The sequence below is a fragment of the Hydra vulgaris genome, chromosome 13 (assembly GCF_038396675.1).
Source record: "Hydra vulgaris chromosome 13, alternate assembly HydraT2T_AEP".
Taxonomy (NCBI): domain Eukaryota; kingdom Metazoa; phylum Cnidaria; class Hydrozoa; order Anthoathecata; family Hydridae; genus Hydra; species Hydra vulgaris.
The window spans coordinates 59921491-59993579 of record NC_088932.1 but is presented as its reverse complement, the minus strand read 5'-3'; the positions used below and the strand labels follow the sequence as shown (position 1 = coordinate 59993579).

General features: G+C 27.6%; 1 protein-coding gene and 1 long non-coding RNA gene across 2 annotated transcripts; one reads left to right on the top strand and one right to left on the bottom strand.

Annotated features, from left to right (window-relative positions):
- Positions 1-11798: 11798 nt before the first annotated feature.
- Positions 11799-39171, bottom strand: LOC136089271 (proteasome assembly chaperone 2-like). The gene is made up of 8 exons (XM_065815119.1): positions 38853-39171; positions 23059-23221; positions 22026-22084; positions 21818-21936; positions 21585-21679; positions 13649-13700; positions 12317-12438; positions 11799-12247 (listed from the first exon to the last, which is right to left on the bottom strand). The coding sequence occupies exons 1-8, from the start codon at positions 38940-38942 to the stop codon at positions 12198-12200; spliced, it is 750 nt and encodes a 249-aa protein (XP_065671191.1). The 5' UTR covers positions 38943-39171; the 3' UTR covers positions 11799-12197.
- Positions 39172-49602: 10431 nt separating this feature from the next.
- On the top strand, positions 49603-50674 carry LOC136090249 (uncharacterized). Its single transcript, XR_010643291.1, has 3 exons — positions 49603-49815; positions 49885-49953; positions 50503-50674. It is a non-coding gene; the product is annotated as an uncharacterized LOC136090249 (long non-coding RNA).
- The last annotated feature ends 21415 nt before the right edge of the window (positions 50675-72089 follow it).

Here is a 72089-nt window from a genome sequence, read left to right as displayed (position 1 = left end):
CGGATAAAACGGATTGATCCGAAATTCGGATTAAATAATTGTAATCCGTAATCCGGATTGGTCAAAATAATGCTCAGCACTAATATATATATATATATATATATATATATATATATATATATATATATATATATATATATATATATATATATATATATATATGTAAGTTATGTTAGTGTATTTTACAAATAGAGTGCTCAATGTTCTTAAAGAACAGAGCAGTATATATGTATACATATATATATATATATATATATATATATATATATATATATATATATATATATATATATATATATATATATATATATATATATATATATATATATATATATATATACATATATATAAATAAGTAAAAAACTTTTCGAATTTTTTTCTTCAACTTGAAGTTTCACCATTGCTGGATCATCAGGAAGAGAGAAACTCTTCCTAATGATCCAGCAATGGTGAAACTTCAAGTTGAAGAAAAAAGTTAGATAAGTGTTTTTTACTAATTTATATATATATATATATATATATATATATATATATATATATATATATATATATATATATATATATATATATATATATATATATATATATATATATATATATATATATATGTAACCTCAAATATTTAATTTTTTTTTTTATTATTATTATTTTATTTTATTTTGCCGTTTAACAAATTTGACAGTTTCCATAAATTTACAATTAAGTTAATGGCCGGAGCAAGAAGAAGGCATAATTTGCCTTATCGCCAAGCACCGTGTTACAATTTATAATTTTTACAAAGTTGCTTCAAGAATATATAACATAAAAGAAAAATTACGAAAATGTCGTTAAAGGGGAATAAACTGTTAAATGACTAGTTTTTGAAAATTGATTCTATTAAATAAAACCAGATTTAAATTAAGGAATATTTAGCCTAAAAATTAAAAGCTTAAGCTTTTAAACAACTATGTTAATATGTTGTGAGAATGTTAATAAATAAAGACTCTCCAACTTTAATTTTTTTTTGCGTGTTTAAATATACAAATAAAATTTGAAATTGTTTTTATTCTCATAAAAAAATATTATATAATCAGTTGGTCCATTGATAAGTTCTTTAAGTAGTATTTCTTTGTACACCCAGTTGATACTAGACTCATACTTCATTTTAAACCAGAAGAACGATTGCTTGACTCAATAACTTGTGACAATAACTTGTACTAATTCTTAAATTATATTTTTACACCAATTTATATGAGAATTACAATCCATTCGTTAACAAGGGTGGAGGTAGGTAGAGCAGCGGTACCACAGAGGTAGAATTAACTTCTAATGATAATAATCGTTAGTCATTTTATCAATGCTAACTAATCGCCTAAGTAATACAAAGTTACACTCTTCTTCCCAACAATCTTCCCATTCGATGTATAGTTTTAATAATTTCCTTTCAGCAGAATACATAATGCTAAATAATAATAAAAATATAATACAATGCAAATAAAATAATATTTATTGACAAATAGATGAACGAGATATAATAGGATTAAACTTATCTGATGTTAGTTGATTACCCTCAAAAGAAAAAAACCGCCTAACTTTGTTTATTTTATAGTTCAAAATTTGTCTCGCTAAAAAAGTTGTTTTCATAAAATTCATGATATTCTTGTTTGGGTCGTAAGGTATTAAGGTCACGTGATTGTTTAAAAATATAAACAAAAATTTACGCATAAAACAATAAAAATTTGTTGCTAAACCAGCCAGGTTTGATTACCATATTTTTTAACATAGCTGGAGGTACATAAAATAATTTTTTGATTTTCATGTCTGTAAAGAATTGAATTTTCAATAATTGGTGCATATTACAAAAAAAATTTGATTTACATTGTAAAGTGATAAAATTAAAAATAGAAATGCATTAAAAACTAACTTTTCTTACAAAAATGAGCAATATGCACCAAAAATCAGATAGAATAGACATTTATTGATAAGTGTTCCAAATTTCAACTATCAAACATGTAGCTATGCCAGAATATCTTAGTTGGTCCAAGACAGGTTTTCCGTAAAAATCGTAAAAAACAGAAAAGTGATCCCAAATCTTTAGCAATAGAAGTAATAATAAAAGAAGGATAGTTCTTTTATATTTTTTTAATTTGAAGATGAAAGAATTAATAGAAAAAAAATACTATTATTTTAAAGTTAGTGAATTTTTATACTTTTTACGCGGAAATACTTTTCTTTTTTTAAAACACAAAAATTCTTGTGACGTCAAGCTCGCTTTTATATTGAGTGAAACAGCCTTGTTTGTTTTCCATCCATTTACTTGGACATTTGCAAAGTTTCATAGCATAATGAAATGCTAATTCTCTAGCTTATTTATATGTTAAGCCATAATTCATTTTAGAGCTTTTTATTAGGTTGTCTCTTAACATTATTTCCTCATCTTTGTTAAATACTTGTGCAACAGTATATTTAGTTGTCAAACCAAGCTTGGTCTTAGATAAATTTTTATACTTCTTTATTCTGTAATGTAAAGTATTACGTTTTTTATTATAAGTTTTAGCAGCTTCGCTTGGCCTCATTAATCCATTTACAACTTGGAGAACAGCATTGTTAATATCTTCCTCTATGACTTCTGTCACTCTCTCTTTTTTTATATTTTCGAACCATTTTTAATATTAGACAATCAAAATTAAGGCCGTAATAATCAAGCAATACAGTTCGAGAAGTTTAAACGATTCAAAGGTGCCCCATTCGTTTTATTCAAAACTGCCCCAACAGCATTTTAAATGATATACAATAATTTTTTCAAACAAAATTATCTCAACTATTGATTTTTTCTGCTTAATTGTGAATGTTATGATCTATTCTATCTTATAAATAACATTAAACATCTCACAAGTAAGAAACGTGGTCAGGAAAATCTTTCAACTTTACATCGAAATGTTTACGATTTGTCCTCAAAAACAAATCAATCAATTTGTCCAGTTTAAGCAAAATGTCAGGAAAAACAGGTGACAGGAGCGAAGATAAATATTATCTTCACAAAATATCTAGTTTTATTAAGCATAAATACAAAAACGCTTCAAAAATGCATTTTTTCAAAGCTGCCCTCGTTCAAAGCTGCCTTCCTCTCCCCAAATTTAAATTTTTTTAACAGTATAAAATCCCGTATTTCTGTGGATGTAAAAAATGTCAACATTTGAGGCTCGGCATACTAAGTTGAAGGTTCATATCTTCATTTGGGAAATTTTCTTTTTAATTTCAATGTCTAAGTAATTTTATTTAGTTTTAATTTCTTTTAGTTTATTTAGTTTTATGTTTTTTAAATATAATGTTTATTATTTATTTTATTTTTCAAAGTTTCATTAAATAAGTGCATCAATCCGTGCATAAGTCGATTGATTTAGATGTAGTCGCATCATTTTTATGAGGATTTACATGTTGTTCAATCATTAAAAAAAATTGCTGCTAGATTTTTAACCATTAGACTCAAAACGTCAAAAATATTACGTTGAACTTCAATGAAAGCAGGTCTTATTTTAGCTTTCCTACTGTTAAAATATTGATTTTAATTTTATAAGTTTTCATGATTTGAAATTTACTTTATTATAGGTGCACCAATAATGATATCATTATAGGTGCCTCAAGAACCTTAAACATTTAACGGATACCCAACATCATCAACATCATCAATATTTCAAATATACGTTATACCTGGTCTCAAATAAAATAAAATTATAAAAAAATTTGAAATATATAAGTCATATATATATATATAATCAAAATTATTGTGATTATGAAGCTGATGGACTCAATGCCTTGTCACTCTCAAGCAGTAATCAATGCTAAGGACTTCCCGACGAAATACTAGAGCAATTTACTTTAAAATAAAGCATTTTCAATTTTAAAAATGTTTGAAAAAAAAATCTAATTCAAGTTTTTTGCACGCGCATATTTTAATTAAATGAACTTTTAAGAAAAGATTGCTTAAATTTAGTAAAAAATTCATTTGTTTTTAGATTTGTAATCAATTTTTTGACATTTCAGTGAAAGTTTGAAAGAAATTGGACTTTTCATTCAAAAGTTATCTCAAGTTATGCTCTTGTCCGGTTACTTTTGCACGATACTGTATATATATATACATACATATATATATATATATATATATATATATATATATATATATATATATATATATATATATATATATATATATATATATGTATATATATATATATATATATATATATATATATATATATATATATATATATATATATATATATATATATTTAAACAACTTTAAAAAGTATTCTACACAATAGAGTGCTCAATGTTCTTAAAAGAACAGAACGAATCCCGATTTCAATTAATAACAGACTAAACCAAAACTCCTCAAATGAAAATGTATTCAATTCCTCAAAACGAATATTTGAAGATGCCCTAAAAAAAAGTGGTTTTGAAAATTTTGAACTAAAATTTGACCCTGAAAAAAAGAATACAAAAAAACGAAATAGAACTAGAAATGTAATTTGGTTTAACCCCCCATATAGCAAAAATGTTTCTACTAACATAGGAAAAGTGTTTTTAAAATTGGTCGATAAGCAATTTCCCGCGATCTAATAAATTACATAAAATTTTTATTCGAAATACAATTAAAGTTAGCTACAGTTGCACAAAAAATATGGAAAGAATTATAAAAGGTCACAATAAGGCTTTGTTAAACAAAAAAGAAATCCTAAATGAAAAAACTACAGAAAATCGTAATTGTAAACAAAAAATCAATTGTCCAATGAGTGGAAGTTGTTTATCAAAAAATGTGGTATATAAATGTGTTGCTTCCTCTAAGAATCTACCTGATAAACAATATATTGGCATAACAGAGGGTGAATGGAAAAAACATTTTGCCAATCATAAGCAATCTTTCAAGAATAAAAAGTATTCAAAAGACACCATGCTATCAAAATATATATGGGAATTAAAAGAAAAAAATATTGATGATTTTATACTGAACTGGTCTATCCTTAAAACAGCGCCTGCATATAACAATATTTCCAAAAAATGCATACTATGCCTACCAGAAAAATTTGAAATAATTACACATGCAAATCAAGAATGCTTATTAAAAAAAAGATTGGAATTAATTTCTAAATGTAGGCACGAAAATAAGTTTCTCCTAAAAAACTATAAAAATAAATGAGTTCAATTAATATTTACATTAACTACCCTTTTTAAAAAAACATTTAAAAAAATAGCATAAGTAATCATTTCTAAAGAATTCTTTTTATAATAGTGTCAGCAAATTCCATAAATATGTGAAAATTTACAGTAGTTAAGACGTTTGCAACTTCCTGTAATTTAATTTTTGGTATAAATTGAAGTTTTATTAATTTGATTATTCATTTCTGATGATTCTTTGTTGATGAAACACAGTGTTAAATGGAAAAATTTTTTTGTTAAGTGATTTTCTACTAATATATATATATATATATATATACATATATATATATATATATATATATATATATATATATATATATATATATATATATATATATATATATATATATATATATATAGTTTTATTTAACATTATATTTTGCCGTTTAATAAACATAACAGTTTCCATAAAATTACAATTAAGTTAATGGCCGGAGCAAGAAGAAGGCATTGATTTGCCTTATCGCCACCACCGTGTTACAATTTATAATTTTTTCAAAGTTGTTTCAAGAATATATAGTAAAAGAAAATTTAGATGAATGTTTACAAAAAATATGTAAAAAATAAAGTAAGATATCGTTTAATACATAATATCAAAAATAGATTGGGTAAAAGTAAGAGTGAATTTATAAAACTTTACATATATTTAAGTAAAATATATAAAAGATAAAGTAAGATTTAATAGATAATATCATAACTAGAACTTTATATATACACACAAAAATAAAATGCGAGAAAATGTGATTTTTGATAATGGTTATTGTCAAAAAATTTTAACCTTTTTTTAAATGATTAAAAGGAATAATTACCTTGTTTTTCAGTTTTTAAATTATATATCTGATCTATTTTTAAAAGAAAGACATAAAATACTAATATAAATCAAAATCTGAGTTTAATAAAAACTGTTTTGAATCAGTTTCGCACTGATGCAGAGATTTTTTTTCGGAAACAATGTTTGGGAATCTTTTCCTCAAAAGTGGTCCGCGATTCTAAATTGAATATGAAAGTTGTTTGCGGAAAATCTTGTTGCATATTCACTCAGTGGGCACAGGACCTAAATAAGACGTCTTTTGAACGTTCAAAAGACGTCCAAAACGTTCAAAAGACGTTTAAAAGACGTCTTTTTTACGTCCTGTGCCCACTGGGTATGGTGTATTTCTTTAAAAATAAGCTTCAAATATTTTGGGAGATAGTCCATATTTCGTTTTATATATGAACTGTAGAACAAGATGGATATTAAGTTTGAAAATAATCAGGGCACCAATTATACGTAAAAGAGGTTTACAAGGAATCGCTCTACCAGCTCCAAATATGATTCTAACAGCATGTTTTTGTTTGCTATAAAGTTTTTTTAGTTTAGTGTGATTAGTACTTGCCCACATGATGTTGCCGTAAGTTAAGTAACTATGTATATAGGAAAAGTATAAACTTTTTATGGACTTAAAATTTAAAAGTGGCTTAACTCTAAAGATCATGCCAATATTTTTTGAGATTTATTTTTCTATAAAATTTATATGAACTTTCCAAAATAGATTTTCATCAAAGTTCATACCTAAATAATTTACAGATATTTGCCTTTTGATGTTAATTTTATTCATCAAAAGATTGGGAAGAATAAGTGGTATTTCTTTTGTTTTGCTTGGTTTGTGGAAAAAAGAAAATTTAGTTTTTTGAACATTCAAAGACAATTTGTTGCATATAAACCATTCATTTACTTTATTCAATTCTTCATTTACTACTGTAAAAAGTGTTTCAATATTTTTGTGAGAATAAAAAAGATTTGAGTCATCTGCGAATAAAATAAAATTTAATAGGTTTGATGTTGAAGACAAATCCTTTATGTATAGTAAAAAAAGTAAGGGTCCAAGTATAGAACCCAGTGGGACTCCGCAATTTACAGATTTTTTAGTCGTTTCTAAATTTTAAAATTGTACATATTGTTTTCTGTTTGAAAGGTAATTTTCAAACCGGAGTAAGTTTGTCTCCTTTATTCCGTAATATTCCAGTTTTTATTAGAATGGAATGATTCACGTATCAAAAGCTTTCGACAGATCAATCAAAACTCCTAACATAAAACAGTCTTCTGTAAAAGCATTAGATAAGTGATTAACTAACTCTACTATTGCGTGAACTGTTGAATGTCGTTTTTTGAAACCAAATTGCTTACTGTATAACATGTTGTTTTCAGTTAAATGATTATACAGCCTATTGTACACTATACGTTCAAGCAATTTCGAGAAACCAGATAAAACAGATATAGACCTGTAATTAGAAGGTTCTGATATATATATATATATATATATATATATATATATATATATATATATATATATATATATATATACATATATACATATATATATATATATATATATATATATATATATATATATATATATATATATATATATATATATATATATTTTTAAATTTTCCGTTTTTGTTACAATTAAATTCCGTAATATAATACAACAAGATACTCTTATTCTTTCAAAAATAATCCAGTTATAAATATAAAAAAAAATCAAAGACAAAATAATAAGAGATAGTTATACAAAAATATATAAAAACGCGGGAAACGTGCAGAAGACCATTAAGTCTTATCATCAAGAACCGTTGTACTAGTTATGTTTTTACAATATTAAATTCCTATAATATTGTTAAAAGCAAAACTTAATTAACTAAGGTAAATAGTGTTAACACCAAAAACATTCAATGTAAAAAGACAAGAACAAATAAAACAAACAGTCAAAGAAACAAAAACAAAACAAAGCAGTTTGAAAGAAATCATTAATAAGATTTTTATACTTTGAAATACTCTTTTTTATTAGTTTTTGAAAGCAATTTATATTGTTTACATCTTGTAAATTACTATATTTTGCTAAGATTTTATTCCAGATATGCGGAGCACGATACGTAATTTTAAATTGTTCTTGTTTAGTTTTGCACAATGGTTCAATTAAGCCTGTTGTGCGTAAAGTATACTTAATGTCAGGTTTTATTTCATAAAGATCATTAAAAATTGAGGGGCATTGTTGAAATTTACTTTTGTACATGAGACATAAAATTTTATAAACGTTTATCTCGTATAACGTAAAGATGTTCATAATTTCGAACAGTGGTTTTGCATGTTCGTTTTTATTTTTAAAATTTATTATTCTTAAGGCATGTTTTTGTTTTCGATAGAGTGCTTCAAGCTTGCTTTTAGATGTACTACACCACGCAATATTCGCGTAATTCAAGTAACTTTGTATAAAACTGAAATAGATTTGTTTTAGATGATGCTTATTAAGTAAATCCCGTGACTGATATAGAACGCCAATACTTTTTGATATTTTGCTTCCAATATAGGCAATATGTTTATTCCAGGTAATATTTTCGTCAATGAGAACACCAAGAAATTTTGTGAATCTTTCGCGACTAACTTCAGTGTTTTCAATAACTAGTTTTGGAAAAGAAATAGGAATTTTTTATTTTTTTTTAAAGGGTGGAATAATGAGAACTTTGATTTACTTGAATTAATGGAAAGTTTATTTGCATTGAACAATAGTGAAATTTTATCTAACTTGTTGTTCATTTGTACAAAGAGTTGAGGTGTATCTTTTCCTGAAATAAAAAAGTTACTGTCGTCAGCAAACATTATTGTTGATATATTTGTCGCTCTCCAGAGATCATTCAGGTATATTAGGAAAAGTAGAGGCCCAAGAATAGATCCTTGGGGCACTCCACAAGAAATTAAAGATGAATTTGTTAGTTTTTTTATTTCCGTTATATATGGACTGTGTACGTTTACTCAGGTACGCCTCTTATGCCGTACATCATAAGCTTTTTTATCATTATTTTATGATCCACTGTGTCAAAGGCCTTGGAGAGGTCAATAAACACGCCTAAAGTAAATTCTCCGTTTGCAAAAGAGTTTTTTATTTCATTAATTAAGTGAAGTATTACATGTTCAGTTGAAGTGCTTTTCTGGAATCCAAACTGTTTTGACCAGAATAAGTCATTATTTTTAAAAAATGCATATAACCTATTGAACATAATTCGCTCAAAAATCTTAGATAAAATGGAAAGTATAGATATTGGTCTATAGTTTCCAATATCCGTTTTATCGCCTGATTTATATATAGGTTTAACTTTTGCTAATTTAAGTATATCAGGAAAGATACCCTCATTCAGAGAACGTTTACAAATTTTAAATAAAGGCACTTTTAACTCATTAAAACAGTCAATGACAATGTTGCTGTTTATACCATCAATTCCAGATGACTTATATATATATATCAATTCCAGATGACTTATATTATATATATATAGATGATATATATATATATATATATATATATATATATATATATATATATATATATATATATATATATATATATATATATATATATATATATATATATATATATATATATATATATATATATATATATATATATATATAGTAAAAATTAATTCTCTATAGATGCTTAATTATTTAAATCAAATTTAATTTATCAAAATAATAAAAAATTAATCAAAATTTCATGACTAATTATTATTTAGAAAATTCTTTATGTTTTTATGGTCGCGTTTTATGTTTTTGCCGTACCGCAAAAATGCGGACGCTGGGTTCACTAAGTTAAACGCAAAAAACTGCGAGCCACGCATCTAGTTATATTATTACGTCATTGGAACGAACACAAAGAGTATTTTCGGCGCAATCAGCTCTAAATGGAAAAAAGTAATAAGTGGAGTACCACAAGGATCAGTTGTTGGACCCCGTTTATTTATTGTCTATATAAATGATTTAACATGTGAGGTAACTAATTATGGCTAATTATATGGAGACGACACAAAACTTATTTCAGTCATTAAAACAGTCGAAGACAGTCAAACGTTACAAGAAGACTTATGTAAGCTGGTTGAATGGAGCAAAAAACGGCTAATCAATTTCAATAAAAAAAAAAAGCAAGATTATGCTTATTAGCAAAGAAACTTGAACTACAAATATTTTATGTGCATTAAACAATTACTGCACATAAAATATTTGTAGCTCAAGTTTCTTTTTACCAAAAGGACATTGACAAACTTGAAAAAATACAACCTAGGGCTACACAAATAATTAGTTTAAAGAGTGTTTGCTATGAAGATCGACTGAAAAAATTTAACTTGACTCCTTTAAAAGCAAAAAGAGCAAGAGGTGATATGATTCAATATTATAAAATAAATAAAAATATGGATAAAATGAAATCATCCTCCTAGAATAATGAATTATGCAATAACAAGAGGACATACATAGAATATAGAAAAACAACTCATACATTCTACCATAAGATTTCTTCACAAGCAGAATAGTTAACAAATAAATTTAACAGAAGAGACAACCAATTCTGACGATGTAAATATCTTCAAGAAAAAGTTTGATCGTTTCGAAAGCAAAAAAAAAAAAAAAACTTTTGAAAAGGCTGTCAAAGTTTTAACATCTACAGGTGTTAGGCTCACCACATTACATTGTATGTGTAAGGCAAAAATTTATTATTATTATGTTGACGCATATCTTAAAAATGATGTATTTCTCTCTTATATTCATTAATATCCATTTTAGTGCTGTATATTCAAAAACAAAAGCATTTTGTAGTGTTTTTCATAGTTAATAAACATCTGATACATAGTATCAAATATACCTTGTATCAGGTTATTATAACCTGATACAAGCTAGTTCTAATGGTTTAAAGTGAAGTTATATTAATTTAGGATTAAGCTATTATATTGGTACAAGATTAAGTTAAGCTTTAGGTTAAATATTTAATCCACAACAAATCTAAAGCTAGGCTGTTCAACAAGCTATGTTAAACAGCCTAGTATGTAGATTTGTGATTTAGAATTTTTAAATTGAATGAAAATAGAACATGTATGATAAATTGATAGGACAGTAATTTTTTGTTTTTGTTTTTTAAGTATTGGCAGACTGTACTTGACGACTTATCTTCCTGCAATGAGGTTAAAACAACATCCAACTGCAAGCCAATTGAAAATATTTTTCATAGCAGAATATTCTAAGAAGAATTTCCTTGTACTATTTCTGGAGATTGTTTAATGCTGGTTCTTTTACCAAATTTAAAATTTAAAAATTATTTCACATTTAGAATTTTTAGTTTTTTAAATGTCTTTCTTCAGGAGTATAATTATAATTGGAGAGTCCATTTTTTGTAATAATTTTTCTGCAAATATAAATTCGATAATATGTTATCAATGTGAGAGTATAATCTCAAGATATAATTAAATGTTAGGATGAAGTTTATAGACCTAAGATCAATGCGTTTGTTTTTTTATAAATCGTGTATATACAACTTTTATAAAACTTGTATATACAAGTTTAGCGCAAAATATCTGTACCGATAGAAACCACTCACAGAAAACTTTCGATATCGATTCGTTTAATAAAATTTTATTGTTATTTTTACATGGTTTCCACTTACTATGACCATAAGTGTGAACACGCGCAAACCGGCAATCGGGAGATTTTTGAATAAACATTAACGCCGTGGTCTAACAATTCAAAGTTTTCAGTTAGGAACAAGGTACTACAGCCTCCACAGAAAAGCACACAGAAATCGAAGACATTTGATATAATATATTTGATGCATGTTTTGTATACAAACACAAAAATACTGTCTTTTTATTTTCTACATACATTATTGTATCTACTATCTACTCTTTTAATTTCCTATAAAGTTTTCATTAATATCATCCTTTAAATCTTTAGTTGCCAGAATTTTTTTAAAGACTAAACGGAAGCTTTTTTTCTTTTGAAATTTGTATAATTTATCTTGTCAACTGATCTGCAACTGCTGATAGAAAGCAAAGCACAAAAATCTTGGCGATACCCAACTACACGATAATCTTAAGTTAACACTAATTTCAAATACATAATATTCTTAAGATTACACCAACCTGGCAAATCATTGATATTTTTATAAACTGTTCAGCGTGAAGTCATCTGATAATGAACTTTAGAATATATTTTCATTTGCATAATTATTCCAACTCGGAGGTTTCGATTCTAAAAACATTTTTTTAAATGAAATTTCGTTAAGTCGAAAATAGATAGGAATTAAGTTAAAACACTTACTAATAGCAAACTTCATGTTGAGTAATATTTGCAAACGACTCAATAGCAAGATAACATCATCAAACTCATAACCAGGTACGCAATAGACTAACAGTGCAGTAAATTTCAACAACCTTTTATTACTAAAAAACAATTATATCTTACTATTTCCAATTTTCGGAAATTGGAAAGTATTTAAAAATTAATCATTTTCTTCAAGTTTTTACATTAAAGTTATAATATTACTATTAATTATATTTGACCTTACTTCCCACTTACTCCCTACACTTTCCAATCACTTCCCATTGGAAAGTCAAAAAAAAAGTGATGATTTTTTTTTTAATTTTCTTTGTTTAAAAAGATTTTTTTTACAAACAGTTTGTTATATATTTCAGTTCGTTTGGCGTCTGAAATATATTTATTAGGAATTCGATTTAGAAAGAGAAAATAGTAAAAAGAAAAAAATACTTTCAAAATATCAGCCTTTGTTTATATAAAAATAAGAACTCTTTAAAATTAAATAAATAATATTTAAGTATATTATTAAAAAAAAAAAGTTATTGAGTCATCAACGGTAATAAATATATTTCTTATTATTATGAATAATATACTCTTAATATTACGAATAATACTTAATATTTCTAAATATTACGAATAAACCAGTTAGCTTGACTGCCTTAGTCAAAAAGTCCTATAGGATCCTATAAGAATTTGAAACAAAAAAAATTTTAGATTTCAACCCCATAGTTAAAATATTTTCCTTTTTTTCCAAAATCGAATAGGTCCTTTATGATTTTTTGGCTAGGGTGAGTAACATTGTTCCGTTATAAGTGCGCAAATAGTTCCGTTATAAGTGCGCAAATTATTAATAATTTTTAAAATACTCTCCACTTACTGGAAAGTTAGGAACTCATTAAAATTAAACTTTTTTTTATGGCGAATAAAAATGTATTATGTATAAAAACTGTATAAATGAAGCAATTTATTTTTCATCATAAAAAAAATGGATTATTTAAAAAATTTCCACTACTCGGAAGGAAAGCGAAATCGAACACTCCTATACTTTACCACTAAATTTTTTTTGCGAAATGTACAAAAAGATCATTATCATACTAAGATTAAGCTGTCAAAGACTTTGATTTTTACGTAAATTTGGACTATTTAAAGCTGGAAAATTTAAAAAAAGACTACACCATTAAACAGAGTTTTAAAACAAATGATCGTCAGAAAATATAATAAATTACAGTAGTGCTAGAAACAATCGAGTATAGTAAGAGTTATCTGATACACTGATAGTAAGGAAATTGATCAATTTTTTGAAATAAATTTTCTTTTGTAGCCGAAAATACTTACCATTCCTCGTATACTAGTTTTATAATCCCAGAGCCAGGTAAAGTAATTGAACCTAAAAAATAAAAAAAGCATATATCTATATATTTTTATATATATATATATATATATATATATATATATATATATATATATATATATATATATATATACATATATGTAAATTTAATGTATTTTACAAATAAAGTGCTTAATGTTCCTAAAGAAGAGAGTAATAATAAATTGGTAAAAACCTCTTTTAAATTCATATTTTAGTTATACGATTTTTATATATGTTAAACTTGATAAAGAAGGCTGCATACAAACTTTTTTATTTTAAATATATTTCAATATAATTATATATTTGCAATATTTCGCTGACCTATAGCGGTCAGCATCATTAGGTGTAATAAAAAATGTTTTTTATTACATATAATGATTACATATAATGAATATATATATATATATATATATATATATATATATATATATATATATATATATATATATATATATATATATATATATATATATATATATATATATATGTACATATATATCAATATTATACGCGGTGCCAACCTAATGGCACCGCGTATAATTCCTAAAGACTCAAAAAAAAAAAAAGTAAAAAAAAGTAAAACAAGTAAAAAGTAAAAAAAAAACAACCTACACTATTGGCCATAGGAATGGACACCCCTTCAAATTATATGGAAACTTCACTTTGGTGTGTTTTTTAAAAGAAAATAACCATATTTATGTGGTTTTCTATATTGATTATTATTTTTTGATGTGTTTAGATTAAAAAAACTAAAATTTTGATTAAAATACAATTTTAATATAAAAATATAACAATTTAATGACAAAGTGGTAAATTATGGTAAATTTATGTTTTACAGCTTACAAAACATGTTATTAAAAAAATGGCTTATAAAAAAAAAAAAAACTTAATATTTTGTTGGATATCCATTATTTTTTATTACTGCAGCAATCCTACGAGGCATTGAGTCCACTAAATTGCCCAAATCTTCAGTGCTGATCACGTGAAACTAGGACTTGATTATGGCCTCTATTAATTGTCGCTTGTTCTCAGGTTTTTCTATCCTCACAAATTTTTTTAGTCGAGACCACAAGTTTTTTATCGGATTCAGGTCCGAACTGTTTCCAGGCCACTTCAAAATGTTTATCTTTTTGGCTTTAAACCAATTTTTGACAGTTTTTGCGGTGTGGCATGCAGGAACTGTCCTGCTGGAACACACAGGTTTCTGTTTAGCCCTCAAACAAATCATCAATCGATGGGAGTAATTTGGCTTCTAATATGTTTTCTTGGTATTTTTTGGCGTTTAAAATACCATCCACAATGTGGATACGACCCAAAGCATCTTTGGTCATGCATCCCCACTCCAATACACTTATGGGATCCTTCATTGTAACCAATGTGCACTCAGGTAAAAGATCTTCACCGGGCCTTCTCACATAATTGATTCCATCACTTCCAAAAATGGAAATCTTGCTTTTATCACTCCAAATAACTCTTACCCAGTCTTCCTTTGTCCACTCCTTGTGTTCTTTTGCCCAAATCAAACTATTCTGTCGTTGTTTTTTGTTTAAATATGGTTTTTTTCTGGATCTTCTTGCTTTTAAACCATTTTCAAACCTTCCTCACTCCAGATTTTGTTGCTCCATTTTGCAACTTTTTGGCAATTTCCATGTACGAATAACCTTCTCCACGTAATGTAACAGCTTTGCATCGCTTTGTAGGTGACCAATATCCTTTTGCCATTGTAAATAAAAGTATAATTTTCAAAAACACACTAAATCTCCAAGAACACTATCGACTTTTCACCAGCAATTGTTGAAACTCAACTAAATAACTACAAAACAATAATCTTGTATTTATAGCTCAAAAGATTTATGGATAAAAATGTTAATTAATAATGTAATTAGTCATCACAATAAATACACTAACTTTCACAAAAGCACAAAAATAATGAGACATTCACCTTTTACTAGAGAAACCCATTAGCAAAGCATTGACTCATTTTTGACACTAATTAATAATAATAATCCATAATTATGTTTAAAGTTGATATAAACGATTAAAATTTGCTATTTCCTGATGAAGTGGTTTAAATATAAAAATAAATAATTAAATCCACTAAATGCATGATATGTCAACTTTTCTAAGATAAATGGTAAAAACTACAGGGGTGTCCATTCCAATGGCCACTAGTGTATATAATACCCTTTTCGCACTGCTGCTAAAACACGTTTTAATTGTCATATTTTAAATGCATCTAAAATTTTATTTTAAACGCATCTATTATTTTATAAAGAAGGAAATAAATATCTATTTCAATTCGATCCAACATAATCAAAAAACCATGTCCATATTTTTTTTCATTATTAATTTAGTTTGAATCTAATGAACTTTGATCGTCTTTTTTTAAAGCTTCTTTTTTAGTCTTTCTAATCCCTCTTTATTTGAGGCAACTCAAAAACCTATTGTTTTTATACTAATCATAACTGAAAATTATGCATGCGATTTGTTTACAAAAGTATAATGTAAAAATATACTACGATTTATATTTTAAGTAAAACTACAAAATAATATAGTCAAAAAACAAATTGACAAAAAAATTGTTTTTGTTGCTTAATTATTTTAATTTGAGATGGTTATTTAACAATTTCAAAATAAACAATAACAAAAAATTTAAACAGTAAATGAAATGAAACGACAAACTATGTCAAATAGATTAGCTATTGTCCAGTATTCTACAAACCCACTTAGGAAGTAAAGTGTGATAGCTAACTTTATTTCTATATCATCCGGTAATCTGCAGATCCACTTAAAAAGTAAAGTGTGACAGCTAACTTTATTTCTATAGACGAACATTTGATGAAAGTTAGTTTCTTGTATGAAATTCTCCTTGCATAGACAATCTAATGTTTTGAATTCAATCGCCATCGTTCCAACAGTACATTGTTTTGTACTTAAAGTTTAGACTGCAAGGTTTAGTCAAATATTTTCTGCAAACAGAATAACTATTAGCACCCACAACGCTTATCAGTATCTGCTGTAATTGCAGTCTTTTTTTTTCTTGATATGTACAAGAACACTCTTAATTTCGAGATTTATTATAATGTTCTTTTGAACTTATTTTTAATTATTCAAAAACTCTTTATTTACATTTTTACTGCTGTTATCTTAAGAAATCTTTGCATAATAATAAAAAGTATACTTAAAAATAAGAAATTAACGTTTTTTATTAAAGGAATTAAAAATACTGTTGCTAAACTAAATTTGCTGGTAAAGTACACTGAAAATAATAACAATAGAAAAAAAATATAAAATGAAACTTGCAATAAAATCATTTATATTATATTTGCATAAAACATAAAAGACGATAACTATATTTACAATAACTTTTATAATTTTTTAACATTTAATTTACAAATGCAAAAGTTTAATTTACAAACAGAAATTTAAAAATACAAAAATTGAGTATTTTTTATTTTAACTTAATACAAAATTTGCTAAATATTTAAATTTGTCACTTAAATTTACAATGAACAAATCCCTTAAATACCAGGGTTGCTTCTTAAAATCAGTTCTAAAATATTGAACATAGTTAAAAGAATGAAAATTATATATCTATTATAATCTATCTATTTTATATCTATTATTATTCTATTTAATGGAAATTGGTGAGCATCTAAAAGCCATCGAGCTATTGATTTAAATTTTTTACTTAAACATCATATTTAATGCAATTTAAAAGCACTATAAATTTTTTTAAAATTTACACACAAAAACTTATTTAATGATAAAAAAGACTTTTTTAAAACTTTTTTCAGAAAAAATAAAAAAACTTATTTTTTTATTTGTTTATTCGCCAGCCGACAACACTTAAATTCCCAATATTGCAAAAACGCTGCCTAAGACTTTTTTCTGGCTAATGCCCTGAATACATATATAAATCTTTATCTTGTAGTCGAAAGAGACTTTTATGGTAAAAAAAGTATCTTTCAACAACATTTAAGCGGTATTTTAATGTTGTCTAAAGTTATAACAAATAAAACAATGCAGTAGTAGGGGAGAGTGGGGCACTGCTGAACATGGGGCACAGTTGAACAAAGCCATCAAAGACATCAAAATCAACACAATTCATTCATCTATGCTCAACTGCGGACGTTACACAGTGTCACGCTGATCATGTTAGTTTAATTAAATTTCGATAAATATTCTTTGTTGTGAAGCTTGGTGTAAACAAATTGAGATTATTACTTTTCAATTCATATACAATAACAATTGTGATTTCTGGTAAGTTTGTCGATATATCATGAATACTTTTGATTTTATCAGTAGATTTTTGACTCACGTATTTAGAAAATGAAACTGTACTCGATGATTTTGGCACATTATTTATGTATGGTCATGTCAGTAGACCGCTACAGTGTGGGGCTCTACTGAACAAAAATAAAGGGGCACAACTAATAATAATAAAAATATTAGGACACGCCTGAACACGTTCGTGTTCAGGCGTGCCCCCCTGGTTTGTTTGACATGCCCCATAGGTTATGTTTGTAAGTATATCTTTACTTTGCATTTATATCTTTACTTGTTTGCTCAACAGGTAAATCTCAATATGGTTCGATCCAGGGTTCGCAAGACAGATGTCGGAAAAACCAGCAGTGCAGATATGTTGGCCGCATCCAAAGCTGTCGTCAACCGAGACATGTCATTGTGTCAGGCTGCCAGTCACTATGGAATTGCAAAGTCTATGCTATCCGGTTACGTAACAAAGTTTAAGGACACTGGGAATGACACTGTCATTCGTTTTGAGCTAAATTATTCATGCAGACAGGTTTTCAATAACGATGATGAGCAGTTGTTGGTTAAATATTTACTTACGGCGTCCAGACTTCACCACGGTTTGTCAATGAAAGAAGCTCGTTCTCTGGCTTTTGAATTCCCACAGGCAAACAACAAAGTTGTTCCAAACAATTAGATACTGGAACACACTGCTGGCAAAGTCTGGCTATGGGGGTTTTATGCTTCGTCATGTGACATTGTCCCTTTGATCAACACAAGCAACAAGCTTGTCATGAGCTAATAGTTTTAACAGAACAAATGTTGGTGCATTTTTTGACAATCTAATTGATGTCTGTCAGCGACATATGTTCCAGCCTCACCAAATCTTTAATGTCGACGAAACTGGTGTCACAACTGTCCATTCACCTAGCAAGGTGATTGCAGAAAGGGGAGCAGAACAGGTTGGTCAAGTAACATCGGCAGAACGTGGTGCTCTCATTACTGTATGCTGCACAGTTAATGCAATTGGAAACTTCATACTGCCAGTATTCATCTTCCCACATGTCTACTTTAACAATCCAATGATAAAGAAAGTTTAGGTCTTTTGCATCCTTTAGGGTGGATGACGGCTGAAAACTGGGAACTGTACATGAAACACTTTATCAGACACATCAAGTGTTCAAAAGAACCGGTGCTGCTGATTATGGACAATCATGAAAGCCATATACCAATAGCTTCACTAAATCTAGCTAAAAACAGTGGCGTTGTACTTCTTACTTTCCTGCCGCATTGTAGCCATAAACTACAGCATCTTGACATGTCCATCTATGGACCCTTTAAACGATTTTACAACAATGCTTGTGCAGGCTATATGGCAAGTCATCCAGGCCAGGCATTAACTATTTATGAAATCGCAGAGTTAGTTGGACAGGCTTTCCCACTAGCATTTACTGCTGCAAACATTACTTTTGGATTTAGAGTGTCAGGGATTTACCTTTTTGTGATATTTTTGACAGTAACGAGTTTCTATCATCATATGCAACAGACAGAGAAAATTCTGTAGAGAGCAGAAACAGCTGTGAAGTCAGACCTGATACAGCAAACCACAGCACATTGCAGAGTGATATTGAATTTGAAGCTGAATCTGCACTGTCTTCATCAGTCCAGTCATCACCTGCAGTTCAGTCTGCACCTACTGGGATCGTCAGTCGGGCTGAGGTCAGGCCTTTTCCAAAAGCAGCACCACGAAAGACCACTGGAGGAAGGAAAAAAGGTTCCACCAGAATTCTTACAGAATATATATATATATATATATATATATATATATATATATATATATATATATATATATATATATATATATATATATATATATATATATATATATATATATATATATATATTCCCACCCACACACAAACACATTAGGGTGGTGCTCAAAACAGCATTTGAAAAAAAATATTTTCTTGCACTATTTGATGTGCCCTATATAGCACAATAAAACTAAAATAAAAAAACTAGCTTTAAAATCAATTTTTAGGGGGGGCACATGGCCTTAAAAGATTGGTCCTTAATAATAATGATAATAAAAAAAGGTTTTGAAAAATATGTCAATTTGGCACTCAAAAAAAGCAAAATTTTATGTTTCAAAAATAGTAATCATATTTTATAAACATGTTTAACAATAACTTTTTTTTAAACAATAACTTTTTTTTAAAATTAAAAATATGTAAAAAAAATAGTAAAAATTATTTTTACATAATTTCGTTTCATTTAAGACCTAACATGAAAAACTTAAAATTAAAAATTTGTTGTTTTATTAGAGATCAATTGAAATTTTAAAGGTCACGTGACACCCCTGAATAAATTTAAAAGCTAACTTCTTTAGTTTAGTTTTATTTTATTATATAGAGCACAAAGAATGTAAGAAGACATCTTTTTAAAATATTGTTATTAGCATCACCCTAATACAAACAAATATATATACATATTCAGTGTTTTCCATTACCTCCCTGGATTTCCCTAACTTTTCTTTGATCATTGACCTCAATAACCTTCCACATAATTTTTTTTTTTTTTTTTTTGTATTGGAGTGAGTTTTTATGTCTGTGCCAGCAATCTTTAAAGGTATGCTCCATTAAACCAATATAATTAAAACCATTATCCAGTGGTGATGTTCTAACGTTGGTTATGTGAAGTTTGCCGGCAGTTACACATTGGAACGCTTATATTGGAAACATTAGATAATATTTTTTCATTGTGTGAGTTAATAATATTATTGAGGTTAGGAAGACATCCATACTCCAAAATTGCTTACAGAATTGTTATTTAAAAACGATAATAATTAGATAGTGCTCAAAAACAAAGAATCAATAATATAATAATAATTTAACTAACTAATATATAATAATCATATAATAATTAATAATTAATTAATATATAATTAATTATAAAATGAATAATAATAAATTAATTTCTAATATTATAATAATTTCTTATCTGAAATGAGCTAGTACAAAAACGGCGCCACAAAAAAAAAACAAATTTGTTGTCTGCAACTTTAACAAAAACAAATTTGTTGTCTGCAACTTTAAAAAAAACAAATTTGTTGTCTGCAACTTTAACAAAAACAAATTTGTTATCTGCAACTTTAACAATAACAAATTTGTTATCTGCAACTTTAACGTTATCTAAGCAAACATTTTATTGTATTTTTGTATATAATGTTTTATTGTTGTTATAGTTGTTTGTAACATCTGACAATCACATAAAGCGAGAAACTACAATTCATATTTCAAATTCTTTTGTAATTATTTAATTATTCTTCTAAAAATATATATATATATATATATATATATATATATATATATATATATATATATATATATATATATATATATATATATATATATATATATATATATATATATATATATATATATATATATATATATATATATATATATATATATACACACACATATGTATATATATATATATATATATATATATATATATATATGTATATATATATACAGACACACATATATATATACACACACATATATATATATATATAAATCGATATAATAATAAAATTGTTAAAAGTAATACAAAAAATAACAGAAATTAAATTTTTTTAACCATCTGTTTTTTTATGACTGTATTCCTCCCAGCACAAATCATCCACCATTTTTTTCTTTAACTCTAAATCAGTAGTAAGGAACCGAAAAGAGTCTCTGCATACACAAAAAAAAGTAAACTTAAAATTTTAAATAAAATTATATATAAATTTAAAAATTTAAATAAAATTAAAAGAAATAAAAAACTAGTTTACATGAGAAAAAAATAATAAAAAAACTTGAATATCATTAAACCTCTGCAAATCACAGTCATTTCTAATATGGGAGCTAAGACCAGCATACATCACAACTTTGCTAAAACAACTTTTGTCTATCCATGAAAATAGTTTTTTACAGAATGCTGTAATACGACCCTTCAAACAGCCAAATGAATTAAAAAGAAAAGTACAGAAAAAAGAAAACAAAATAAAAATAAAAAACAACAATGGAAAAAATAAAAAACCTTTATAAAAGGAGCTCGTTGTTGAACAATGATTAAACTGTGTTCTCTGCATTCAAACACTAAAATATTTTAAAAACTTTAAATTAAAATTATATCCATGTGAAATATTACTAATCACATTACACACACATACAGGTATTTATACTTATTCTTTATTTTAGTTGTTAAAACCTTTGTTTCAAGTTAACAATTAATGTTCAGTACTTTATAATGTTCAGTACTTTACAATTTATAAAATAAATTGATATTTTTTAATTTAAAGGTTTACACAAAATAATTGTATAGAGGATATAATGCTGTCAACCTGGTAATATAAAAATCTAACAATATTTTTGTATAAACTAATGTAAAAAGAAATGCATATCAGTAATAGATAGAATACTTTAATAGGCAGTTATAATTACAAAAACAAAAAAAAGTGCAAAATACTAGAACAATGAATGGGGGAATCTGCAAATAAACCATCACTAGAAATGTTAATCGAAAATTTTTTTGAAACGATTAAAATACATCACAATTTACTTGAGTGGTTTATAAAACTATGAAAATTAAAATTAGTGATAATTTACCATTCAAGTTTTTGCATTTTAAATGTTGAAACATATACAAATTACATTCTGTTTCTCAGAAATGGGTCTTGGGTTTCCCAAAGAAAAAAGTTTACCCATTATTCAACATCCCAAAGATTAATAAACAATAAAAAATTTATAGCGAGCAAAAGTTTTTAAAAAAATTATCTACAGGATTTTAAGTCGTTTGCCAACCGCACTTGCTCTTCAACTCTGTTCTTTGTTTTCTGTCAACTCCATCTTAAATAGCGTTTTCTTGCAATGTAGTTGGGAATGAGTTCATTAAAAATAACTTTTTGTTAAGTTAACACTTGACAAAAATGTTTTATAACATTTATTTAACTTGAAAATGACCTATTATTAGTCAAAACAAAATCTTGTTTTTCATGAACACAAAGTTAAAATCAAACATTTTAACAAATAGAATTAAAGACAATGAACGAAATAAAAAGCTACAAAAATACCTTCAAGACTTGCACACAACTTATGAGAACCATCTGAAAAAGGTTGAGGACCGGTGACAGGAAGTACAGCATCATCAATAATAAATCCCAATAACACAATATCAAGATGCTCCAATAAGAGATCAGTAGTTAGTTGACTAACATTTCCAAAAGACACAGAAGTCTTAAAAAAATTCAAATTATAAATATTTTCCTTTTTTGATAATCATTTAATCCTTAATACAAATTTGCATGACTAAAAACATGTATTAAATTTTGAACATTAACTAAAAAAGATACTGGTTCCTTTTGAACATTAACAAAATTTTTTTTGAACATTAACTAAAAAAGATACATGGATCTTGTTTTTATGTTTAAAGGGCAAATAAAACTACACAATTTTTTTTTTTTTTTGATTAAGTGTCTTGATTTAGGTGCAGACATCTAAAATTAATGTGCACAGAATGCATAAGTAATCTTATTCTGTAGTAATCAATGTGTACATTACATCACTTTTAATTACCTTTGTCCAACTTTTTTCTGTATTGTCTAAAAGCCGAAACCATTAAATTAATTGCAAATGAAACATTTTTTAAATTACAACAAAAAACACAAACTTAATTGACTGGGTTTTGAAATAAAATTGAAAAATACTGTTTCTATTTTTGAATTTTTTTTGTTTTATTTTATTGACCACAGAATGTACACCAACTGAAATAGGTAGAACATGTGAGGAGTGCACATAGATCAACTGAAATAGGTAAAAAGTGTACATTAAGGTGGGCTGAGTCTACATCAACTGAAATATAATTTTTATTTTAATTTTATTTAAAATTAAAATAAAACTCAGCAGTTGCATTGAAAATTTTTTATAAAACTGTGAACTATGACAAAAAGAAAAGAGGACAAAAATATGAAGCAAATGCTGAAAGGATTTATAGAAGAGACAAATTAAGTAATTTGATGTGCCAATCAAATCAATCAAGCTATAAATTATGAAAACTAAACTACCTTTATTTATAAAACATTCTGTCTCTATGTTAGTAGAAATTTCTATTTTCAGGTGAGTTTTGTCTTGATCACATCACACCAAAAAGTGCCAATGAAATAGATTTAGCTCATGGAATATTCAAAACACTACAAGGAACAGAGCTTAAGACAAGACTGAACTTAATAATGGAAAATGGAACCAATGGTAATGCTGGTCATTTATTTGGTTCCATTAAATATTTGGAAGTTTTTCAAAGAGTTCAATTACAATGGAATATTTGCATTTTGCATCTAAAACCTTCAAAGAATATTTTTATGGAATTGATGGAACTACCAAAGAACAAGATAAATTTTCTGTAGCCATTAGTTCACAGCTGAATGTCAATGTTTCCAAATAGGATGCTGTTAAGTTAAGGTCAACTCCAAACCTAAAATTTGTCAAACCAGACAATAAAGTCATTGATGCCTTATCGACTGACCAATACTATGCTTATCGCATCTTTTGGGGTGTAATGACAGGGAACATTGATGATGATTTGACTTTTTTAAAAGTTAGACTTATAAACCATTATTGTTGGCTAATATTAGCATGCAGAGTCTTGTGGTATTATGTATTTATTTCCAAACCTACTAAAAATCTTAAGCCTTATGCTGTTTAGTTGGTATGATACTAAGATTAAAAAGTGTTTAACTGACGGTCTCAAAAACCTATTTATTGTGATTCAAAAAAGCAAAAAATTTCCAGAATTAAATGCTGAGAACATTTGTTATAAAGTTATAATTAATAGCAATTATTTAGCTCATGGTGAAAATATTCTCATTGAAATGTTATTAGAATATGATATATATATATATATATATATATATATATATATATATATATATATATATATATAAAAAAATTGGATGAGTCATAGAGAAGCCATTCAATTTTTAGATGATTGTCTTGAAGCAGCTTAAACATTTTTAGAGAAAACGCTGTTACAATGTCATTAGGAAGAGAGTTCCATTTATTGATTATATTTAGAGAAAAAAAATTCATAGGTAGATTTAATCACGATGAATGTTTTTTTAGTTTACATACATAGCTACACTCTATCATTATTATATTTGCACCATTAATAGACGTTAATTAGATCTGCATGAAATAGCCTGTATTTTAAAGTTGTCATATCTAGTGCTAACAATCTTTGTTTATACGGTAGATCTTATAATCCTTTGATTAGTTTTGAAATTCTTTTTAACACATTTTCTATTTGGTGTTTGTCTTTAAGAAGTCCAGGGTTACAAATTGATCCACAGTATTCTAGGTGAGGGCGGACTAGAGCTGAAAATAGTTTTTTGAAGGATAATAAATCTGGATATGATGTAAAAGCTCTTTTTATTATTCCTATCATTTGTGATGCTTTGTTGACTTGAATAGTTGTGTGTTTGAATAATAATAAGTTCAAATCTATGTGAACACTTAAATCTTGTTTACAATTTGTGGGTTTAATGTTTACTTTTATATTTTGCTCTGGATCATGCATATAATAAGTATAGAATTTGTTGTTGTGTCCTAAGTGCATCACAGAACATTTATCAATGTTAAATTTCATTCCCCATTTTTGAGACCATGTAACTAAAATGTTGATGTCATTATGTAATTCTTGCGCAGATTGAGTATTTTCAATAGAACAGAAGATTTTGGTATTGTCAGTGAAAAGAGCAGCTTTTAATTTGATTACTTCAGGGATATTGTTGACATTTTGGATCTATGTTTCTAGCAAGTTTTTTTTCAAATTCAATAATTGCTTTTCTAGCAAGTTTTTGGATCTACATTTTTTAGAAAATTTTTTGGATCTATGTCTCTAGCTTTTTTTTTCAAATTCAATAATTGCTTTTTTACATGCTGCTTTTGTTTTGTTTAGTGAAATGCGGTACTCATTATATGTTTCTTCATTTCTATTATACTTACATTAAAACTACTGTGATTGTTTTAGTGCAATAACTACAATGTATTTTAGTGTAATGTGCTTCCAATGTGTTTTAGTGTAATGTGCTCCCAATGTGTTTTAGTGTAATGTGCTTACAATGTGTTTTGGTTACTTAATTTATCTTTTAAATTTTAATGATTTTTATACTACATATAAAATTTTTCAGTGCAGATTGGTTAGATGCCATGTTTTTGCAATAAGAAAAAAAAAAAAAAAAAAATCTGTAAGTAAACTTTTTACTATATTTTGGTTAAATATTTGTAAAATTTTATAAAAACCAAAGTAAATGTCAAAAAATTCATGAAAAAAAATGTTGATGAAATATCAATAACTGAAAGTGTTAACTATAAGACATCTCAAGCTCATACTATGAAACTGCTACATTAACTTAACATTATGGCTAAGCTAACTGTATTTTAGTTTTTTTCTTAGAGGAATACCTACAAGATAAAAATAAACTGTAACATATTTTCATACTGGAAGTTCTGTTTATGGAGATGTTCTACAAAACATTATCCTAAATATAATAAATTAGACTGAAAAAATAAGATAAAAAATTAATAGTGTTACATATAATATAGGCACAAATAAACAGTCAATGTGGAGATCTTTTTATATAAGTTGTACTAAAAACCATAATATTTCTAGTTTAAATAAACATCTGAATGCTACACATTTATAAAAAATAAATGAGCATCTCTCTTGTGTAACAAACATTTCATGATTACAGCTAAGATTCAAGAAAATTATTTCTATCACTAGTTATTCAAAACTCCTGCACAAACTTGTAGACATTCAAGGTATGGGTTTGAAGTTTGCTTATAAGCTTATAGACATTCAAGAAGGTATTGGTTTGGATTTGCTTATAAACTTAGAATCTTGATGAAAAATATTTTAACCAAACAAAAGTATCAAGAATATCATACGTAATAAATTATGATATAAGTTGTGGACAAGGAATACAACATAACATGACGCAAAACATTTTAACCAAACAAAAGTATTAAGAATATCATGCATAATAAATTATGATATAAGTTTTGGACAAGGAATACAACATAACATGACGCATGTCAAAGTTGATTTTCTGACTTGCTAGTGAAGGCCATTATTTCTATCAAAGTGGAAATGTTTTTAACATTGCAGATTTTTGAAAATCTCTTTCCTTATGCCAAACAAATGTGGAGTTGTGAATTGTAAATTTCTAAATTGTAAAATTGTGTGTTTTTAAATTACCTAAAGACAAAGATAAGAAACAAAAGTGGATTAACATGCTTCCTCCACGTAAAGATTTTCTTTACGTTTCTTTAGAGCCATCTAAATATGTGAAAAACATTGGCCTGAAAATACAGGAATGATTAAGATTTCTGGTTGCTATACTCAACCACTAAGTGCACCAAGTATTTATAATGTTCCATTTTTTTGTCTGACAAGGAATTACAAAAAAAGTATGAAAATATTGTAATATTTTAGCAAAAAGATTAATTCATATGCATTTTTATGTCAAAAGATTTAAAGAAAGCTTCATGACAATAATTTCTTACAATAAGTGTACATTGTGTTCACCACTAACTTTTTCTGCTTTTAAATGCGGTAGTGGTGTAGTGGTAAAGCACTTGCTTCATAAGCAAGAGGTTCCAAGTTTGATCCCTACCACGTCCCTGGTAGTACCGCGCTCAACTTGTTTCTCCGTGCAGCGGCCTTGTTTATCAAGGTTCGTGTTTCGGAGTTATAGAGTTGAGAGAGGGTTATAACCACTATTAAGTAGCCTCCTCATCTGTAGTGGTCTACTTGGCCTTGAGGAGGTGAATAACAAAAAAAAAAAAAATTAATAAAAAAATAAATAAATATGGTATTAGCATTCCATTAAGCAATATATTGAATCCCAATAGTGGTTTAGTCTTATTCTAACAGTTTTTTGAAGCAATTAATTTAGTTTATAATTATAATCTGCATGTTAGTGATGAAAAGGTGAAAATTATTCTTTCAGAATATAAATTTGAATTTAATGATGCCATCAAGCAAAACTCAGTTTCTTTTGCTTGATGACATCATTAAATTCAAATTTATATTTCAAGACAATTTAAAATATTGTGTAACAAAAGTTTCTCAATAGCTGATTATTATTTGCTATTGAGTCTTTTTATAACTAAAACTGCAATCAGTGATTTTTTAGTGCTTCCAAATAAATGAAAGTTGCAATCTAAAACTTCTGCCACAAGCATTGTATAACAAAAAATATATATAATAAATAAAAAGTAAAGAACAATTGCTATAAAAAAGGTTTGAAACTAAAAGGACCTCATGAAACATTCTCTTTTATTCAGCATGCTTTTGATTGGTGGAATATTGTTAATGTTTCTGCAAAAGGGCAGAATATTAGACTAAAACCAAAATCGATCTGTGCAAAATAAAAATGTAAATAATCTGCAATTATTTTTAGAGCAATTTAAATCTATGAAATCAGGGCATGGACCCAAACAAATTTAATGTGTTACCCATGATACCAAAAAAACACTAAAAAAAGTCACATTAACTTTTGAATGACGTTTATGTGAAAATATTTGCTACAAAAGTTTGAATGACAATTATGTTTGATATAAGCGCTATTTACTAATGAAAAAAACTCAAATAAAATTTTATTTTTAATTTGTTTTTATTTTATTATAATGATTGATTTTTTGAGCTTGAAGCAAAGAGCATATTATAAAGATCAAAAACATAATATAGTTCTGATAATAAATATATGATTTAATTCAAAACTAATTTAATAAAAATATACAATTTTATTCTGATAATAAAAATATATCTATAAATAATCTAGATTTTAAAAATATATAACTTAACTTTGGTTTAAAAAATATGTTTAAGTTTATTAAAATTTAAGTCAATACTTAACTTTGACTCAACTGTCAAATTTATTTAAAAATATTACTAATTGTTATTCAATATTGAAATTTTATTTGTTCTTAAAAAAAATTAGCTCATTTTTATCACAATTGTTTTTTCGGTTTTCCTTCCAAAACATTTTTTTTACTCAAAATTAAATTTTAAATAAACGGCTGCATCAAAAGTTTGCACAAAACGTAAGTTAAACTTTTTAATATCGCAAGTGAAATCACAGCGATATATACAGCGATACAATTTTAATAATAAACTAATAAACTTTCAATAAATGAAGTAAATAAATTAACATAACTTTTTTATTTGTTACTCGCAAATTTTTTTTAATTTTGTAAAACAAATTTAATATTAAATATAAATGAAAAGAATATAAACATTCCTTTATAGTAATAATAAAAAAGAAGTTAAATAACTCATTTTGAGGTAATTAATATTATTGCAGTAATTTAAAAAAGTCAATGTCTTTAAAAAAAAAATTAAGAGAATTTTATGACGTCAAATATTGCGTTAAGCAAATGTATTAAGCATTTTTTAGTTAAAACAAGGCCTTCTGTTTGCAAGTATTTGTTTTCAGCAGGGTTTGATTAGGTCTTGTTTTGTGAGCTACAAAGTGACAGAATTAAAAGATAATTTTCTGCTTACAGACAATCAACAGGGGCAAATGCTTTTATGGCAGCTCGAGACATTTTTTTTTGCTTTTAAAAAGCTTTTAACTCAATTTGCTGCAACGTTTCTAGAATTAGTGGAAGTAGGACAATCCAATGAAAAAGATCACACATGTGAAGGTCCAATAAGTTTTGAAGATGCAACCTCAACTGAAGCTAGCATTAATAATGTGAGTCTTTCAGAAACTGAAAAGAGCTCTGCTGCCTATGTGGCAGGGTGGCTGGAGAAAAAAAGTGAAGGTGAACTTATTTATGCTGAGGATGAACTTATACTAACAAATGAAGCTAAAAACTTTGTTAAAGAGACTTCATGAGGATATTCGACAGTTCCTTATGGTGTACAATGAGTGCTAGTTAGAATTAGGTTATGCTTTGTGAAAAAATTAAAACACAGAGCATGTTGTAGAAAATGACTTTTAAACATTCTGTCTATAATGGATACATAATATTATTTTGGTATCTAATATTAAATAATTTTGGTAAACATAATATTAAAGGTATTTGGCAAACTTTCTTTTGCATGGAATTCAGAATTAAGAAAAAGACCAAGCAAAAAATGCATATCTTTATCAGACATCAATATAAAAGGCACACCTTTCAAGTAATATTTATTTATAGATAGACTTTATTAACATGTTGCTAATTTGCTTATAGAATTTTATATACTGACTTTTTATATATACAAAAAAAAAATTTACATTATTATCAAGGGCTAAATTAATGCAAAAAAAATCTAATTGTTAAAAAAGTACTATATAAAAAAAGATCCTTGTTTTTTGAAGTTTGCCAACTGCCTAGTCGACATTTGCCGACTGACTGTCTAAATTTGCAAACTGTATATAGAAAGATGAGCCAAATATTGTAAAATAAATTTAATTTACTGTCGATCCTGGTTATGGATTTAATAGGGATTACGGGTGAACGTTTAAATGAAATTGTTCCTCAAACGATCAGTAGTAGCCTCCACTACTTGTCTTCAATACCATCAAATGAAAATAAAAAACTGTCATCAAAACCATGTTGAGTTTGCTCTAAAATAAAATGTAAAGAAACACAGTATGAATATGCTGTTTGTGTAAAAAGACCTGTGTTATGTATTGGCCAATGTTTCAGAATATATCATTTAAAAGAATAAATTTACACTTTAATTTTTCATGAAATAAAATTAAAACAATATCAATACTTTACTTTGATCTGTTTTGAGCTTTTTCTGTCTTTATCCGCATTTAAATTAACTTCCTGGGATTTTTAAAGTAGAAAAATTAAATGTGATCTTTTCTGAAAATCAAATGTAAAGATAAGAAAAAGAATAGTTAAGCCAATTGCGCACAAATTTAGAAATAACTTTTTTTACTTGTAATTGGTAAATATCAAACGCTTACTATGAGTATATTCATAGTTGGCAAATAAATGATGTTGACTATAAGTATACTCGTAGTTGGCAGTGAACAGGTTAAAGAATATTGAATTGTTATTGCAAAATGGTATAAAACAACAATATAAAAAACTGTTGTTTTGCTAAAGAGCTAGTGTTAATATAAAACAACTTCATGACGCTGTTCGTATTGCTGTTTTATACAATCAAGTTTTTATAAGATTAATAACATAAAACGCGTTTAAAATAAAAATAATTAAATAAACAGAATTGTTTAATTAATGAATTAAAACATAATCGTCATAAAACTTTAACCTTTATATTTGTGCAAAAACACGCTATTTCTATAGACCAAAAAAGTAATATCAAACCAATAAAGCATTAGGTACCACGTTTTTTTATAATTTATTGCTTCTTGATCTATTACTATTAAAAGTATAATAAACATACTATTAAAAACTTAAGGATAAATAATTTTTTCATTCAAATGGTTTTTAAGTTAATGTTTTCAATTCATTCTAATTGTTTTGTAATAAAAAATGGTAGAAAAATTTGGTTTTTTAAATCGAATTATACTTTGTTAAGTTTAAGTATATACTTATTTATTTTTTTGGATAAAAATTTCTTTGAACAGAAAAAACTGTACAGGCTTCCACAAGTGGAAGTCTGTAATTTTTTTTTTTTGCAGTATAATTTTTAGATTAAGTTTTAAAACAAAGATAAAAACCACACTATTGTGTTGAAAAAGAAAAGATTGAAAAATTTGCTTTAACATCAGACGCTGAAACTAAATTTATAATTATTGCACATTAAAAAAATTCTTTTAAATTTTTCCAATTTTTTTATTTGTTTCAACTTTTAATTACAAAATTATTTGATTGAGCGACTAAAATTCTTTTGTTTAAATAGATTTGTTTTTACAAAATATTCCTAAAAACAACCTGCGTATTTATAGAAAATGTTTAATCTCAGTATCGCTTAAAATAAAATGAAAATATAAAAAAATGGTATCGTGTTTTTCCTATTCTGTTCAAAATTTCTTGTTAAAATAAATTTTAGTTAGAAGCTAAACATGTGTCAACAACATATAAAATATAAACATATAATATAAATAGAAACATTTGTATGGCTAACTTTTGTGAGTTTTTAAGTATATTAAGCAAATTTAACAGTTGAGTAGCTGTAATTAACTGTAGTAATTCAACTGGTTGTTTTAATTTAGTTTACAGGTAAACTTACTGTGATATACTATATCCACTCAATAAATCAAATACAATCACAATAAGCTTATTTTGAGCCCTATTATAAAATCTTCTAAGGAATATTTGTTTATTATTTGCAGATAAACTTTCAAAAGTTTTGACTTTTTATTCTTTTTAAAAAGGTTTTCTCATTTTTATTCTTTTTATTATTAAATTTTTAATAATACTAACTTATATTCACTGTAAAATTATTTTTAATAATATTGGTTTTACAAAATATTTTTTGGTTAAATTTAATTTTAAGAGCGTTTAGTAAGAAGTGTTGAATGATTTTCCACTAGAGAAGTCAGAAAATCCACTTTGCGCATCCTATCATATAGTAGTCTTTGGTTGTGGATTAAAATTTATTGCAAATAAAAAAGATGATTCTATACTCACAACTGCTCAAATTAACTGAATTATCGACAAATGGTTTACAACAATTACATCATGAAACCCTGCTATGGCTTTTAGCTTGAAAAATAACTAGGTTTACAATGAAGCAATAACTTTTTTCTATGAAATTATGGAGGTTCTATTTGGATTACATGTATTGAGCCAAAGTGGAAAAACAAGATGGAAACTTATTCCAATTAAAAAGTTTTTTTTTCTTATGACAATGCGATTTAGCCAGGACTGCTTCAAAAATCTTTATCACTAGTACATGGAAAACAAGTATTTTGTACAGTTTTTTATTTTGAAAATGACTTTAAGTTTATTTGAATTGCCCAACTCTTTATTGCGTTTTCTTGAGTTAATAGTGCACAAGCAATAACAAAAAGAACACATTGTTTTACTCAAAGATTGGAATAAAACCACCAGTTTAATCTTGAGTAATGCTGAACAAAATTGTTTGTTTAATATTGCAGGTTATATAATTTTAAAAAATTAGTGAGTTAAAAAAAGTGAAAGAATTTTCCCAATTTGTTTTGAATCTCAAATTTTAAAAAATAGAATAAATGCTAGTAACTAGGCTCTTTTACTTACATGAGTAAGTTACATGAGTAAGTTAATTCTTATAATAAATTACACAAATAATTTTAAACAATCAAAATAAATTTACATTTCGATATAAGCAATTAATTTTTTTGAAACAATTTTTACTTTATAATGCAAGTTTTTTTTTTACTTTCAAAAGTAAGTTATGCAAAAGAAGATTACTTAAAAAAATTATTTTTACATGAAAAAAAAAATCACATGAAAAAGCTGTTTACTTTTACAAGAAAAAATGATTATTTTTTAAATTACATTATATAATAGTTCCTCAAATGTAATTTACATATAAAAATAACTAATTTAAAAAAAATTATATTACAATAATTGCAAAAAAACCTTCATATGAAACAACTTGCATATGAAAATGAATCACATATAATAATATGCTACCAAATGTAAATTAAATTTACAAATTACATAATTTTTTTTAAGTAGATATTTTTTATTTTAAAAGTAATACAATTTTTTTATTAAAAATAAATATATAAAATAAAATTTAAACTACATAAGCTTACATTTTATATAATTTGTAAAGTAAATGAAAAGTAATCTATATAAAATATGTAAGTAAATTTGCTTATATTCTACAATAACTTTGAGAGGTACTCTTGTACCTAAATCTGATAGGTACTCTTGTACCTTTGTATTATAAACAGTAATGCAAAAAATTTAAACTTTAAGTAACATTTAACATTTTGACATTTAGTTGGCGGCAACATTAGGTGTGCGCAGTTTTAGATATTTCTTCCCTGTAAAGTTTGAAAGTATTATTAATAGGTAATAAGTATGTTTTTTGCGTAAAATTTATTATTATTTAAAAACTAAGGAGGGAAAGCTTAAACCACCTCATACCCCGCAGAATTAGGAACCCTAAACATTTTAAGAGAATTTTTTGCCACTTTGAAAAAAAAAAATGCCCATATTCTCAAAATATCCCCAGACCCTGCAAGTTTTAATCTGGCACTGGTTTAAAGATCAACATTATTTTATATGGGCATGAAAAATTTAGAACAATTTATATATATATATATGTATAAATATCTTTATCTGCATGTAGTATCAGTGGCCTAACTAATGTAAGGCCAGTGTAAGCAAAATTTAGAGTCCCTCAAGCAATTAGGCCCAGGGAAATTGGGCACCTTGCCCAGTATTTATACATAGATTGTGAAATAAAACTCGTGGTGATTGGAGTCTGGAAACAAAACTACTATAAAATATTTACCACCCCTACCCCAAATGTGTGGACACAAATTACTAATTTCTTATTTTTTATTTTCTTACACTAAATTCAAGTCAACAGGTTTTAAAATTCAAAATTCAAGTTATGATTATGCAAAGTTTACACACTCACCAAATGAGGTGGTTCACACACGCTCACTGAATGGTTGTTTCACACACACTTACCAAATGAGGTGGTTTACACACACTCATTAAATGAGGTGATTGTTTCAATCTAAACATTCTAATGTGGTATAAGCAAGAACATAGTTAAGAAAGATGCACTATTGAATATATAAAGTATGCTAAGTTCGCTAGTTTTAATGTATCCAGGTTCAACTCCACTGTGATATTATATATGAATTGTTTTGTAATGATTTGTTTTATAAATGACAGTTAAATTGTTGTTATTAATTATTTCAACAAAAATCTAATTATATTAATATTCTATCTCTAAACTTACACAAGTCATTATATTACATCTTTATATTATTAGTTATCCATAAAGTCTTTAAATGAGTATAAAATGGTTTTTAACAACACATTAAAAGGTTTTTAGAAAGCCTCATTTATACGTAACTATATAATAATATTATTAGTTAAAGAGGCTGTTGATTCAGTAAATCTAATTGGTTTGGTGATAAAAGGAATTGCCGCATTTTCAAATTATAAAACTTTTTTAGATTGCTACTGATGTGGTATAATACCACACAATATCACTCATCTTTAAATCAGTCTAATATTAAATTGTGTATTTATATTTTCATGGATAATATTTTTTATAATACCGTTATTGTTATTTAAAAAAAATAAAATTTCGGTTACTTATTCAATATTTCTCCTGTTTTAGTATTTTATTTTAGAAATAGATTTCTCTGTAAATAAAGAACCAATTTAAACGTTCTTTGGTATCTCGACTACTTATATATTATCTTTTCAGGTATATTTCCAAAAGTTAAAAAACTATCATTGTGAACTAAATAAACTTCGTAAACTCGAATTTCACAAAGACACATAAAAGCACAGATAAAATATGCTTACCATAATCGTGATCCTCAGAAAAAATATTTCTGGGAGGTAATGTGGCCCAAAATGAAATCCCCCCAACCTTTGTTGCCTTGTACTAATTCTTACCTCCTTGTACTAATCTTACCTCCCCCCCCCCCCAATTCCACAACATTAAAGATCAATTTTTAATGACAAGTTTTTAATGACTATATTATTTACAGATTAATAGGGGCTTGGCAATTTTTTGTCTTCTTTCCCCCGCCATTTATATATTTAACAAATGAAAATTGTAATTATTTGTAAAGACAAATTTAGAAAAAAACTAAGAAATTATTGCATGACATTAGAGACTTGTTAATGAACTTAAATTTAGTTTAAATGTTAAAAAAATGCTTTAGAAAATTGTTGCTCTCACACTAATGGCAGGAGAGGGAAGCATACACCTTAGGGTTTTATTATTACCAGACTCGGATTATCGCAATATTTTTGCAAAGCTTTTATTTTACATAAAAATGAACATATAAATGTTTGGAGTTTACTATGTGTCATTCATTACATAAAGCTAAACTTTTAAACAAAAACAAAAAGATTGCTACGGGCCTGATTTTAAATATGTGATTAGAATCTGGTTGTTTAAATTTTGTGATTTGCAATTTTGTTAATTTTTTTACTTTCTAATTTTTTAAAATTTAAAATAAAAAAAAATTAACAAAAATTTACTGAAAAAAATAAAAACTAACTTGATGTTATTTTATTATATAGAACACTTTTCTTCAAAACCGACCATATAATTTTAAATTTAAAAGTTTATTTTTTTGAACAAGCCTGAACATTCAACTAAGCGGCTGCTGCAATTATCAAAAGTTATCCATTTTTTAAAATTAAATTTTTTGTTGTTGGAAAAAAACAACTAATCTTGAAATTAATTCATTCCAGGCAACAGTTTTATGAATAGTTATTAAATAAATAAACAAACAAACAAAAAAATAAATTTATGTTTTGGTTTAAGTAGTTATTAACAACAACTACGCTGAATAAAAAAAGCAAAAAACAGCAGCATAGCTACAAATATGCCTGGCTCCTTTATGGTAAACTTTTATCAAGGCCACTAACCTATTTCTTCCTCACAAAAAAAAATTAATACTAAAAAAAATTTAAAAAAATGCTTTTTCAAAGCTATTTTGTAAAAAGTCTCAAACATGCTATATTGCACCATATTAACATGACATGATTTGATTGAAAACACTAAGAAAAAACTTTAGAAAAAGTGCACTCTAATGGAACAGTGACTTAGTCAAGTTTTGCATGCATAGGTAGCAACCAGTAGCGTAGAAAGAAACTATGCTTCCCCCCCCCCAACGCCTTCATCAAAGTTTCATTATGGCCACTAACCTATTTCTGCTCAACAAAAAAGTGAAATAAAAAATCATTGATTATGTAGGAGTCCTTGCCGCTATTAGCAATATGGCTCTCACACGACAGGGGGCTTTTTTTTACAAATAAAAAAAAAAACAACATTTAAATGTGAGTTTTTTACATAATTTTAACATAAATTAATTTACACGATTTACCATTAAAAGTAAGTTACATTTGCAAAAGTAAGCAGTCTTTTAATGCAAAATACTTCAACTTGTAAAAATAAATTACTTTTTCAAGTAACTGTTACTTATTTAAAAAACTAAACTTAAGTAATTAAATTTTACATGTTATATATGTAAAAAAAACAATAACAAATTACTTTTAAATGTAAGTAAATTATATACTTAAATATGAGTTATATAAAGTAATTTAAGCTTGAAAGTAATGTGTTTTTTACATCAAAATAAGTAAAAGAGCCATCCCTACTAATAATAGAATATTTGTTACATACAAAAAACATGATGCAGAAAGTTTTTATTTTGCTAATGAAACAAACTTTGCATTTTTTTTTTTACAAATGGAATTAATGTTGGGACCACTTTAGCCAAATCTTTTTCCTTAATGAAATGTAATGCTATATTTTTAGAGAAAGTTATTTGATAAACAATTTAAAATGATGAAAAACCAAAAGTTTAGCTTTGTAACCTAATTCTCATAAATTTAAGTTGAAGCTTGAAAACAGGTTTATAACTTCCAGACTTCCAGAAATATTTAAACTTAAGAAAAAGCTTTTATTTAAAAGTTTTAAAGTTTTTTTTTTAAAGTTGGCAAAGTTATGACAATTGATGCATTGGTTTTGCTTTTTTTTAAAGGATTTATTTGCTTGCCAAATAGATTTTTGTTAATAAATAGTTTTTCAAAAAAATTGCAAAAAAAAAAAAAAAAAAATATGTTTAACACATTGCGTACCAAAGACAAGTATAGTTGTTGAACAAAACTCACCTTGCGTTCAGACGATGAGTATACTCGCTTGAGTTTAAATGCTAATAATTTTTTAATCTGCAAATTTTATTCTCTAAATTTTTTTTTTGAATCTTGAATTAAACATCCATCAGTAATGTTTTTATGTGAGAACATATATTTGTCAATATTTCACTTTATCTTTGATTTTAAGTAAAAAGGGCACTTTTCATGGTATTTTTGAGAAAGATATCGTAAATATTCATACTTGAGGGTTTTTTTTCCAACTATTTCTTCATTGGAAAAATTACTGATTTAAAGATAACATTTACATATAAGTATTGAATATCATCTGCATCACTTGTTAACCATTTATTCTTATGTGTTTCTCCTATGTTTTGGTGATTCTATCAAAAACAGGGATCAATACAAAGAGCTGGTAGGTAAGCGCAGTATCTTCAGTATCTTTTGTTGACATTTGCAGACATCGAGTTATTGTAGCATAGTATTTAATTTTTCTTTTTCTTTTCCATGGCAGTTGGTAACTTTAACCATTTGTGGAACATGTGCATTAGATATGTTAAGTGCATCACTTTTGTCTTTCTATTTGCAAACTGTAATGTAATTTTGAAATCTCAAAAAACCACTTCTTTCTTTAATTTTGCATTTTTAACTGTCCCTTTAAAATATGATGTATAAATGTATTGTTTCCTCTAAGAATGTACCTGATATTTACAAAATTGATATATATTTACAAACAGTTATAAACTGATGCGTAATGATCTATGATGGTATAAATTGTAGCGTAATATTATTAATAATAATACAACAATAATAATAACGATAACAATAATAAAAATATTAATAACAATATTAATAACGATAACAATAATAAAAATATTAATAACAATATTAAATACAATAATATGAAACAGTATAACCTATATATACTTTTACTACTACTTTCAAAATAAAACTTTGTAGCGAATAGTGATTGTCATTAATAATAATGCAAAATAAAAATCTAAAAACCATAATAGTATCAATAACAAAAATAATATAATGTTTAATAATATGTTTTTTTAAACAATATAGATATCAAAACAATCTAATTATAACGTACCATTATAAAAGTATACCCAATCCATTTCCCACTAATAACTGAGTTTGAAAATACAAAGTTTGATTCTGTTTCTTTTACGTTTACCTCCATGACACTCTAAAATACTAAGTACTACCAAAGAGTAACGGGCGGTTGATACTCCGCGCTATGAGGCGATACGATCTTCTATAAAGCCAGCGGTATATAACCTACGACTTATATTTTAATTCGGCTTACTCTCTACTATTACTATCTATTACTATTTAACCACTTTCTCCACATTAAAATTAGCATAGATTAGGTTAATATGTGTTGATTATCCAAGACTTAGCTTTAAAATAAGAAAAACATGACTTAAACAGTGACGGATCCCGGAATTTTTTTTTGAATGAAGGAGAGAAAGAAGGAGGCGGGACTGCAGAATGAAGAAATATTTTTGTACTGTGTACCACTTTTGCGTCTCCTTAAAAAAAATCGCATATTTACATATTTGTTGCATATGCGAATATGCACCGGCAACACCAATCTAAATGTCAACCTAAGCGTGTCTGAGGTTGGCAATTTTGGCCGACCTTGTTTCTTTGTTTTTATGGTAAAACATTTGTGTTAATTTAAGATTATTGTACGAGGTGGAAATACCAGAAGTCTCTGAATAAGAGTTAGAATTTGAACTAAGGGAGGTTGTAGAAGTTTAATTAACGACACAACAAGTGAGGATTACTAAAGTATCAATTGGAAATAAGATCCATCAATTATAAAAAGTTTTATTTTTAACAAAATACCTGGATTGAATCTGGATGTTTCCAAGAATGCATTTCTAATGTGTTTTTTTAATTTGTTTCTGACAGAGGACCTACTAAATATTTTGTTACGGAAAATAAATATTATAGGTACACTCAGAATATATATTTTTTTGAGTCACATTTTGTGTGTATGTGTGTGTATTTCTGTAAGTTTGTATGTGTGTGTGTGTGCGCGCGCGTGTGTGTATGTGTGAGTATATTCGTCTCACAATAAAATATAAAAATTTACTATAAAAAAAAGTTATAAACTGACATAAATAAGGTTAAATGTCACTCGTATAGTGAAACAGTCAATGGAGTGCAATGACATAGCAAAGGGTAGGGGGTAGGTAGGAGGATACATGTGTCTTCTGTCACCACGTTAGAGGGCGCCAAAATGAGTATTAAAAATAATTTTTTAATTTTATTATAATCTAAACTAAAATATACTAATAAGTATGGCGGCTTGCAAAACTGTACTTTTGGTTTTCAAAATTGTACTTTTGGTTTGCAAAATTGTACTTTTAATTTTAATTTGTACTTTTGGTGTGCATTGCCAAGGCCACATTTAGTGCCCTTTGTTACGGCTAAGGGTTTATCAATAGTAATGAGGCAAGTGCTTGGGCTATGAAACAGTGTACTAAGTACTATCTATGCTTTGAGTCAAGTTCTTTAACAAATTAAAAAATGAATAAAGTACCAAGAATTATAAAACACAAAAAACCATCATCATCACCAAGTTCTCTAAACCATTCACTAATATTCCTGGTCTTCAAAGTAACTTTTCTTCTGTTGAGTCTTATCTCTTGCAAAGTTCACCAGGCCTACTTGCTCTTTGTGAGACCAATTTGAGTTCGGGTTTCTTCCTTCAATTCGTAAAGACTCATTAGTAACATGATTGGCCGGAGCATTTACACTCGTAAGAATTCACCCATTTGTTGGGAAACTAGATTTAAATTTACACACTATTCTTTTATGTGCTTTTGTTTAGCTTCACTTTACTCTATCATCTTTCTCTTTGTTCTATATCGCTCTCCTTCATCTCAAGACTACATTCTTTTTGATGTTATTTCTGATCGAATTGACCAAGCCCTCTCTCTTTATCCATCAGCAAATATTGTTGTTGTTGGTGACTTTAATGCTCATCACACTAAATGGCTTGGCTCTAGTGTCAGTGACTCTGCAGGCATTAATGCCCGCAACTTTTGTCTTTCTCAATCCCTAACTCAAGTAGTCAACTTTCCAACTCGCTTTCCAGACAACCCGAATCATTTATTTATTTATTTTAAATCTTCGCTTCCAACAAGGATGCAAGCAACCAATAATTAGAGTTGGAAGTTACTGGAAGAGAAAAGATGAAGATTGTAGAGCAAGATACCAATTGACGGACAACTTAAAGGATTGCAAATTATATAAATCAGGAAAACAATATGAAGGGAGCGAATTCCAAAGAACTGGCGTTCGAGAAAAAAAACTAAACGAATGAGCGTTTTTGGAACACTTTGGAACAATCACAGAAAAAGGATGATACTTAATCGAATGACGAGTAACACGAGAATGAATTTTAGTAGATGGCACAAGAGACGCTTGCTCTTTAGAGCAATACCCATTATAGTATCTGTAGAAAAGAGAAAGAGAAGCAACATTACAACGATGTGATAATGGTTGTAGGTTGGCTGCAAGAGCAGATCCAACTATGTTTACAATGCGTTTTTGCACCTTGTCTAAAAGAGAAAGCGCATCATTAGAAGATCCGCCCCAGATATTGCAACAGTATTCCATACAAGGCCGGGTTTGAGATATATAGGGATAGAGAATAAAATCGGTTGTAAGAAAGTGTCGAGCTCGATAAAGAGAAGCAACCTTAGCATATGCTAATTTTGCTACGGATTTGATATATGGTTTCCACGAAAGATGGGAAGTAAGAGTTAATCCTAGAAGATGAAGGGTAGATGACTAATCGAGTATATTACCGTTCATAAATATAGGAAGATTTAAATTATTGCGATAGCGGTTGACTGAAAAAATTGGGTTTTATCTGAATTAGAGTTCACCAGCCACTGTGAGCCCCATGCTATAGTAGAAGCGAGATCCTTTTCAAGCTCAAATGCCTCTTCCAAGCAATCACAGAAAGTTGGCTTTTTATTATGACAAGAATAAATGTCATGTTATAGAAATTATGGTAGTGTATTCTACACTACTATTTTTAGTAATGTTGTGACCACCAAACTTTTCTATTTTATTACTAATTTCAAATTAGGATGCATTACAAAAAATTATGGTTATTGGAGCTTAGGAACAAGAAAAATTTAAATTACGGCCTACCTCAACCCTTTGCGAGTAGTGTTTAAAAGTTAGATATATACATACATATATATATATATATATATATATATATATATATATATATATATATATATATATATATATATATATATATATATATATATATATATATATATGTATGTGTATATATATATAATTTTTAAATACTTATATATATATATATACATATATATATATATGTATATATATATATATATGTATATGTATATATATATATATAATTTTTAAATACTTATATATATATATATATATATATATATATATATATATATATATATATATATATATATATATATATATATATATAAATCAGTAAAAACACTTATCTAACTTTTATCTTCAACAGCATGTTTTGCCATTTATTATTTATATAATTTATTATTGCTCTGTTCTTTAAGAACATTGAGCACTCTATTTGTAAAACACACTGGCATAATTTATATATATATATATATATGTATATATATATATATATATATATATATATATATATATATATATATATATATATATATATATATATATATATATATATATACATATATATATATATATATATATATATATATATATATATATATATATATATATATATATATATATATATATATATATATATATATATATATATATTAGTGTGATAACACAAAAAATTTATTTTTGAAACCATTTGCAATCGAGGAAAGTTTATGAGCAATTGAAGAATATAAATTGAATTTTTGATTTTTTTTAAAAAAGTTCTCCCTCCCCCCCTCTTCGGAAGAAAAAAGTGAAAAAATAATTTTTTTTTTTAAAATGACATGTGTTTTTTGCTTTATTCAAAAGAGTAATAGTAATTACTAAGCAACTTTTATTAACAAATAAGATACAGAACAGCTAGCAATTTGTCCAAAATATACAAGAAATGTTTAAAAAATAGTTTTTGCTATGAACTTCAGGTTCAAAAATTCAATTTTTCTTGATTTTGCATGAAGTTCCTCCATCAGTATTACGTTCAGCAATTTGGTTAGATCTGGAAATGTCAATTAATGACTCTTCGACTGACCAATGCGTCTCCAAACACTTAACTGCGTTTTTGCATTTTATCTTTATGAGTGAGGTAATCATTTCATTGAAGGACGCTTCATTGTAGTGTTGCGAATGGAAACAAGCATTTGCCCATTCGTAGCAGATGAAGTCGCATGCTAGAGCGAGGATACTGCGCCACTCTGGTATCAGAAATAATACTATAATAGCATATATCGCACGTGAGTTCCATCTTGCCTGGTGTAAATTTGGGAGTTTCTTCCAGCTGATTTGAGGCCAACGTGAAGTTGTTTTGTAATGACGATATGCCTGACATAGTTTATATAAGAACTTAAAATCTTCTCGCCATCCAGGGTTCTCGCCTGTGTTAACATCATCTGTCGCAACGAGGTGGTAATCAGCCTGAAAAGAGACAGTTTTCTTTTATTTTTTTAATGAAGGAATAGTTGAGTTCTGGTTAGGTCGTTGGCTCTTGAATAAGAAAATCCATGACATGCTTCAGAAGGAGGTCGAGCACATGGTGCTGACAGCCAATATATTGTGGCTTCTGAAAGCCCTTTTTCAAGACATCATCCTGTATGAGTTTTACAATCTCGTGCAACCCAGTGAAAAATAAAACCGCGCTCCACATGGGTTCCGCGTGGGTTCCGTGTGGGATTGATGGGATTTACGTGGGACGGATTTTCCCATGTGGTATCCGTATGGAAATTTGTCATCTTAAACCCATGTGGGTAATCCCACATGGGTTACATGTAGGAACCATATGGTATTTACCCACATGGGAAATCCCACGTGGGTTTCATGTGGGATTTGCATGGGAATTAATTTGAAAGCTGGAAACTAAAAAAAAACTTTTTAAAAAAAACTAAATAAAAATTTTTAAATCGACATTGCATTGCGTTACGTTTATATTGTGTGAAAATATTTTTAGTATGTAAGTACCACGAATAATGTTTATCTTTCTTTATAGAAATAAGATTAAGATTTGTGCAAATAGACGTATTATTAGGATATTATAATAGTTATTTGAATATAGATCTTGAGTATATTATCTGCAAACAATTAACTGATGAAAGTTCAAATGTTGTCAAAAACCAAGCATGCATGCATGAGACACTCCAGTGTCCCACAAAGAAATGCAGGTTTGAAAGTCAAAGAATTCCCAATTTTCTTTGTTAAAAAAGAAAAAAATAGGGTGGTGGTGGTGGGGGAGATAAGTTTCTGTAACTTTTTTTATGCTCCAAAACTTTTAACTTTATATATAATAAGGTCCTTATGACTTAAGGGACTTACAAACTACATTGAAAAACAAAAACAAGATATTAAAAGAAACTTTTCACCTTTAAATCTGGAGTACCACAGTGTTATTGGGAATAAAGCCTCTGGGTCCAGTTTTAAAAGTAATATGATCTAAAGTAATGTTTAAATAAAATAGTATACTTTAAAATGCATATAGTTATACATATAACTCCTGATATAGTTATACATATAACTCCTGATATAGTTATACATATAATTCCTGATATAGTTATACATATAACTCCTGATAGTTAACTATATCTATAACTAGTTATACATATAATTTGTTATAGAAACTTATTTTTTAAGGTTATGCTTGAACAAATTAGTACCAATTAATTCAAATTTAAGATTTAGTTAAAGTTCAAGTTAAAGTTCTTATTTATTCATTGTTTTTGTTAATTTTATATTTATTTGTTCAAATTTGTTAATTAGTACTATTTCTTACTACAGTAAGAATGTTTATCATTGTTGAACGTGACTTTATTTGTTAATTTTATTTTCAACATATTTTGACAACACCCTTTACATTTTAAATGAGACAGCTTTACTTTTCTATTGATGTTAAATTTATTACGTTTTAATAACTCAGATTGTATCCTAACTGAATTATTGTAAGGTTTGTAGGGGTTTGTTGTATATCAAATGGTGTTGTAATTAAAGTAAAAATAATATATATATATATATATATATATATATATATATATATATATATATATATATATATATATATATATATATATATATAAATATATACAACATTAAAACAATAAAATTGATACAAAATTTCATTTTAAAACGAATACCATTAACATTGTGATAATAATAGCATTAGGAAACTAGTATTTATGTATTAATATTATACTATAAATAAATAGTTTTTTAATTCATTTTATAAAATAGAGACTGACAACTGATAATTAATGGATATAAATACAAATTATAAAAATCATGTAAACTTCATTTATTATTTCTAAATACTATATTAATGTTAGTCTACAAAGTTAAAATCAATTTAGAGCATTGTTATTAGTTCTTTTGCGATTCGCACTTCCACTTCTGTCTCTCAAATTTATAAAATAGGTGGTCAAAGCTTACTCAATACGTAGGTTCTCAGCATAACAATGCTTTTTTCTTACACTTTCTAAAGAGAAATATGGCAAATTGATTACTTATTTTACCTAAATCATAAGATCATCTATGCATAATGATGTCAGATGATGACCTGGTTTATTGAACACCTTCACCCTTTATCAAACTCAGTCAATTTTTTGCCATCTCCCATTGAAAATGATGTCAGTTTTTGTTATCGTATTATGATGGTATATCTGAATTGTTAATATAACATAAAAAATGCATATACCATCAATTTTTTTCTGGTTCAATTATACATTTATTCTCAACAGTACTAAAAGTAAAAAAAAAAACACAAATTGTTCTTTCAGATAAGCAAGCTAGTTTCTGAATTTAAATTGTTTTTCCGATGATCCTCTACAGTTTTAAGCAACAAAAGCAAGAAGTTTTTAGACCACATTGTTGGTGTAAATACCTCTAAAACCTGCTCATAGCTAGCATAAATTGTTTTACTTTTTTTTAAAATAAAATAATTTACTTTTTTTTTTAATTCAATTTTTTAATTGACATTATTTTGGTCTCAACATTCCCTCCCCATTGTTAGTTATTGTTAAACTCACACTGCCCCTCTATCTACTGGCATCATTTATGGATGATCCCATAGCCTAAATACTATATATATATATATATATATATATATATATATATATATATATATATATATATATATATATATATATATATATATAATTTTTACTTTATTTACATCACCATTTGATATACAACAAACCTTTACAAAGCTTACAATAATTCAGTTAAAATTCAATCTGAGTTATTGAAACGTAATAAATTTAACATCAATAGAAAAGTAAAACTGTCATCATTTAAAATGTAAAGGGTGTTGTCAAAATATGTTGAAAGTAAAATTAAGTTACTAATAAAATCACGTTCAACAATGATAAATATTCTTACTGTAGTAAGAATTAGTACTAGTTAACAAATTTGAAATAATAAATATAAAATAGTGAAAAAACAATGAACAAATAAGAACTTGAACTAAATCTTGAATTTGAATTAATCGGTACTAATTTGTTCAAGCATAACCTTAAAAAATAAGTTTATATGATAAATTTTATGTATAACTAGTTATACATATAGTTAACTATCAGGAGTTATATGTATAACTGCATGCATTTTAAAGCATTTTATTTAATTTATATATTACTTTAGATCATATTACTTTGAATACTGGACCCAGCGACTTTATTCCCAATTACACTGTGGTACTCCAGATTAAAAATTGAAAAGTTTCTGTAAATATCCTGTGTTTGTTCCTCAATTTACTTCGTAAGTCCCTTAAGTTTTATGAACCTTATTATATATAAAGTTAAAAGTTTTGGAGCCTAAAAAAAATTACGGAAACCTCCCTATCTCCCCTCTTTTTTAATATTTTTTTTTAATAAAGAAAATTTGACTTTCAAATCAGCATTTCTTTGTGGGACACTGCAGTGTCCCATGCATGCATGCTTGGTTTTTGACAACATTTGAACTTGCATCAGTCAATTGTTTGCAGATAATATACTCAAGAACTATATTCAAATATCATATGAACATGTTAGAGAATGTTCATATGATATTTGAGCATCACAAATTTAATAATATTGTTGTGATATGTTATATAAATAATACCATAATAGATTATGATATGAAAATAAGATAGGATATAAAGGCAATGATCAAAGAATAAAGTTACTTATATAAATTTAGATGTTTGTTTATTAGTTTCAGAATATTATATTATGTGTGATTGCGGCCTTCTATAATAACAGGCCTTGACATCGCGCAACAAATTTGTTAAACTGAAGGCCAATTCCTAATACTGTGTTTACATTTTCATCTTTTAACATTAGATGAAAGTTTGTGTTCGCGCTTTTTTAATAAATCTTTAAAATTTGATTAATTTATAAATTAGATAGCGCAACTTCAAGACGATAACGTTGTAAGTTTCAAGGCGTTAACATTGTAAGGTAATAATATTGTCAAACTAACGATTAGTTTTTTTAAATGCCTTTGAAATGCTGTGTATCTCTTTGCAAGTCGAACTATCTCAACTACAACAAAAATATCAATTTATACAACTACAACTACAATATCAATTACAACTACAACGAAGTTTATATGATTGTTTGTGTATTGACTACAAGTTGCCAAGTATACGGACATTAACACGATTGACTTCAAAAATAAGCTCAATGGAGGACCTAAGTTTCATAAATAGTATTTTTATGAATTTAAATCCATTGAAAAGAACTTCCATACTACTAATTTATGAGGTCTATGTCAAAGCTTCATTACTTTACCAAAGAGGTGCTTTGTTTGGTCAAGCAGTAAACTACCCTGAAAATTTAACTAAAACAATTTTATCATTTATGATTAAATGTCTTTTTGGAGGTCCAGAATTTATATGTAGAGCTCAACCTGTTGCAAATCTTTCCTCTGAATTTCAGTTTGCTCAATGTCAACAAATTGTCTATACAATAAATAATATTGAAAATAGTAAGACACTGGTAATAATTACTGATGGTAACCGTGTAAATCAAAGATTTTTTGGAATGTTTAAAACAGTTGATAGTAAACCATGGTTAACAACATCAGGTATATATTTATTGTATGACTATGTGCATCTACTAAAATCTATACGAAACAATTGGTTGACAAAAAAGACTGGCGAACTTCAATTTTTGAACAATAAAGAACTGGCTTTGGCTAAGTGGAGTGATTTAAAAACTATATATAAAACTGAGTGCAATAGTCTTTTTAAACTCTCTAAACTTGCAGCTAAATCAGTTTATCCAAAACCAATAGAGAGACAATCTGTAAAGTTTTGTTTGTCTGTTTTTTGTAAAGAAACAGTAGCTGCATTAAGAATGCATTCAGAGATTGAAAATAAAGCATTTGAAGGTACTGCTGTATTTATTGAAAAAATAATTTTTTTCGAATGTTGTTAATGTCAAAGCACCTGGCGCTGGCATTCGGTTTAGAAATGAATTATGCAGATAAATCCACTCAGTTGGTGATCAACAGTTACAACTGCTGCAAGATATTGCTAAATTGTCAAATTTTATGAAACCTACAGGTAAGCGTGTAAAACAGCTTACGCTAGATACTAGCAATGCAATAGCCCATTCATGTTATGGCTTTATTGATCTTGTAGAAACTTTGTTGAGTAATGGAGCAAAGTATGTCTTATTAGGTTGGTTTTCAACAGATCCACTTGAAAAAGCTTTTTCTAAGCTTTGACAGGGATCTGGAGGTACTTACTTTATAAACGCTAAATCTGTAATTGAAAAAATTAATATTCAACTTACTAAATTGATATTACAACTTGACATTCCTGTTGATGGTATCGATTGTCATACTTGTGACATATGTTTTAGAGATATTTCTACTGATGATAAAGAACTTCTGGATAATATACATGATCTTGAAAGCTCAGTTAATAAATCTACATTAGTGGCTTTAGTTTACATAGCTGGCTATGTGCAAAAAAGCGAAATAAAAATTTATGATGATTCTACCAATTATTATTATAAATATGGAAGTTATCTGTATAGCCTAAACAGAGGTGGACTTGAAATTCCTTCTGATGCTCTTTTCTAACGGTCAATATTTTGCTTTTTTTTTTTCAAGGTGCTACTGACCCTTTATACAGAACATTTTGTGTTACTCAGTTTTAGTTCATTGCTGCTAAATATTAATTTAAAATCACAAAAAAACAATGCAGAGTATATTCTAATATTCTGCTAAAGAATTACTCACTAATTACCACTCCCAAAATACTAAAGCTATCATAATTTATGGAAAAATTAGTTTTGTAATTAATTATGCTATTTACTTGTTATGTTTTTTATTTTCTCATTAGCCTATATGTCTTTCAATATGTTTGGATTTGTAAATATTTACCCTGTTGAGATATATTGATAAAACTTTTTTTTTGCTTGAATCAACTTTTGTTGGTGTTTTTTATTGTTGGTGATTTTTATTGTTACCATTTTTAGCAAAAAAAAAATTAAAAATACAGTTATCTTTTTAATATATAGATATATACTTTGTTATGGTTCTGCTTGTTATTGATACTATTTAATATTACATAAATATTCTTAATGAAATTTGAAAAACGAAAAATATGATTATCTTTTAACAACTTTTTGGTTTTCTTTTTATATTTCCGTCTTTACTGGAGATTATCATTAGAAAACATAGACTGCCATTACACCCTACCTAATATAAAAATATATCAATAAAAGTAAAAGTGAAAGTTTAATCGGCCTTCAGTTTTTACGGCATTTTGCGCGATGTCAAGGCCTGTTATTATAGAAGGCCGTGTGTGTGACAAAAAAGTAAAGATACTTTTGCATCCAGTGGCTATTGCACCCAACGTCTACATCATTGAAAAAGTAGGTTTTTACATTTTTGTTTTTGTTTCTTTGTTTAACTACTTATCCTAATTGATCACTTTTTTTCAGGATTCTCCTCATGAGTTCAAGCTCATTACGCATAATATGTGTTCAATTACCCATAATACGTTAGTCATTGTAAGTAATAAATTAGGAAATAATTATTTGTGAAATATTGTAGTCATTAATGACTTCAACCTGGCTAATAATTAAAATTGCTTGACTAATAAGGTTCCTTATTAAAATTGCTCTCACTCTCTCTCTGTCTCTCTCTCTCTGGTTCTCTCTCTCTCTGTCTCTCTCTCTCTCTCTCCATATATATATATATATATATATATATATATATATATATATATATATATATATATATATATATATATATATATATATATATATATATATATATATATATATATATATATATATATATATATATATATATATATATATATATATATACATATATATATATATATATATATATACATATATATATATATATATATATATATATACATATATATATATATATATATACATATATATATATATATATATACATATATATATATATATATATACATATATATATATATATATATATATATATATATATATATATATATATATATATATATATATATATATATATATATATATATATTTGTATTTATATTTTTTTTTTAGAAAATGTTTGAAGAAAGTTAGAAGATACTAAAAACCTTGGTATTATGCAAGCCGAAGCGATTTAATTAATTCAATCGACAAAAAACGGCGTGTAAATCGCAAAAGAAAAAATAATTTTTTTAATATTCATTTTGGATGTATTGATTAATAGCATTTATTTTAAAATAAATTCATTTTGCAACACGTTTTTTAATTTTACAAAATTTCGTCCTAATAGTTTAGGGTAAATCCCACATAGGTTATAGGTGAAAAACATCACATGTAAAGATCAAAAATGCTACGCATTTTTAATACCAAATGGGATAAAGTAGCAAATACCAGATTAAGTTAAGCCTCTCTGAAAGCTTTGATGATTAATTTTAAATTACTATTTAAGTAATTTTTAAATTAAAAGAATTTTAAAAATTATCATAGAAGCATTCGGACTTTCATTTGTCTAGTATTGACTACTTTTATACCATTTGGATTAAAATATGTGGCATTTAAGATCTATAACATGTAGTATTTTCCACCTATATCCCATGTAGAATTTACCACATTAAACCCATGTGGGATTTACCATATGAAACCCACATGGGACAAAATAATAAACCCCATATGGGTTACATATGGTAAAAACCCACACTTATCCCATATGGGATTTACCATATGAAACCCACATGGGACAATATAATAATCCCCACATGGGTTACATATGGAAAAAATCTACGCGTATCCCATGTGCGCTTTTTCACTGGGAAACGACCAGTATTTACTGCGGTCGTGTCGCAGATTATCATGCGAATATTTTCCCAAGCATTGTATTCATCAATTAGCTGATTTAGTTCCTTGTGAATGGCCGCGGCAGAACCACTCTCACATTTAAGAATACCGAGTTTGATTTCGGTTGTCAAATTTTTCAGCAGAACGACTTCTTGGGTGGATTGATTCCAAAGGGGCTTGTTTGACCATTGAATAACCAATCTTTCCTCCACTCTTAACTTGCCTCTGGTAGAGCTCTTTATCCTCCGTGCTTTTCCATTCTCCATTAACGTTAGTGACATCAAATAACTGAGAAAATGTTGCAGTGAATTTATAAGACGGTTTCTTTTTGTTTTTGTTATATAGATCAATCAGACTATTGAGATTCTTTCTAATAAGTGCGCTGGATAATAGTGGAATTTCTAGAATTTCACTACAGAGCAATTCTATATCTATAATCATAATTTTGATTCGATCCAGTCGCCGTTTTTCGCTGTTGAACAGAAAAGTGAAGTTTCCAAGAATTTGACGGTTTGTCGGCATCCGTGTGAGATTGGTTAGCTTTTCAACAGATGGAATACTTGGATCCCTTTTCTGTTTAGAAAAGGAGGGTAGATTCTTCATCCAAATATACCTGTTTGACTTTACACTGTTGCTGGAATTTCTATAAGACATTTTATTGACAATCTTGCACTGAAAACAAAAATATTCAAACGAGTTCACACTTCACACGGTATAGCTGGGATCAAAACAAAGATAATAAACAACATCTATTAACAGAATACTAAACTCACAACCATCTGTAAATGTCTTGTTATATACAAATGGAAACAGCTGACTTGAATGTGCTTAAAAGCAGTATAGAACGTCATATAAAAAGTCAGTGTGAAATTGAAACCAATAGTCAAACTGTGTGATGTATGCACAAAAAAAATAAAAAAGTTCGGGGAACTTTTTCAATTTTTTTAAAAATTGATGCTGCTGCTGTCATCTATCTAAAATTGTTCCTCTAATGTAAAGGGTTTCAGTTATTACCCTAATATATATATATATATATATATATATATATATATATATATATATATATATATATATATATATATATATATATATATATATATATATATATATATATATATATATATATATATATATATATATATATATATATATCAGAGCTGGAGACTCGAGTCAATCGACTCAAACTCGAGTCCGACATTACTCAAAACCGTGATTCAACTTGAGACTCAACTTAAATTTTGTCATGAGACTTGCGACTTGAGTGGAGGACGTGCTGATTTTGGCAAGACGACTATAAAACTATTATTTTCCGTCTCTTCAAAAATGGAGCAGTTTTTCTATTTTATTTCAGATTTTTAATAATATTTTCTATTTTTGAATGTTTTTTTTTTAACTTAAACTCGCCTTAACTACTCTGAGTTGTATCACTTCTTTTCTCTTTTTTTTTACTTTTGTTTTGATTTGCTTTTCATTTTTTTGTTTATTTTTTTAAATTTATTTCTTTTTCTTTTCTTAACTTATTTCATTTTTATTTTATTCATTGTTATTAAAAACTTCTACTAACCTTCCAAACTTTCTTTTATTTATTTTTATTTGTGTAATTTATTTATAAAATTCGTTATAAAAATGCGTTTGGCATTCCGGAAGTTTCTGCCCTGCTGTTTTAATTCTAAGTATTCTAAAATGTGTTTGCTACCGATTTCGGCGATTTGTAAAGTTTAAAAAGTTAACTTCTATAAAAATTTAGAAAACGCCTGCAGTACCTGGAGTTTTTAATTTTGTTATACAGGTTTTAAGGAAAAAAATAAGAAAAAACTAGATTGGCATAATGTAAATTTTGTCAAGTTTTAATTACCGATGGAGTTGCGACTACAAGCTACTTTATTCGTCATGTAAAAACACATTAAGGAATATATCAATATATCAAAAATTTGTTTAGACAAGATCTGATGCTGTTACGCCTAACCAATTGAAGATTTCAGACTTTTGAGCTCACACCTGTCCAAAATTGGTAGAAACTACATTGAAGCCCTCCAGAAAAACCCTTTGGAGGGATGATTTTGGTATTATTCCTGATCACAAAAATGTAAAATTTGAAATCATCTGTAACCATCCGTGGAAGAAAATTTGATTTGAAGAATTTCTCTGTTTTAAGATAATTTAAAACAATGGTTTAATATCTCATTTGCATTTTTGCAGCATTTTAGGATAAAATAGCAATCAAATAATTAAATAAATACTCAAATAACAATTTTTTTTTGCAATAATTTTAGCTTTCCTGGAATTTAAAATATTTAAAAGTCAACAAAATTTTTTTCGGGAAATAGCAAGTTCTCTGATACTTTAGCTTTAGAATTAGACCTTTATCGAGCAAAATTTTGTTAAAAGTCTCAGAAAAATGCCAAACTCAAAGAAAACTCATGAAGACTGTAGAAAAACAGTTTGTATCTTTTGCTTGAGAAAATGTACAAGAGAGTTGAACAATCAATTGATCAATACAATTGAAACTGTGCTCCAAATGAAACTTGACATATCAGACTCTAGAGTTCCAAAAGGGATTTGTGACACATGCAGGATTGCTCTTGGAAAGAAGAAAAATGGTGAGAATGTTTCACTTCCTCTTATGTTTCAATTTGAAACTATAAAAGTCAGACCTTCAACTCGGGAACAGGACTGTGACTGCCTGATTTGTCAAATAGGACATTTGAAGTCTTATGAAAAACACCCACTGGAGACTTCTTCTGAACATTCACAGTCTTCTTCAAACCAAAAAAGATGTTCAGAGTGCTTGTCAATTCTTGGAAAAGGAATATCACATAACTGCTCTGACTTCTCATTTCGTGAAAACATGAGAAAACTAACAATGAGGGATTCTCTTGTCAGTGAGCAAATTGCAGCTTCAGTTGTTACTGTCAAAGAAGCATCTCCACATGGAACTATCAAACTTGCACAAAGCAGAGGTGGCCGCCCTTTGTGTCTCACAAAAGGTACATAAATTTATGCTAAAATTACTATTGTGTTATGTACAAGCTTTAAGACTAAGCATTCTTATCCTTAGTTTACTATTTTAAGAAATCACAGACACGTTATCAAAAAGCCCCTCGCAAAAAGAGATATGTTTGTCAGTTATCTCTTATAATATTAGAATAAAAGATTAGTTAGTGTTTAATGTACCCTTAAATTTGAGATAGGGCAATGTTTGAATAAGTACAAAATTTATTTTGTTGCATGATAAAGTACACCAAACTTAACTTACAGCTGAATTTAGTTGAATCAAACATATCAAATAATTATCCAGGTTTAGTGTAGTGTCAAATCAGTAAATGCATATTTTCTTACACATTTAGACTAGCACCTAGCCAAAGATCATAAATCTGTTAATTAGATAGTCAAATGCTTTTTACTACTTATGTTTGTTTATCCATTATAATATCATTATACTTTAAGTGTCTATTTTACTTGTAGCAAACAAATACAACTATATATAAATGTTTTCAACTTTATTTTAGGACCATCAAGTGCCAAAAAATTTTTTGGAGACACCCCACTACTGACAGCAGAAGATCTGGTGAATGTCCAAGTCAACACTGGTTTGTCCAATTCCTCAATGAATAAATTGGTGTCTACCATAAACCAAGTCACCAAAAGTCACGTTGTGGAACCCAACTTTAAAACAAAGTTTATTGAGATTGGAAAGAAGTTGTCTGCTTATCTCACTCAAACTGACATTGGAGTCTGCAATGATAAATCACAGAGAAGGAAGCAATTGGTTGTACACTGCAAAAACCTAAAAGAACTTCTGAATGATGTCCTGCTTCAAAGACAAGTCTATACACAGCACATTGTGAAGCTTCGTCTAGATGGTGGTGGTGGCTTCTTTAAGGTCAGTCTGGGCATTTAAGAGATGGAGCAAGTGTTAGAGTCTAGGTCTCCACCTTGCAAGAAAACCTTGACATCACAAGTAGCTAAAGAAAGTGGAGTGAAGCGTCAAATTCTTGTTGCTGTAGCAGAAGAAGTTCCAGAAAACTACAACAATGTAAGAAAAATTTTGAATCTTATTCATCCTGAGGGTGCCCATTTCCTCATCTCATGTGATTTGAAGTTAACCAATATTATCTGTGGTTTGCAATCCCATTCAAGCTCTCACCCATGCACTTAGTGTGAAGTTGACTCAAAGGATTTGTCTGCATGTGGAAGTCCTCAAGCATTTGGTTCATTGAGAAAATGCTTCAAAGCATTCCAGAACAATAGTCAGGACTACAAAAGAGCCAAAGATTTTAAGAATGTTGTCCATGAGCCTCTTTTAAGCTTTCCTGATAATGTCCTAGTCTTGGACTTCATTCCACCAATGGAACTCCATCTCTTACTTGGAGTAGTCAACCATCTGTTCAGAGCATTGAAGGAAGAGTGGTTGAAAGCTGATGAGTGGCCCAAGGCTCTTCACATCAAGCCTCAGCCTTTCCATGGTGGTCAGTTTGCAGGAAATGAGTGTAGAAAACTCCTCAAAAATGTAGATATCCTTTAAATGCTTGCAGAAGAAGACTGTGCGTTCAACATTTTTGGCATTGTTGATGCACTGAGAAAATTTGATGCAGTGGTGTCTGCCTGCTTTGGAATGACCCTGGAACCTGACTATTATGAAAAACTATCATCATTCCAAGCCTCCTATCTGGCTCTTGACAGAGTAAGTGTTACTCCAAAAGTCCATGCAGTGTTTTACCACATCAAACACTTCATAGAAAAGAATCAAGACTTCCTTGGAAAATATAGTGAGCAGGCCACTGAAGCTCTTCACCACAGCTTCAAGTCTCATTGGAGCAGATACAAGTGGCCAGTAGACCATCCAGAATATGGAAAGTGGCTGCAAACTTGTCTCGTGGACTACAACAGCAAGAATATCTAAATTGGGAGTAAAAACTATTTTTTTATTCTGCCAGTAAACTAAGATTTTTTTTTTTTAAGGAATGAGTAATTTAAAACTTCTTAGAACACACAGAATACTTCTTTTTATTCCTATCAATATTATGGACATGATTGTGGTTTCATGTGTGGTTAAGAATGCTTTGCAATGTAGAATTTAAAAACTAATATTTACTAAAGAATACATCACTTTATGAAAATGTCACAAAGTTTTTTAGGTCTTTACCTTATGTTTTAATCTAGTTATGTACACATATGATAATATTTATGTTTAAGTATAAATTTTCAAATTTGAATGCTCTAGAAAATCAAAATAAACAGAATGCTCTCATTTTCTCTCTATTGTGTAGGATGTAATTTTCAAATCAAATTTTCTTCCAAGGACGGTTACAGATGATTTCAAATTTTACATTTTTGTGATCAGGAATATTACAAAAATCATCCCTCAAAAGGGTTTTTCTGGAGGGCTTCAAAGTAGTTTCTACCAATTTTGGACAGGTGTGAGCTGGTTAGGTTATTTTCTAATATCAATTTTTTTTGTTTTGTTTTATTAGATATTTAGAATATATAAATATACTGCGATTATACCCGCGAATATGCCCGCGGGTCCGCTCGCTCTCCGTGGTTATCATCTACCTCTAGTAAAGTAGAGGTTTTTTTTTTTATTTATTGTATATTTTGCCGTTTAATTATAAATACATTTTCGAAGCATCTAAATAAAAATGAATATTGGTGGGGCAAGAAGAAGACTTGTTTAGCCTTATCACCGAGCCCCATTCTCACGATTTACAAAAACCGTAATATTTAAATACCTATAGTTAACAAACTATTTATAAAAAGAAAAATATAAAAGTAAAGTAGATAACAATTCGTTGTCTTTTAAAGAAAAATTTAAAGAATCAAAATTAAGGAAAGAGTAAGATCAAGTGAATAAGAAAAAATACATAAGATATTATCATTTGCTTAAAACTTAAAAATTTAAAAATAAAAAAGTAAATAAATTAATATACACCATAGAAATAACATAAATAAATTAGTATACTTCATAGAAATAACGTAAATAAATTAGCAAACGCCATAGAGGTAATACCATAATTAAGGTAATGAAAAAAAAAATAGTTGATACACTCAGTGACATAATTTTTGTATTAATTATTTTTTGTATTTTATTTATTACTCATTTACTTTATATATCACTTATTCAATGGCATCTAATTTATTCATATATCGCATGGGGTAGTACTAAAAAAAGTCAATTAGATTCTCTTTATCGGCAACAGAAGCATCTAGCACGACAAATAAACTTTAAAGATCGTTACTCATGCAAAACCACTTTTATTCAAAATGAGTATTTTTAATATATACCAACTAAATGTTTTTTGCATTTATTGCTTTATATTTAAATGTAAGATAAACTTAACTCCTATATCTTTTCAAAATTTATATGCAATTAAGCCCAAAAACAAATATGATCTAAGAAATGATAATTTTATTTATCAATATTATTCGCATACAAATTTTGAAAGGTCTCATATCTTATCGCGAACATTTTTGTGGAACCAAACAGTTTTAAAAATTTTGATTTTGCCCAAAGTTGGAATTTTTCTACTTTTAAAAACAAATTGAAAAAAGTTATTTTCTGAATAGATAATATTTTCGAGTTCTTCTGACCTCGATTCTCTTTTATAAGTGTTATCTAAATGTAATTTAAAATGTTTTATTTTATTTTTTATTATTTTGTTAAACGGTGTTTTATAATTGAGATACCTTATTTTATTTGTATGAAGGTTTTCTTAAACGGTATTTACTTTTCATTTTATATTTTTTTGAAATAATTGGTTTATTATTTTTGTATTGTTAAACGGTTCTCGGTGACAGGATCTTACGATCCTCTTCGGGTTTCCGTGTTCTTTGTATATTATGTACCAACAACATTTTAATCAGAAAATATTTTTAAATGAACAAAAAGAAAAAAAAAAAAAAAATGTATTTAAGTTTTAATTAAAAAAACACATTTAAAATCGGATATATTAAAATCCACAAGTAAGAATGCCTGTTTTGATTAATTTTTTTTTAAATTAAGACATCCCATAACATTTCTTATAGTTCTTATTAACTTGTACGACAATATGTCGCAGTGTCGCTCTACATCTGACCTCCTAACCTTAATTTTTTAAATAAAGTTTTAAGCTTAGCTTACAAAACTTAACGTTAAGGATAATGTATTATTACCTTAAAGAATAAAAATTAGGATGACATTGCATTTATTATATGTTGTTGCTTTAGGAGAGAGTTCTACATCAACATATGAGCGTACCCACCCCAAGTAACAAAGAATTTTGGCAACCGTTGTGAAACATTTAGTAGTTGATGCATCACTACTCGTGTCTATTGTAGAAAGTGAGCATTTTTGGCTATACAATAATGTTCTTGACCCTCAGTGTTAAACTATTTTCCGTTCTGCCGTAAAAACCTAATTAGAGAAAACGTACATGGATGCAAAGAAAAACTTAACTGAAAATTTTCGTCAGGCTGCAAGCATTTCACTAACACCTAATAATTGGTCAGATAGAAGAATGAGGGGTTACCTTGGTGTAACAGAGCATTGAATACTTAAATATCACTATCACAAACGACTGTTGACATGCGATAGGTTCTTAGGTGGTCATACTGGGGTTAGCATAGCAGAACATTTTGAATCCAATTGTAAAACATATAAAATACTTGACAAAGTTTTGTATGTTGTGGCAGACAATGCCTCAAGCATGCGCAAAGCATTGACAACAGACATTGACAACTTTAGGTTCTAGAAGAACCTAAAGGTGTTGGTGATACACTTGCAGAGGAACTTCACGACAATGTCGAAAATCAAGACCTGTGGGAAGATATCATAGCACCAGACAAAATTATTTAAAATATCAACCAGCTTAACCCAAGACGAGAGGTTACCAAACTAAGTTATTATGCTTACACCCTAAAATTGGCTGTTGGTGATGGTCTCAAAGAGGCAAAAATTTACTCCAAGCTAAAGCATCCAAAATATGCACTTTGTTTCATACTAGTTCAACACTTAAAGTGGCTTTTGATAAAACCCAAAAATTAAAATTGTATTTTATAACTTGATTGATATTTAACAATTTTGTATTATTGTGAACTAATCAATAACATTTAATAATCAATACAGTTTAAACAATTCTACTTATTATCTACGTATGTATCTACTGTACGTTCTACTATTATCTACGCAATTAATTTATATAAAAATTATTAAATATTTTTGTACAAATTCATACTGCAGTTTTTTTATTTTAGTGTTTTAGTTAACTCAACTCCAGATATTGCTCACATTAACCATCAGTTAAATTAACAGTTATTAATATGTTTTACCTAAGAAGGTTTGGCCAGCTTAACGATTTGTAACAATTTTAACTGTGAAAAGCCACGTTTGCCCAGTCGTTGCAGAACATGTTTTAAAATTTTCTGGCAAGATTTGTTACTTACATGATAAAAATTGTGGAGGCCAGTTTTTTAACAACAGCGCAAAAAATGTCCGTTATATACCATGAAATGCAAGCAACAAGTTCAAATATAAATATATACCGTAAGCATTTATCACACTAAGTTCGATAAACTGCTGTACAAAGCTGCTTGTTTGCAGTTAATTTTTTTTATTTTGCGACTGTTTTAAACGTTTTTTTCAAATTCGAAGCATCGCTGCGATGTATAAAAACAGTGCATAAGAAACCAAAAAGTACTCAATCATAAACTCGTTAGAAAATCACGCAAGCCCATCAAGGCGGTTTTCAATTCTTTTAAATAAATTAACAGCATTAAATGAGTTTTTTAAAAATCCCTTTAAAAAAAATGGGAGACAATTTAAATGAACTTAAAAACATAGCAAATTCAATCTTGCAAGGTATTGATTATGCGGATGTTACAACACGAATTCGTCCACAAAAGTGAATTCCTAACAATGGCAAAGCCCCGCAAATGATATTATCTACTTGAATAATGTTTCGTATTAAAGTTTTTTCATTTAAAACTATTGCAGTTTTGCTTAAATATTAAAAGTTTTAATTTGCAAATTAAAAAAATGGCAACAAAGCATTTGTAAAAAAAAAATTCCAATTTTGTTGTGAGATTAAGACTAATTTAAAAAAACACTTTATTTCCTTCCTTACAGTTTAGAATCAATAAGGCTAGGGGCGGATGCAGCATTTTTGATGTTTGAGCTAGCTTCTAGACATGGGGGAAACTCCAAATATTTATATGTTTATGCTTATATCAAATAAGGATGCTTTTCAAAAAATTGCCATGCTAGAACCTGGGGAACCATGCTAGAACCTGGGGACAAAAAAGCCCTAAAATTTTAGCTCCACCTGCTCCAAAAGTGAGAGCAACAGTTAATAAAATATTTTTTTTTATTATTCTCAACTAAATTTATATTTATCAAAAAGTTTTATTTTTTATATAATCTTTCAGCATTCAACAATTATGGCCTTATAAAATTTGTAACCCCTCAAATTTAGGAGGTTCAAACATTTTATTATTATAGTTTTCGAACGATAAAAGATTTTAATGTGACTTTTAAAATAAATTGATGAATATAGATTTAGTTGAGTATAGCTAAAAAAATATTTTATCAACTTGTTGCTCTCATAATTGGTTCAATTGTAGCTAAAATTTTAGGCCTATTTTGTTCCATGGCTCCAATCATCGTAATTTTTTGTAAAGCATCCTTATTTGATATAAGTATAACCATATAAGTATTTGGAGTTTCCTCCAAGACTGGAAGTTAGCTATCTCAAACATCAAAAAATGCTACATCCGCGCCCAAAGGCTTTGTGAAAGTATTAATACAATGCTGCATAATTATTCCAAACAGGCACCACAGACTGCGCGCTAGGCTGTCATCTAGCCTTGACGATACCTGTTTGGCATGTAAAAGTTTCCAATTATATTAATTTAGTATGTTAATTTCCAACATACTGAATCGTTAAACTACTGTATTTTTAACCTACTAAATTTTTAACCTAATGAATTTTTTATTTTATCTATTGTTTATTTGACTGACTCTTTTTTTGATCGACTATATAACTATTAATAAATTTTGGTTGATTTGAATCCAAGCTAAATTTGATCAGCTTATATGATTTAAGTAAATATATACATATAACATAATACAAATATAAATATATACATATATAAGGTTTTGCTGATCATAAGCAAGCCTTTAAAAATTCAAAGTATTCAAAAGATACTATGTTGTCAAAATACATATGGGAATTAAAAGATAAAAATATCGATGATTATATATCAAATTGGTCTATTTTTAAAGCAGCATCCGCTTATAATAATATTTCTTAAAGATATATATTATGCCTGCAAAAAAAATTTGAAATATTTAAACATGCAAATCAAGAATGTTTATTAAATAAAAAATCAGAATTGATATCCAAATGTAGACATGAAAATAAGTTTCTCTTAAAAAACTACAAAAACAAATCAAATTATAATAATAATAGTATTCCCCATTTTTGAAAAAACTAAAAATAAACACCTAAAAAATTCTTTTTACAATGTTATTATAATGTTATTTTAATGTTTCACTATTGCAACATTATTCACATTAGTGACACTAATTAGTGTCACTAATGTATAAAATATCACATAGGTGTAAAAAATTGCAGTAGTTAGATTTATGACTTCCTGTAATTTTATTTTTGGTATAAATTGAAGTTTATTATATTTAGCATTTATTTCTGAAGACTCTTTATTGACGAAACATTGTGTAAAAAAATTGAAATTAATTAGTGATTTCTAATAATTTATATATATATAAATATATATATATATATATATATATATATATATATATATATATATATATATATATATATATATGCAGATGTAAAGATATATATATGTCAAAAATATATATATGTCTAGAGATGCAAAGTAAGCATTCCGAGAAAATACTGGGTCAATGACGTTGTGGTTAACTTGATCCAAGTATCTGGATGATTGAATGAAATTGTAAAGATTCCGCGCTCCATACTTATTTGAATGATGAATTTTGATGCGAAACCAAAATGTTACATACACTCTAAGAACATACTCCACTATGGCACGTATGTAATCTGATAGTTGTGTGATGGCTCTGAGCACAACACCCTTCATATACTTCTGGTCCTTACTCAAATTTGGTATATCAACTGATGGCAAGGTGCAGTTAACTGGCTTAAATGTTACTACCAGAAGCAGCTCACAGGTCTTCAAAGATTTTCCAGTGCAACCAGTGTAGGAAGTAGGTTGAGAGGTAGGAACATCAAGGGAATCAAACAAGTGGAGAAAAGGCAATTCGTTGAAATGCAGTTGACATACTGCTCATTTTACCAATATCCCGATCCTTAGTTCAAAACAACGCAGTACCCCATTATAAAATCCAATATTTGCCACCCTTCTAGCACATAAGAACAAGAACATGGTTTTTAAACCTTAGGCACTTGTACTGTGATATAGTTATAAATACTTTCAGCAATGGGTAGACTTATTCCTGTAGCTGATGTAACATAGCTAACGTGGTTCGATACCTCTCTCGAGCAATTTTTTGTTCTTTTTAATCACTAAATTGGATACAGATGTATCTAATTTAGTGACTAGACGTTGTGTAAAACAATAGAAGCTATAGCAGCCGTGGCTTGAAGCGGTACCTCAAATCTTTGACTTATTAAAGCGGTATTAATAAGTTTCTTACGCATTTGCAAAGAGGATCAAGACGACGGTCTGGTGTTATAGTCGTAGTCATCAGGTTCGTGTGCCTTATCTTCATCCATTATCTTGTAATCTTTTGAGAAACTTGATGTTGATGAAGCCTTATCACCATCAGGTTGCGATAAGCAAAACGCAGTAGATTTTGAAATATGAAGGAATTCTTTTGTCCTACTCTGTGATATGCGTGAATCATATCAACAACGCGTTTCTTTGAAACTGTTGGAATGGATGACTACAGTAGTTGCAGACTACAGTAGTTGCAGCTTTTCACAAACAAAATGTGATATGGAAGAAAGTATGGGTTCTTTATTACCAGTTTTTAAAGATCCAAGATGACACCTTTTGTAAGTTAAACATTTAATGACATCTTCTTTTGTTGAAGGCATCCTAACAAAATCATCCTAACAAAATTGTCGGTGATTCGCAAATTGGGCAGTCTAATGCTCTTCGCTATGAAAATTTTGAAGATTTTGCCATGTTTTATTTCTTATTGCTGTTTCCGTTTTTACTCACGACCTGAAACAATAACTTTTAATAGTTTATTAGTTGTAAATAATTACTGGTTAATTAATTAATAATGATAATCTGGAAAATAACCTGCTAAAATAATAGCTAATACCTTATATGCTCGTTAATAAGTCGAAAAAATTTCATAACAAAATAGCTACTTCGACTTGTGCACTAATCATAAAAATACAAATTAATTTTTAAACTTTAATTTTATAAAGTTATTGTATTTTAATTACTCACGTATAAGTCAAAGTCAAGTCAATAAGTTACTACAAATTAAAAATATTAGAACAAAAGAAATTCAAAAAAAAGAATATAAACAGCTGGATTTATTCCAATTGAAATACGTCAGGTACATTTTGAAATTAAGTTTAAAAAGTTAACTTTAAAAAAAATTAAAAGTATGATAAAAAAAAACGTCTTTGACGATTTTGGGGTAGCTTCAGGCTCTTTGTCGGAACAGAACATATTGTCCATGGGGCGACAAATTTTGCAAAGTAATTACCCATACATAGGTGCAACTTTTGAACACTATCGCAAAGTGATGAGACGCTTAAAAAAAGTTTCAAAAAATGTATAATAATATAGAAATTTTACTAAATTCTGGAAATTTAAAGCCCTTGCCAGAACAGAAGACATTGTACTAAGGTGTTGAAATTTTGCACAGAAGTTACTTATATATAGAGACAAATTTTCCGATCTACCACGAAAGCATCATAAAAAATTTCGTTTATCGAGCCCCCTAATAATCAACTCTTACTATTTCTATATTGAGGAAGTATCTAACTTCGTGAATGCGTCACAAATATTATTTTCAACACTTTAAATCTACGTAGTCTGAGTAAAAACCTTATATTATAAATCGATGCTAAAAAATGTAAGTTCTGAGTTAATGGTATATGCTTAACGGTACATAATTAAAATAACAATGTGCAAAAATGAATTTTTTTTTTTTTAAATTCCAGGTTATAAAGCAATTCACTAATCTCAAGATGGTGGCATTGGGTGTGGTGTGTAAAACTTTATTAATGACTCAATCCATTTTCAGAAAATAGAAATTCTAAACATTCAAAACCTGGATTTTGAATCATTAACTATTGTTTGTTTGTTTATTTTGCCGTTTAATAACTTTTACAATTTGAAAGTTTATAAATAAAAACACTGAAGGAGGGGGGGGGTGGGGGGGCAGCGATAAAAGACATTATTTTGTCTTATCACTAAGCCTCAATCGTACGTATTTGCAATAACCATATAATATATTTATACTTTACAAATTATTTATTGAAAATTATAAATGTAAAAATAAGTAACAATTAGTTTAAGAAATACCTCAAGAACAATATTTATGTTAAGAGTAATAATCAAGTAAACAAGAAAAAATCAAAGAAACAAAAAAATAATAATAATAAATAAATGAAAGAGCACATATTTACGAGTGCCATTCTATCTACGTATATTACAGAGCCGGAACCAGCTTTTTTTGGTCTTTGAGATAGCTAACTTCCAGACATTGAGCAAACGGATATGTTAAAATCGATAAGTAATAACACCCGCTTCGATTCATTTTTAAACTGTTGTATACTAACATTTTTCGTATTTGCAATATTAGAAAACTTTTTCCACAAATAAGATCCACGATATTGTATTTAATATGTAATTTGTTTTGAATTATATTTAGGGACAATGTAGTTATTATCTGAAAATTTTGCCGGAGATTTTTATTTTGGGAGAATGAGAATTTTGGGACAATGAATGAAAGAAAAATAAAAACTTTAAAGATTTATTATTTAAAAATGGTTTAGCCCTGTATATCATAGCAATATTTTTCGATTTTTTTTTCTCAATCTTTTTATATGATCACCAACGTAAATGTTCATCTAATATTACGTCCCAAAAAGTTTACTGAAGTTTCTCTTTTAAGGTGGTTCACCTAATGTGTTCAAACAAGCGTAGAACACGAAATTGCACAAAAAGCAAGTTTGGTGGAAGTCCTAACCCTCTTGCAAATACAGAACCACCCACAAACAGACAGATTATTCAAGATTTTTATTTTCTTAACAATACTTATCCAAGTTATTGCTTTAGCGTAATTGTAAAACTGATAGCTGAAAAAGTAATCATGATTTGGAAAAAAGTTAACACTCGGCTACCATTAATGTCCACATATTGTGTCGAAAAAAAAGTTGGAGTACTTCTAAACATATCCAGGTTAATTAACCGAAGAAAATGCAAAGTATTAACAGAAAAAAACACTTCTAAAAAATTGGATAGGCTTTTTGATATCAGTTCCTGCACATGTGACCTTAAAGTTGTACTTTGTAATGATAAAAATATCAAATGTAGTCAAGATAATTGTCCTAATACTCATATTTTATGCACATGTAGTCCAGATAAAAAAGTACTATGTTATTTTTTAATAATAGATAAATAAAATAAAAGTTTTTATTAAATAAAATGAACACAAGTATATTACTAGAGTGATAAAGTTTAATACTATGAAATTCATATGAAATTTCTCAATATTATCAAATAATATTTAGGTTCCTGTAGAAGAAAGGTTATATTTAAAAAACCAGAGAGATAAGTCAGGTCCTAAAGAATCATTTCAACTTGGCTCAGTTGATTGTGAAAGGTCTAGAAAAGGATCTTTTAAGAAACATAAAACTGAACATAAAAATATGGAACAATCATTACAACAAGAAACATTTAATTTACTTCCAGAAATAGTATTATCAGAATCTGATTCAGAATCTGTTATTTCTAGCTCAAGTGAGGTAATTAACTAATAAATCGAAATTTAGTTCATTGTTACATTTTTTAAATTTACTTTCTTTTTTTTAACATATCACTTTTTTATATAAAATTTTTTTGTTCATTAACTTTATAACTTTTCTTTTAGATATGGGAGCCTGCAAGAAGTCTATCAGGAATTTACAATCTTTGGAAGTTTCCAAAGTTTGCTATTGAGTTGATCAGAAACGATATAGGAAGTTCGATTGGAGCTGCATTAGGGAAGGCTCTTTTGCTCGATCTATCAGGACTGTTTAATGATCCAGCAATTATATCAAAATTAGTTTTAGACAAATCCAAAATAGACAGACAAAAAAAGTCAGTTAAAGTATTGTCAGACTTAAAATCCTTTGAAAATAACAGAGAGTTTGTTTGCCTTGGTGTTGATGGTAAAATTGATAATGAAACTTTAGTTATAAGAGAAATAAAAGGAGAAGATGGTGAGTTTGTGTTAAAGAGATCAACAGAGAAAGAACATCACATGACTGTGACTAAAGAACTTCTCCCTAACCTTTACAGTGGGGAGTATCTTACTCACAAAGTTTTACCTCTTGTTGGAGCAACAGGAAAAAAGCAAGCTCAGTGCCTATACGAAGTTCTTGAAGAGTATGATTCTTTAAACACTCTAAAAGCAGTTTTGGCAGACATTACTTCCACAAACACAGGTCATAAAGCAGGAATGGTTGTGGAGTTAGAAAAAAAACTAGGACGAAAACTTCAGACTATAGGCTGCAATCTTCATCAGAATGAGCTTCCCTTTAGATCTTTGTTTAAAAAAATTGATGGAGTAACTAATTCACCAAACCATTTTGCTGGACCTTTAGGTAAAATGGCAAATATCAATAATGAGCTTAACTTAGTTGTTAATTTTGGTGTTATTAAGTCTCCAATTATTGTTTTAGAAAAAGAAATTTTAGATGATTTAAGTTGTGACCAGAGGCTCTTATATGAATATTGAATTGCATTTGCCACTGGAAATATGAGTGTTAAATATTCAAGTTGGAAAATTGGTCCCCTTAATCATTCTCGTTGGTTAACATTGGCAATACGGTTGATGTCTTTATGTGTCCGAGTACTAGTTCCTGATTCTAAATTAATTATTTTGGTAACCTTGTCCAAGTCTATGTTCCTACATGGTTCCTCCATAAAAAGAGCAATAAGTTACACGAAGCTCCATCAATTATATATTTTATGATTAACCAAATCAAGCTCCAAGGAAAAGAGGTGCAAGATATTTGCTTAGCAAACTTAAGGTTCAATACTTTTTGCCTACTTCCTGAGAATATTTTGTACTCAATGTTAAAGTCAGAGGAAATATATATAAGATCAATAGCAATGCAGAGATTACTTGATATTAAAAATCGTAAAAAAGATGGCCAAGTTATAAACAGAATTAATAAAATTCCAGAAATTAACATTGATGCTCATATATGGTATGAGCTCATAAACATTTTTGATGAAGACATAGATGAACCAGCAACAACTCAAGATATTACTGATGAAGAGATAGTAGAAAAGTTATTATCTGGAGAAAAAATTGACCTCCCAGGTCTTCCTTCACATTCACAGAGTGTTGAGAGATCTGTACAACTTGTTTCCATGGCTTCTCGTACTGTTTTTGGAAAGGAAGCACGTCATAAGCATATTTTAGCAAAAATTCTAAGCAAAAAGCATAGAAAGAGTTTTATGTCTAAACGTTATTACGGTTAGACATATGATGACATTTTTTGTTAATTTAAAAACTAATTTATTGCTACTTGTACATGTAAAATTAAACTTTAATAAAAATGTATAAAATTTTTGAGTTCTTAATAAATAAAAAGATCTGAATGCAATTTTTTTTATGGAATCTTTTATATAATTTAAAATTTTGACAGTTATTTCAAAGGTTTTTAATAATCGTTATTAAAATTTAACTTATTGGATAAATTTAACTTATCTGAAATAATTAAGATAGTTTTCTATTTTACAAATATTCTATTATATAACCCAGGCGTCGGCAACCTATTTAAGGTTGAGAGGTTTTTCATTAAATAGTTAAAATAAATATTCATTAAATAATTTTAAAAAAAGAGCCGCAGGATTACCGTTTTAGACCCCTGAAGTAACCATTAAACAAATTTTCAACATTTTAAATTTGCGTTTTTTTTATAAAATCCGGACCAGAATTTACAAAAGAATTTTGTTAAAGTATGAATATCTAACTTAGAAAAAAAAAATTTTTTTTTGACTTAGAGTACTTTATTTTGTTTTTCTTTATTTCTAAGTAACTGTAAGTCCTTTTGCTTTTTATTTATTTTATTTTATATATAAATTAGTTGGGTCCTGAATTTATAATACAATGCCGCAGTAAATGTTGCGCGGAAAGCCTTAGGACCCAACTTCAAAGCTAAAATCGCTCATGAAGAAACTATTTTAAATTCATAGAATTTTCCAGGATGTGTTTTTGGACTGTTTAGAAATTATCTCCATAATGTCAAACACTGAAATCGAAAAAAAGTTGTAATTCGACCTGCCCTACTGCAGAGTATACTGCCATTTCAAAAACCTCTCTGGTAACAAAAACTGATTTTGAACACTTTTGCCACACTAATGAATTAAGACATTCATTAGCATTTTGAGTTTCCCCATGGAGACATTTTAATAACAAGGTATCAGCAGATAAATCAAAGAATATAGGCTTAATTATATCATGAATCCACTTTGGTAGTGATATTTTGTTTTTATAGAAAGAAGTTCCTTTGATTTTATCATATTGCCATTTACACCATGTGTTTTCAGACCGTGGGCAAAATGAATGTCTAAAGTTTTTATCAGGAAACTCCGTTGAGTGAAAAAGAACAGCAAAAAGTGCTTTCTTCATAGCATAGACATTACTTAAATTTTTCTTATGGCAAGACCATAATAATTTTGCATACTGTTTATAGCAGACTCAGTCAATTTATTTCTACCATGAATTGGGGTCTTCGTACTTTTACATGACTGTACAATACAGCGCAATCGTGATCCCATTCGCTTTTGAGCATGTCCTACACAATCAAGTTTTTCTGGTGTTATATTGTAAGACTTGTATGGCTGAGAACCAATAACTTCTTTATAAGAACTTGAATCGCCATCTCCAAGATATCTATCATAAATGATGTTATAATTTTCAATGGAACGACTGAAAATGTTTATCGCACCAGCACTTTCCATAGAACTAGAAGATTTTAAATGATTGATTGAACAACTATGAAATAGTTTCCAAGTTTTATATTTCAAAGAACCTTTACGACTCTCCCACATTTTACATCCCTGACAAAACTTAGAAAGTACTTCTACATCAACACATTTGTCTGCAATGATTCCAGGCACGTAACCATTTAATGAAACATATCTTCTTTTTTGCCAAGCACCATCAATTTTAATACATCTTCTTATTGGTTCATTATTAAAGTCTATTTCCTTACAAGCTGCATTTTTCATGGATACAATGGCTACTTTTTTATATTACTTTGCAACTTTTTTTTGAAAGTAATTAAATGAATTGTTTGTCATACTAAACATATTCATGCATTTTGTAAATTTCTCCATTCCACTGAAACCTTTTCCTATCTCACGAAAAGCAACAACAGCACGTAGATTTGCTTCAAACACAGTTTTTCCTTGAGACTTATCTGTAGTTGAACACTTCACTGATGTGTATGAAGACTCATTCCAATTACGACAAGTACTACTAATTTTGAATAAATGACAAAAACCCTTTCGAGATCTTAGGTTATCTGTTAACGTTATTGTACTGTTACACTCAGGGCATTTTAGAAGTGATACTAAATTCTTTAAATTCCAAAAGTTTACAATACATAAATAATTTTCATTGTTATTAATACTTTTATTTGTGTCATTGCATTGATATTTTTTTCCAAATAATTTTCTTCCACTTGAAGAGGCTACCTCGTGTTGAACAGACACAACATTCTGCTTTTGTGAATTGATTTCCATGAAACTTTTTCTTTTTTTCAAACGCACAAAGTTCTGTTTGTTAGAAAGTTTCACAATCTCTATATTCCTAGCAAGAAACGTTTGTATAACAAATATATATTAAGCTGAGATGAAACTCAAAACAACTCAAAGAACAGCTGAAAGCCTTATTTTTAATCTTAAAAAATGTGCTTTTGTTACTTGAAAGCATGACTAAAAGTGTTCATAATTTGCATAACAAATAAAGCAAAGTATACATAACATTCATATTTCAAAAAATATAATTTAAATGAGTTAAGGATAGGATGATATAAATAATTTTTTGGTTGCCAGTATGTTGCTATGTGCGTTGCTATGCGTTTTAAAAATACATAGTACAAGATTTTGTTTAATAACAAAAAAACTAAAATATATTTTAAACTTTTTTTTTCATAATAAGAAAGCTGAATAAATTTTGTACAAAAATCATCCAACATAAAAAAAACGATTTTTTTTGAACTTTGTGCCTTTTTTTTATAGGTGAACCACCTCAATGTTAGTGTTATTAATTATTAGATTTGTTTAATTAGAATATTTTTAAATTTATTTACTTTATGAAATAAAACAAATTTGGTTTTATTCCCCATTTAGAGACAGTTTATTACTTAAAACTATCGAAGTTTTATTCACATTTAGAGACAGTTACTTATAACTATCGAATTATTAAAAATAAAAAATACTTTTAATAACTGCTTTGTGAAAAATCTTTTCAAAAACTTTTGATTTGAAACATAAAAAAAGTAATTTAAATTAAGAAAATTTAAATTATAGAAGAAATTTTTTTGATAATAAAACTAATAACAAAGTAAAACTTTTAATGTTAATATTAATAACAAAGTAAAAAGGCAGATTAATAAATATATAAGGTGATTTGAAATTATTTACTCAAAATAAAATTGAAACAACTCCATAATTGTATTATGCCATTCCCATGAAAGAAAAAATGAAGCTTAAAATTCTACAAAGTCCATAGATTACTAAAAGACTTATTAAATCTTCGAAGAAAAATAAAAACGCGATGAAAAAAACAACTTATCACAGTGAAAAAATACCTGATTAAAAATCTGAAAAAAAAAAGTTAAAAAAAAACAATAAAAAACCAGAAAATCTTGGAATATAGAAAGTGAAAGTGAAAGGAAAGAAAAAAAAGATCATTGATTTTTCGGTGGCCGGTTCTAGACAAGAATTCAGGAAAGCCTTTCTAGGAAAGAAACATGAAAATTCTTGCTATGATAGAAAAAAACATGATTACTTTTTAGGATAGAATAATTGAAGGATAGAAAAGAAGAAAGAAATACATATATCCTTTCTGGCAAAGAAAAATGAAAAACTTGCTAGCAAAGACTTTTTTAGGATAGAAATCGCACAAGTAAAAGTCATTTTCTTTCTAGCAAAGAAAATTGGAAAAACGTACTAGCAAAGAAATTTTAGAAAAGAAATTTTAAAAACGTGCTAGCAAAGAAATTTTAAGAAAGAATTTGCGCGCAATTTGGTAATTACAGTTATGATTTTTAATTGAATAAATGTTAAATAAGCATAATCTAATTCTAACAAAATCTTTGTGAAATAATAAAGATTATTTGAAATTTCTGAATCATTCATCAGTGATTCACTTTTATTATAAATGGTAATTCTGTCCTAGCAAGTTTTTTTGGATTAATGAAATAAAATTCTGTCGTAGCAAGTTTTTTAGATTTATTAAATAAAATTCTTTCCAAGCAAGTTGTTTACGTTTATTAAAAAATATTCTTTCTTATAAAGTATTTCAAGTTTCTTTTCAAAATTTCTGCCAAAAAATATTCTTTTGTAAAAATTCTTTTCTAGTAAGGTTT

What these genes read in the sequence shown, in the direction of transcription:
- LOC136089271 (XM_065815119.1), bottom strand. Translation starts at nt 38,942, where the DNA reads ATGGAGGTAAACGTAAAAGAAACAGAATCAAACTTTGTATTTTCAAAC. An exon ending in CAGTCATAAAAAAACAGATG is followed by an intron (nt 13,701 to 21,584) that starts GTTAAAAAAATT and finishes TTTATTTTTTAG; the next exon opens with GTTCAATTACTTTACCTGGC. An exon ending in AAACTAGTATACGAGGAATG is followed by an intron (nt 12,439 to 13,648) that starts GTAAGTATTTTC and finishes ATTGTTTTTTAG; the next exon opens with TAATAAAAGGTTGTTGAAAT.